This window comes from Pinus tabuliformis, chromosome 6 (genome assembly GCF_031772625.1).
Source record: "Pinus tabuliformis cultivar Carrire ecotype Pingquan chromosome 6, CPIR1, whole genome shotgun sequence".
In the NCBI taxonomy this organism is placed as follows: domain Eukaryota; kingdom Viridiplantae; phylum Streptophyta; class Pinopsida; order Pinales; family Pinaceae; genus Pinus; species Pinus tabuliformis.
In genome coordinates, this window is record NC_142292.1 from 832,289,670 (window position 1) to 832,361,758 (window position 72,089).

The window sequence follows — 72,089 nt, forward strand, 5'->3', positions numbered from 1 at the left end:
ATCTACGGATGCACCCATTGTCGATCACTCGTAGGACACACCGGATGTCAGTCCATCATCCGACAACGAAGAGGATAAGTTATTCATTGAAAATCCAATTGAGATTTAGATTGAAAAGGGAGGATCTGGGTGAAATGGAAAATCTCTTCATCGTCCAAATGGTGGTAGGATATTAGAGAGTTGAGGTTTTTTATGGACATACCTGTGGCTTTTCCATATAAGGAGAGAGTCTTCAATAGTATGTTTATCTCCCATAGAGACCCATTGTAAAATATGAGATTGCCACCTACAAAGAGGAGGTGCATGATAGTTAGTGTCGGGGTAATGAGAGATCTCTGAAAGTCCCCGAGCAATTTCACCTTTGTCAAAAGACACCTTCTCTATTAAAAATTTATGGTGGACAAGTTTTTGACTCTAATCTTTACAATGATGACCAATTGTAATTTATCATATTAAATTAAAAAGCAACTCTCTCTCTCTCTATATATATATATATATATGTGTGTGTGTGTGTGTTATATTTCATATCGAAATATACATCATGCAAAGTATATTTGCATAAAGCTTCAAAAGATCAAGAAAGATTAATCTACACAAAACAAAAAGGTCCTCAATTCTCCATCATCATTTTAACTCATAATATCATCATATTTCTAATGCTACTACCTCCAAGGCCTATCCCTTAAAGTACTTGTGGATTTCCAAAACTGCCTAAAAATCATGAACTACCAATCAACCAGAGTGTTCAACTCTCTGTAAATGTGATGAGAGTTGAACCATTCTCATCTCTTGATTTCACTTTCAATCTAAAAAAATATGGAGCGAAAATTCCAGCCTTTCTATTTATCCAGTCCACAAATAGTTATAAGTCCTCCAGATGTGGAGTTTTTTGCCTCGTAAAAGTTTGCAGTCTATACCAAAACATACAAAACATAAAATTTAATTAAATTATTAAATCCTCTCCCCACACATATACGTCTATAATTTTTATATTAAAATAAATATTATTAAATTTTCCTTAAAATATATAATTTACTTTTACAATTTCAAAATTTACTATCACAATTTCAAATATATCATTTAATTTTTTTTTTATTTTCAACCTTACTAAAATATATCATTTAAAAAACACTTATTTTTTACCTTCATAAAATATATTATTTAAAAAGCACATATTTTTAATCTTAATAAATCCCAATAATATAAAGTTAATATTATTTAAATACCATAAATTTTAATTTCATTTAATTTTGAATAAATTCTATATGTTATCTAAACTTATTATGATTTACATGTAACGATTCCATTAAATTAATAATAAAAAAACCATGTAGTTAAATATGTTTGTTTTGTTTCTTTTTCATTGAAGAAATAACCTCATTAGGAGTAGTTTGTAAAAATGAAATTTTCACTTTATTAAATATACTAAAATTTTAATTTATATTTAAATATTAATTTCTTTTAATAAAATATGTTTTTAATTTTTATATTTAAATATTAATTTATATTTAATGAAATATATTTTTAATTTTTATAATTTAATAGTTAAATAATTCTGTTAACACAGCAAGAAAATTTATCATAATTTAGCTATCAAATGAGTGATGAGGAAAATCATAGTTAACTACTATTTGGGAATGGAAACATCATCATTATTGTTATTTAAGGAAAACCATGTTACTTGAAAGGCTTTCACTCTTACTAGATGCCTTTAAATCATGGATTGTTAACTTATTTTCTTACATCCAAAGCAAATAATCTCTTAACTAAGTAAAAAAAATATATATTAAATCATACTCCACAACATAATAAAATATTTTTCTATTACACACAAGTATGAATGGCTAATGCTATAGTCTTGATAATTTACACTTTATCAACATATACACAACACAATATATATAATACACATGAATAGATAATGGCTAATGCATGCATGAAAGGCTTTCTATTTTGGCGAACATATATACAACACATACCCCATCATATTAACTCCTAATTTTTACACAAACTCAAAGTCGCGTTCGACCATCTTGTGAACTCTTTGGCTCCAATTTTGCAGTTGAACGGCGCTATTTGACATTGCTCACCCGAATTTTAGGGCGATCTATCTGCCGGAAGACTTATAATGACAAAAATACAAAAGATGAATGGAAAACGAAAATGAGATTACGTATTGTTTTTAAAATGAAAACTAATAACCAATTACATATTGTTGGGTTATTACATCTTGTTTTTAAAATCAAAACTACCCAGATCAAAACTACCCAGTAAAGTAAAAGCAAAAACACAGTAAAAATGAAAATTTTGAAGTAATTATTTACAGCGTTATCGAGCTCACTCCCAGCCTGCTATCATACAAAAATAATTTAAACTACCTCAGAATACAGTGAGGGAGGAAACAAATAAAAGCGTTTCCAAGGAAAGTGCGAATTCCTACGGTATGGTGGTGGCGGTGACACTGGAGGTGGCTGGAAAAGGTCGGTTGGCTGGTTGGCCAGAATAATCTGCTTTTCGGATGATCGGAAGGTGGTTGGAAAAGGTCGGTTGGGTGGTTGGCCAGAATAATCTGTTTTTCGGATGATCGGAATCTCCGCAAAGTCGCATTATAGACTACTCTGATTCAAAAATGGAAAATAGAGGGTCCATTTTATCAATTGAAATATAAAAAAGCTAAATTTTAAACTGTTCACTTGATTTGAAAAGTAATTTCACATGAATATGTTTATTTCTAACATTTTCAAAAAATATATAAAAGTAAATAAAATAGTTTCTTTAGAAATACCATTTTAAAACATGTATTTTAAATCATATTGAATTTTGAAAAGTTTATAATTCGTTTTAGCAAACAAAAAATAATTAATATGTGTATTAATAGCCCAACTAATGTGGGTTAATTAGAAATAATTATTAATGACTATATGAGTTCACTAACTTTAATCATTATTTAGAAATTTTGATAAAACTATTAAACAACTCTACTAGTCTTGAGATAAAATTTCAAGTATATTAACCCTAATATTTAGCATTTCTCTTTTCATATTGTAGTTTAGTTATAGAACAATATATTTATTATGTTAAGTCATTTTTTATATCATATATATCTTATTATCGTTACTTTATAGCATCTTAATTTGCTCAGAAAAGTGAAGAAAATGTTAAAGTTATTGTTATCACACAGTTTATGGCTATATTAACAAAAACTAAATGGAATAGACATAATGTTAAATGAGAGTGGCATAGCTGAAGCGTGGTGGGCTCATAACCCACAGGTCCTAGGATCGGCTCTGATATCTCTTTTTTGGTAATTTGACATATCCATTTCCTTATTAAATCACATATACATGTCCTTATTAAATCTCATACTTTTGAATGTGTGCTTCTTTTCCAATTTCACATATCTGTTTCCTTATTAAATCACATATACATTTCCTTATTAAATCTCATACTTTTGAATGTGTGCAATTGTGTGTAAACTTATCATAGATCATCCACCTTTAAATCATGTTTTGAGATTCTATCTATAGAGCTATTGTTATGGCAGAGTTTACTACTATAGTCACAAAATTTAAATGTAATGAATGTCATGTTCCATCAAACTGGTGTAATCAAAGTGTGGTGGGCCCGTAACACACAGATCCTAGTATCGGAACCTAACTCTTGTATTACTACTAAAATGTTTCATCTATTCTTGTCCCTAAAAATAAAAGAAATTTCAATTATCATATTAGTGAGTTATATAACGTGGATTCTCTTGTATATCTACGTAAATGTGGCATCTAATCTTGTCCGTAAAAAAAAATAAAAAAAAATGGATTATCATATTAATGAGTTATATGATAAAATTAATTATTCATGCCTATTTGACTTTTTTAAATACACATATCCTTAATAGCTGATCAAATCTATGATATCATTATATAAACATTTGTAATAAAAATGATTAATGAATTGGTGACGCTACATCATGGTCATGTCAAAAATAATAACCAAACAAGTTAGTGAATTGAGCTAGTGACTTAGCAATTATGAGTGCGTTAAGAAAGACAAATTGAGCCAGTGACTTAGCTAATAAGAGTGCCTTAACGAAGAAAAAAACATTGATCATCGTATATCCAAGGCCTTAACGAAGAAAAAAACATTGATCATCGTATATCCAAGGCCCACTGGACTACATAGTCCATTTTATTAATAAAATTGTAAAAAGCTAAATTTTAAGCAGTTCACATGATTTGTAAAAATAATCTCACGACAATGTGCTTATTTCTAGCATTTTCAAATATTATATAAAAGTAAATAAAATAATTTATTTGAGTAGTACTATTTTAAAACCTATATTTTAGATTATATTAATTTTTTACCATTTTATAATCTTGTCTATGGAACCTAAAAAAGATTAATCCTCCATATTAATTGACTAAATACCATGGATGAAATAGAAATAATGATTAACATATATAATGGTGTGTACAGTTGTTGAAAGACACACTATCTAACTAAAATAGTTATTCAACGACTATACTAGAGGTGACATAAAATTTCGAGTATATTAACCACAATATTTAATATTCTTCTACTCAAAAGTGACATCTAATATCATTATACAAATAAAAATGATTAAAGGTGGATAAAGGAGCTTGAATCCTATAGATCCAAAAATAGAAAATACATGGTCCATTTTATTAATTGAAATGTAAAAAAGCTAAATTTTAAACCGTTCACATGATTTGTAAAAATAATTTCACATGAATATGTTTGTTTGTTACATTTTCAAAAATATATATATATAAGTTCACTCTGCTGCATTTTGCAACTATCTGCAACTCTCTTCAAAAACCCTGTGATCTTCTCAACAATAGTCACTCTCAGCCCTCTGCTCTCTACTCTAGAAAACAATCATTATGCTCTCTGCTCTCCACAACACACAGTTTTCTCTCGGCCTTGCTTCACACAGCATAGGCACAACTCTTGGACTTCTACTCACAGCATCTTCCACACAGCGCACGGACACTTCAGCCTTAAACACAGAGCGCAGGCAACTCTCGGCCTAACGCACACAACACATGCAACTATCGACCTTTACATACATAGCACACTGCATGCACCTTCAGCCTGACACACAGGGGTCTCTTTTCTTCTGCTAAGACACTATCAACCTTTACACGCAGAACTGGCTCTCGGTTAGCCTCTCATAGTAGTGCTCACACTCATAGAGTTTTCCTCTTAGCCTATCAGACAACAATGTTGCATTCCCCCACATGCTCAATCAAGCTCCTAGGTTTTGTTCCTCTATTGCCTCCCCGGTCGATGCTGCCACACTGTCCTGTGTCAACACTACGCGTTATACCTCAGCATAGCCCTCCATTCTACTATATGCATCGGACTTGGTCTCTGCCACTACATTCACTTGAGAATGGGCCTCTGACTATCCTGACTATTTTTTCCATACTGAGAATTAATTCTGAGTCCACCTACTTACTCAAGCTAGGCACAATCCTCTATGTGCTGCAACTCTCCCATCACTCAGGCTCCCCATGCTGAGAATTTAATCTTAGTCCACCTGCACATTGAGACTCTCCATGCTAATAATTGAATCTTAGTCCACCTGCACACTCCACTGAGACTCTCCATGCTTCTTCATGGCTTATAGTACTTCGGCATGGCTTTTCTATTTTGCATTTATCTCTATAATGTGTGCACAGAATAATGTGTGCATGAGATATCTTTAGTTGTTGATCAAATCTATAATATCATTATACAAACATTTGTAATAAAAATGATTAATGAATTGGTGACGCTACATCATGATCATGTCTAAAAATAACAACCAAACAGGTTAGTGAATTGAGCGAGTGACTTAGCAACTAGGAGTGCCTTAATAAAGACAAAGCACTGATCATCATCTATGCAAGGCCCACTCGACTCCATTTTATTAATAAAAATGTAAAAAGCTAAATTTTACGCAGTTCACATGATCTGTAAAAATAATTTCATGTGAATGTGCTTATTTCCCAAATTTTCAAATATTATATGAAAGTAAATAAAATAATTTATTTGAGTAATACTATGTGAAGACCTATATTTTAGATTATTCTAAATTTTGACCATTTATAATCTTGTCTCTCTAACTAAAAATAATAATCTTTGTATTAATGGGCTAAATACCATGAATTAAATACAAATAATGATTAATACATATAATGGTGTGTACACTTGTTGAAAGGCACACTATCTAACTAAAATAGCTATTCAACAACTATACTAGAGATGACATAAAATTTCAAGTATATGAATTGAAATAGTTAATATTCTTCTACTCAAAAGTGACATCTAATATCATTATACAAACATGGTAATTAAAATGATTAAAGGTGGATAAAGGAGCTTGAATCCTATAAATACAAAAATTGAAAATACATGGTCCATTTTATTAATTGAAATGCAAAAAAACTAAATTTTAAACATTTCACATGATTTGTAAAACTAATTTCACATGAATATTTTTTTTCTTAACATTAAATATATAAAAGTAAATAAAATAGTTTATTTTAGTAATACCATTATAAAACATGTATTTTTAAATTGTATTGAATTTTGAAAAATTTATAATCTTGTTAGGAGAATTAAAAAAAATTAATATTTGTATTAATAACCCAACTAATGTTGATTAATTAGAAATAATTATTATTGAATATATGAGTTCACTAACTTTATTCATTATTTAGAAATTTTAATTAAAACTATTAAATAACTCAACTAGCCTTGAGATAAAATTTCAAGTATATTAACCCTAATATTTATTATTTCTATTTTCATATAGTAATTTACTTATAGAGAAATATATGTATTATGTTGATTCATTTCCATAAGACCTTTTTGCTAAGAAAAGCGAAGAAAACGTTGAAGCTATTTTTATCACACAGTTTATGGCTATATTAATAAAAACTAAATGGAATGGACATAACGTTAAATCCAAGTGGTGTAGCAGAAGCGTGGTGTGCCCATACCCTATAGATCCTTGTATTGAAACCTTGCTTTTATAAAGCTATTGTTATGGCACAAAGTACTACTATAGTAACAAAAATTAAATGTAATGAATGTCATGTTCTATCAAACCAATGTAATAGAAGTGTGGTGGGCCCATAAAGTACAGATCTAACTTTTGTATGTCTATTCAAATGTGGCATCTATTCTTGTCCCTGAAACTAAAAGAAATTTCAATTATCATATTAATGAGTTATATAACGTGGATTTTGTTGTATTTCTACTTAAATATGGCATCTAATATTGTCCTTAAATTAAAAGAAATTTCAATTATCATATTAATCAGTTATATAAGGTTAATTAATAAAAATGTAATTATTAATATTAATGCCTATTTGAGTTTAATGAATTTCCCTAAAACTAAAAGAAATTTCAATTATCATATTAATGAGTTATATCAGGGGGATTTTGTTGTATTTCTACTTAAATATGGCATCTAATCTTGTCCCTAAAATTAAAAGAAATTTCAATTATCATATTAATCAGTGATATAAGGTTGATTAATAAAAAAATAATTATTAATGCCTATTTTAGTTTAATGACTTTTTTAAATACACATATCCTTAGTCTATAATATCATTATACAAACATTTGAAATTCATTATTAATGCCTTTTTGAGTTTAATGAATTTCCCTAAAACTAGAAGAAATTTCAATTATCGTATTAATGAGTTATATCAGGTGGATTTTGTTGTATTTCTACTTAAATATGGCATCTAATCTTGTCCCTAAAATTAAAAGAAATTTCAATTATCATATTAATCAGTTATATAAGGTTGATTAATAAAAAATAATTATTAATACCTATTTTAGTTTAATGACTTTTTTAAATACACATATCCTTAGTCTATAATATCATTATACAAAACAGTGGGTATGCCAAAAAATCCTGTCAAATTTTTTGCGACGAGAGCTGCCGAGGACGCCCGCGCGCAGCCCTAGCTGTTGTTGTAGCACCCAAAGTCGCAGCCCCTACTGCTCCTCAGCGGCCTCCTGCTGTTGAGGCCTGACTTCACCTAGCAAGATCGCATTCCCTTCCTACAGCAAGCACGCATCAGTCTGCAGCTTCCCTCAGTGGCCCTCTATTGTTGAGGTTCGAGCAGTATGGAACCTTCAGAGAGCGAAGATCATCACACAGATCATCATCATGAATCGGAAGAAACAGCCAAATCCTTTACCTCCCTCATTTCCGCAATAGGACCGGCAAAGAATAGACCAACAATCTCAAAGTTTGTTAAAAGAATGGAAGAAATACCAGAGATATCACTCCCTCCGGCTCTCCCATGAAAAGCAACTCTCTCCCTGGTAGAACGAGGATTAGTAGGGCAGTTCACTGGGTTGTGGCCATCACCCAAGACTGTCAAAAAATGGGTAGAAAGAAATTCGTCGGCTTCAATAAATGGGAAAATCTTGATCAGGTTATGCGACAAAGGATATTTCACCTTTCATTTTGAGACAAAGGAGGACCAGGACTTGATATTCAGAAATGGGCTGTATTTTATGGACACAAGGGGGTTGTACCTAAACAGATGGACATGGACTTTGATCCTGAAATGGATGTCCCAAGTGTTGTCCATGTATGGGTTAGACTGTCGCACCGGGAGACGACTCAGTTAAAGCCATAAGAAACGCAGTGGGGAAGTACATTGATCAATGTGAGCCAAAGGAAAACATGCATGCATGCACCCGAATATGTGTGAAAGTGGATCTAGGGAGAGGACTCCCAGAGGCTATCAAAATTAGAGTGGATCAGTGGACGCACATTCAATAGTTGGACTATGAGCAGATCCCCTTCAAATGCAAGGTATGTCATGAATATGGCCATCTCACAAATAGATATACAAAAAGAAAAGAAAATGAAAGTGAAAAAACAGAGGACTTAGAAAATAAATGGGAACAGGTCAAACGAAAAAAAACAGTACACAAACAACCAAATCAGCCTCCAATACAGCCCTCAGCACCCTCTGAAGCTCAACCTCTCTCGCCAAATATAGACCTAGCCACTGCTAACCCATTCGATCCACTGGATCTTTCTACTCCCTCATCCTTGAACCTAAGTCTAGATCTAGATCTAGATCCAGAACCCCTCACTCCCCAACCTTTCTCAATCTCCTCACTCCCCTAGAATTTCAAATCCCCATCATTCTCCACCTCCCTCAATAGACAAACTCTTAACCAGAAAGTAAGGAAAGGAAGCATTCCCAAACACTGAAAACCAAAAAAAAGTGGGAAGGAAGAATGACTGAAGAGGAGTTGGAAAGCTGGAAAAAGCTTCAGAACAGACATTGTATGCATTTTGATGGAGCCTCAAAGAATAATCCGGGAAAGGCAGGCACTGGGGGAATAATTTATGATCCAAATGGGGAAAAATTAGTCACTTATGAATGGAGACTTGGACAAATGGAAAATAATTAGGCAGAAGCATACAGTTTATTGATGGGAACAAGACTGATTAAAAAAAGAGAAATCCAAAATCCTATAATTATAGGAGACTCGGCCATCATTGTTGAAGTAATGGTTCGAAACAAGAATCCAAGCAATGAGTTTATGAATAGAATCATCAAAAGAATTAGAAGGAATCCAACAGGCTCCGAAAATGCAACCTTCAGGCATGTCTTGAGGATACATAACCAGCAAGAGGATCACCATGCAAATCAAGCTGTAGACAAAGAAGAAGGAATGGTCAGAGAGAATTAAGAAGAATATCACCACACTGTGCCATAACCACAATTGAAAAATGATAAACCAAAGGTATTGGAATACCAAGGGACAAAGCAGGCGAATAAAAAGGAAAAATCAAAGTATTGATAGCAACGCAAATCCAAGAATCCACAGCCAATGAAGAAATAAAAAAAGCCCAGATAGTCAAAAAACAAATCATGACAGTAGGGAGTGGCACATGAACGATGTCAATGAAGGCACCTCAGATCACAAGATTTATGAGGGAAAAATCAGTAGCACAGTGAAAAATCGTGGCAGAAAATCTAGGGAGGATGATCGTTCACGAGTGGTAGCCTCCATATGCAGACTCAAGGAAGGCAGAATGGGCTATAAGAGAAGCGACATGGTAGCTATCAGCAAGCATTACTGTGTTTACATACAGCCCATAGTCGAGCGCAGAAAATTGTATCTCAACTTCATAGTTGCTGGCTCTCAGTCCATCACTCAGCCCTCTGTCTCTCCCCTACAAGCGCAACATCCCCTCATCGTAGTAACTGTAATCCATTTTATTTACACTCCTCCATCTCTGCAGATCATCCCCCAGTCATTTTGTAAACTTGATCACACTGCTGGCCTTCAGTGTCAGGCCTCTGGCTCTCCTCAGCACGCCCAACATCCTCCCATAGCAGCATTTGATCTTAGCCTTATTTTTACTCTGCCACCTTCACAAATCTCATCTCAGCCTCTTTGTATTCTCAGTTGCGCTACTGGTCTTCAACTCCTTGTCCCTCTTCAATTTATCATCACTGTAATTTTTCAAAAATGTTTTATTAGCCGGCACATCCACAAACCCATCATCCAGGCCACTGTTATCTCTCAATTAAGTCAGGATATCGTTCAGCAAGGCAGGACAGCACAGGCACAAAGGCTAGCAAGTAGCAATAGAAGGAAAGCTACAACAAAAAAAGCAAGAACCAGGAAGACAAGAAAAGAAAGAGGAAAGAACAACAAAATGGAGCTCAATCCCATTGGTAAGGTAGCGAGGAATGACTCTTGCCCAGCGTGCAAGGGAAATAAGATCATGATACATTGACTGCAACAGTCATTAAAGGATCTCTGAAGTGAAATGCGGATGGAGTACAGTTTCCAAAAGCGTAATATGGAAGTTCATAAAGAAGAGATCATGGCTTTGAAAACTAAGTGCAAGCACCTAGAGGAAGTAATTGATTACTACAAAAGCAAAGCCAATAGCAGTGAAGGGGAGAACTCGGTCAACAGCAACAACATGCAACAAGCAAACCAGGACTACTCGGTTTGTAAACCATAAATCTCAGTGAAATATGTTATGTAAATTTGTCTTCTTAGTTGGTCAATATGTCAAGCAGTACTCTAGAATAGCTAAAAACACTTCTGAAGTTTTGATACTCAGCACAGGAGAAAGGTCTGCGTGCCTATCTTACTGCTCAATCTATCATATCAGAATAGCGGAATGTAAAGGAGCTAGCTCCAAGACTTTTTGGTAATATAACATCTATCTGAACTTGTTATATATATATATATATATATATATATATATATACAAACATTTGAAATTCATTATTAATGCTTATTTGAGTTTAATGAATTTCCCTAAAACTAAAAGAAATTCGATTATCATATTAATGAGTTATATCAAGTGGATTTTGTTGTATTTCTACTTAAATATGACATCTAATCTTGTCCCTAAAATTAAAAGAAATTTCAATTATCATATTAATCAGTGATATAAGGTTGATTAATAAAAAAATAATTATTAATGCCTATTTGAGTTTAATGACTTTTTTAAATACACATATCCTTAGTCATTGATCAAATCTATAATATCATTATACAAACATTTGAAATAAAAATGATTAATGAATGGTCATGTTCAAGAATAACAACCAAAAAGGTTGGTGAATTGAGCAAGTGACTTAGCAACTAGGAGTGCCAACCAAAAAGGTTAGTGAATTGAGCGAGTGACTTAGCAACTAGGAGTGCCTTAACAAGATAGCAATCATCATCTATCCAACTCGTTGGACTACATAGTCCATTTTATTAGTAAAAATGCAAAAAGCTAAATTTTAAGTAGTTCAGAGGAATTGTAAAAATAATTTCACGTGAATCCGCTTATTTCTAGCATTTTCGAATATTATATAAAACTAAATAAAATAATTTATTTGAGTAATACTATTTTAAAACCTATATTTTAGATTATATTAAATTTTGACCATTTTATAATCCCATATCTAAAACTAAAAAATGATTAATCTTCCTTCTAATAGGCTAAATAATGTGGATTAAATATAAATAATGATTAAGGCATATAATGTTGTGTACACTTGTTAAAGCCACACTATCTAACTAAAATAGCTATTAAATAACTACTAAAGGTGACCTAAAATTTCAAGCATATTAACCACAATATTTATTATCCTCCTAATCAAAATTGACATATAATATCATTATACAAACACGATTAATAAAAATGATTAAAGGTGGATAAAGGAGCTTGAATCCTAGAGATTCAAAAATGGAAAATACATGCTCCATTTTATTAATTGAAAGGTAAAAAGGCTAAATTGTTAACCATTCACATGATTTGTAAAAATAATTTCACATGAATATGTTTATTTCCGACATTTTCAAAAACTATATAAAAGGAAATAAAATTGTTTATTTTAGTAATACCATTTTAAAACATGTATTTTAAATTGTATTGAATTTTGAAAAGTTTATAATCTTGTCTCGATAATTAAAAAGAATTAATATTTGTATTTGTATTTTAAATTGTATTGAATTTTGAAAAGTTTATAATCTTGTCTCTGGAACTAAAAAGAATTAATATTTTTATTAATAGCCTAACTAATGTGGATTAATTAGATATATCTATTAATGAATATATGAGTTTACTAACTTTAATCATTATTGATTAAAACTATTAAACAACTCTACTAATCTTGAGATAAAATTTCAAGTATATTAACCCTAATATTTAGTATTTCTATTTTCATATGGTAGTTTACTTATAGAGAAATATATGTGTGCAATGGTGTGTACACCTATCATATATCATCGCCTTTAAATCATGTGTTGAGCTTTTATCTACAGAGCTATTATTATGGAAGAGTTTACTGTTATAGTAACAAAAATTAAATGCAATGAATGTCATGTTCCATCAAATTGGTGTAATCGAAGTGTGGTGGGCCCATAACACACCCCATAACACAAAGATCCTAGTATCGAAATTTAACTCTTGTATCTCTACTAAAATGTGGCATTTATTTTTGTCCCTAAAACTAAAAGAAATTTCAATTATCATATTAATGAGTTATATAACGTCTTGTATCTCTACTTAAATGTGGCATCTAATCTTGTCCCTAAGATTAAAAGAAATTTCAAATATCATATTAATGAGTTATATAAACTTTAAAGTGGATTAATGAGAAACTAATTATTAATGCCTATTTGATTTTATTGACTTTTTAAAATACACATGCCCTTAAACAAACATTTGTAATAAAAACGATTAATGAATTGGTGACGCTACATCATGGTCATGTCCAAGAATAACAACAAAACATCTTAGTGAATTTAGCGAGTGTATTAACAATTAGGAGTGTCTTAACAAAGACAAAGCTCTGATCATCCTCTATCCAAGGCCCACTGGACTACATAAATCATTTTATTAATAAAAATGTAAAATGATGCACTTCACATAATTTGTAAGAACAAATTCACGTGAATGTGCTTATTTTTAGCATTTTCAAATATTATATAAAAGTAAATAAAATAATTTATTTAAGTAATACTATTTTAAAACTTATATTTTAAATTATATTAAATATTGACTATTTTATAATCTTGTTTTTCAAAAAAAAAAGATTAATCTTCGTATTAATGGACTAAATACAATGGATTAAATAGAAATAATGATTAATGCATATAATAATGTGTACACTTGTTGAAAAGCACATTATCTAACTAAAATAACTATCCAACAACTAACTATACTAGAGGTGATATAAAATTTCAAGTATATTAACCACAATATTTAATGTTCTTCTACTCAAAAGTGACATCTAATATCACTATCTAACTAAAATAACTATCCAACAACTAACTATACTAGAGGTGATATAAAATTTCAAGTATATTAACCACAATATTTAATGTTCTTCTACTCAAAAGTGACATCTAATATCATTATCCAAACATTCATAATAAAAATGATTAAAAGAACTTGAATCCTATAGAATTAAAAATTGAAAATACATAGTCCGTTTTATTAGTTGAAATGTAAAAAAGCTAAAATTTAAATGGTTTACATGATTTGTAAAAAATGATTCACGTGAATATGTTTATTTCATACCATTTCAAAAAATATAAAAAAACAAATAAAATAGTTTATTTTAGTAATACTATTTTAAAACATGTATTTTAAATTGTATTGAATTTTGAAAGTTTATAATTTTGTTTCGAGAACTAAAAAAATTAATATTTGTTTAAATAATCTAACTAAGGTGAGTTAATTAGAAATACTTATTAAAAAGAATTAATATTTGTATTAATAGCCTAACTAATGTGACTTAATTAGAAAAACTTATTAATGAAAATATGACATCACTAACTTTAAATTTTGATTAAAATTGGCTATGATATATCTTTTTTTGTAATTTCACATATTGTTTCGTTACTAAATCACATATACATGTTCTTATTAAATCTTATACTTTTGAATTTTTGAAATGGCGTGTACATTTATCATATATCATCCACCTTTTAATCATGTTTTTAGCTTCTATCTATAGAGCTATTGCCATGGCACAATTTACTATTATAGTTTAAAAAAAAATGTAATGAGTGTCATGTTCCATCAAACTGGTGCAATGGAAGTGTGGTGGGCCCAGAACACATAGATCCTAGTATCTAAACCTAACTCTTGTATGTCTACTCAAATGTGGCATATATTCTTGTCCCTAAAACTAAAAGAAATTTCAATTATCATATTAATGAGTTATATAACATGGATTCTCTTGTATCTCTACTTAAATGTAGCATCTAATCTTGTCCTTAAAATTAAAAGAAATTTCAATTATCATATTAATGAATTATATAACTTGGATGAATGAAAGAATAATTATTAATGCCTATTTGAGTTTATGACATTTTTAAATGCACACATCCTTAGTGGTCGATCAAATCTATAATATTAAATGTGGCATGTAATCTTGTCCCTAAAATTAAAAGAAATTTCAATTATCATATTAATGAGTTATATAACTTGGATGAATAAAAAAATAAATATTAATGCTTATTTGAGTTTATTGACTTTTTTAAATGCACACATCCTTAGTCGTTGATTAAATCTATAATATTATTAGACAAACATTTGTAATAAAAATGATTAATAAATTGGTGACGCTACATCATGGTCATGTTGGGCAAGTGACTTAGAAAATAAGAATACCTTAACAAAGCATCAATCATCATCTATTCAAAGCCCATTGGACTACATAATCCATTTTATTAATAAAAATGTAAAAAAATAAATTTTAAAGAACTCCCAAAATTTGTAAAAATAATTTCATGTGAATGTGCTTATTTCTCACATTTTTAAATATTATATAAAAATAAATAAAATAATTTATTTGAGTAATACTATTTTAAAATCTATATTTTATATTATATTAAATTTTGAATTATGCTTCCGTTACCCAAATATCTCACGTGCAAGGACTGGGCCTGGAGTATGCCCTAAAACTGCTTCTGCTTGGCTAAGAGCTCGTCTTCCTCGGACGTAAGGAAACAGGTTAACGGCCCAAGACCCAGAGGCATCTGGCAGGAGTGAAAGCCTGCTCCCTTACGGACCACCAGCGGGTTATTTCAGGTGGCGTGGTTTTCCTTGATAACAGTGATGTGTCAACTGACATTCGCGGATAGCAGCCAGAGATGGCTGTCCTCACTGTTGGTTTGACAAACTGAGTTTGATAGGTTTTTCCACCTTTTGAAAAAAAAAAATCTCACGTGCAAGGACAATCATGATCTAATTAAGTTGAGCAAATTAGAGAAAACCTGAGATTTATATCATTTTGTATGTGACCTGTTTGGCATATATAATTAATGGACTCCATGTGGAGTACATGTTCGTGTAAAGTGTCCTCCAAGATTTAACGCAATTTGAGTTGGCCAGGTTTTGGCATATAGGTTGATGCACAGTGTGACAATACTATGGAATAGGGTCTAATGATTTGAGTGAGGTGTGCTTTATGTTATAAAATATGAATTTGCATTATTAATTTTCCTCATGAACAATGTTTTATACATGTTTTGACCCCTGGAAAATTAAGATGTATTTACAAGTTGGATTTCATAGGAAGTATATGAGGATTTTTGAAGTCTAAAATGGATTTTTTTAAAGAAATTATAAAATAATAGTGGATATAATAAAATAATATTAGATTAAATATTTTAATTTAAAAAAAAATAAAAAAAATAATTACCATTTCAATTCGTATTTTCAACTTATCTTTCTATGGGTTTACTCAAATTTTGAGCGGGAACACTCGTTGGATGCAAAATTTGATTCACCATCCATGGAGTAGCCATAATAGATATTTTAGATGGACCCTTCTACACGAAAAATGATAAATACATGAAAAATGTGATTGCAATCACATTTTTTCATGTATTTTTCATTTTTTGTGTAGCAAGGTCCTTCGAAAGTATGCAACATGGGTACTCTTTGGAAGAGGAATTAAATTTTTCATCCAAAGATTACTCTCACTTGAAATTTGAGTAAAACATTAGGGAGATAAGTTGAAACAGTAGTTTTATTATTTTATTATCTTTTAATATTTTTATTTTTTTCTTCAAAAAATGGTGAATCATCCCCGTGGTTGACATCATCATCTTGATTCTTATTGGTTCTTGTAAAGTGTATAGTTTTGACATATTAATCATTTATTATATATTACATTGCTTACAATAAACCTTTCAGGTATGTAATATAATGTTTAATTACAATTGACTTTAATATATTTACAATGTTTTTATATATGTTTTAATATATCTACCATATATGTGTTGGTTTGTAGTTTTAAATGTGTAGTATATGATGTTATTACATTATTATTTTTATTTTTTATTTTTTACCATTATTAAAATTACAATGAACTTATTAAAACAATGTATTTACAATTTTTATATATTAGTGTGAAATGAATTATATATATATATATATATATATATATATATATATATATATAATATAGTTACAAATTACATTAAAATGTATTTACAATATTACATTAAGAATCTTGTTTGTATATTTATAATTTATGTTTTGTTACCTTTGTGCAGTTGTCAAGCCAAGTTGAGGAAAAATAACCCATGCGACTCAATGCGAAATGTGAGGGGATGTAGCAAACAAAGTTGGCACATCGTCTTCTAGTGGCCATCAAGGGAGTGTTTCCATGAATGTGAAAGACAACGAAGAGGTGTCAAAAATGTCACTCATAATGGCCATATTGAAGTAACAAGCAAAAAGATCAAAAGCCAAACAATAGGAATCAAAGGAAAACTCAATCTCTAACATGCCAAGAAGGGGAATTTTCTAAAAGCCAAAATTAAAGGGTCCTCGTGATTTTGTCAGAAAAATTATGGGGGAGTTGTGGCCAACAACAATGGCGCCTCACTAGGAAGAAGCAATTATCTCTGGTTTAAAGATACAAAACCTGTAAAAATGAAGGAATTATAGTTAAATGATTCAAAATTCCAAATTCAGATATCCTAGTAGTTTCATCCCTGTCATGCACCATTAAGAGCCAAAAATCATATCCATCATTGTTCATGAACTTTTAAAAACTTACCCCATGAATTTAGTGTATTCCAGCAAATTGTTATTCAACGGTAAACCGTGTTGACCATCAGTTTCAAGTAAGCAAGGTAATGAAGTAAAACTTAGCATTAAATTAACATCCATACTATAGGCATGGCCAGTGCTGCCAATGAGTGTCTAGAGCCTCAATAGGGAAGCCTTTTAACCATTTTAGGTGCAAGTGTATCATCTGTTAGAAATAAATGCACAGTTATAAGATAATTTGAAAATTTATTTGGATTCCAACTGAAGATCGTTGTCTTGGCTTGGTAACCAGTTAATGACAATGTCATTCACGGGATCTAATATAGTGAACAAGTCAACTCATGATGAGACCTCTTGTCCTTCAACCTTGCGGTCGAAAGCCATTGCCTTGGCTTGGTGACCAATAATGGTAATGCCACAATGTTAGAACCTATAATCATAGTAGGTCAGCTCGTGATGAGACCTTTTGTCCTTCAATTGACCATTTTAGTTTTTAGGTTTAACTATGGTTATTGTTAATAAGATTACTTAATAGATAGGATGAGAGATTGCTCCTTAAGAGCGAGGGATGGTGTAAAAAGTTTTAAGGTAACTAATTTTTACTTGATTAGACTTGCTCCCCAAGAACTGAATATCTTAAGTAACTACTATTAAATATATTTTACTCTCTTGAAAATGAGGTTAAAAGATAGTTCATTAGAAAATGATGGAAAGACTTAAACACAAAGAACCAAAACCAAGGACTTCACTGGTTAGGAAAACTTAAAATGGGCATAATGAAATCATCTTCATTGAAGTATTCCTTAAGGATAAGGTTTCGTTAATAGAAAATAGAGCATAAAACTACTTTCCTAATGATTATGCCAAGTTGAAAGAAAAAAGTATTTCCCCATTTTATTAGAGAGTGAAATGAAAACAAAGTCAAACCAAATTGAAACAAATGTTAGTGAATCAGGACGAAAACAATCGAGAGAATGAGCCCTGAGATAAATCTTACAAGATAACATAAAAGAAATTAACATGATGATTATGTTAAAATTGAAGATTTTATCTTGTAAAGTAATTTGTTAATAAGGTTCATTCAATAACCTATTTATGATGCATTTGTAGGAGCTTTATTTTTTTTAAATATTGCTTAAAAAATAATTTGCAAGCCTTTAAAGATCAATTTTTAGGAATAAGACTAATAATTGGTTACAAAAAAGAATATAAATGAAATAGGAAGCAAAATTTGGAAGAGGAAAAGGAATTCTCGTAATCTATCATATGATGATTGTTCTTCACAACCAAATCCTCAAATCAAACTAATGAAAACCAGTGAAAGGAAAACAAAAGAAAATTAAGAGACAAAATATAAATAAAAGAGAAAATAAAAGATGAAACTAATGGTAAATGGAGATCAACATATACACATGCGTGGAAGAATACAACTTTACCTTATTGATTTTGTCATCCTCTCATGAAGAGTATATAAAAATAGGCAAAACAAATTATATTTTTCTCCAAGTTTGCGTATGTACAACATCAAATTATTAAGTCCAAATGTTAAGAAAAACGTTATAAGCATTCTTCACAAGGAAAAAAAAAAAAAAAACAACAACAACTTGGTATACGAGTAATAAATGACAAAATATTGTATGCCAAAATTTAAAGTTTTGTCTCATGAGCTCCTTTTAGTAATTAACCTTTTATTTAAAATGAAAATTCTAATCCTATAGCAATTATGTGTGTAAAAGTAGAGATGAGAACTATATTTGAATTGACATCTTTAGAATATGGGGTTTACCATTGATCAAGTGTAAAAAAAAAAAAAATTACAAATGAAAAAAACAAAAATGAGCAAGATGTGAACTGAATGATAAGGTCTCATCTTTATTCATTAAAATACCATAATTTCTCTATTTTGGAAGAAAAATAAAATCAAACTAAACAAAGCTAAATTTATTCCTACTCTAACTCTTTTGGAGGAAAATGACTAGCTATATTCATATTTCCAATGTAACCGTGCAACCATTTTACTTCTTGTACAAATATGTACAACATACATTAGTAAACGTACTAGATCAAATAATAGACTATGAAAAAGAATCCTAAAGTCAACATACATATTAATTCTTAAAAACAAAGATAAAGAAATCTACAATTAGAAAACTTTCTAATATAGAAATCCTCAAATTCTAAATAAAATCTATCATAATATGTACATCCTAAAGAGTTAATGATATCACCTTTAAGAATCTCAAAAAGAGTGGCTTTTGGAGACTGCATAAGACTAAAAGAATTAAAGTTAATTGTCCCCAAAAATTTAGAAGAACTATCTTTTTCCCCTATGAGATATTGGTCATTACAGGGAAAGGAAAAAAAAACAGGATCATTAGAGGCATTTTTTATATCTATATAAGAATTAAGGCAACTCGTAAACTCATTATTATCTACAAATGTAAGAGGGTCACTAGATGAATGTATCAAGCCTTCAACATGACAAGTTTCGTGTATAAAATTGTTGTGAGTAATATAAAAAAATTGAAGTAGAGCCTAATGATCGAGATCAAAATGGAAAGAAACAAGCTTGTGCTTGAAAAATGAATTAAATGATCCAAGTTCATCAATATCAACATAGTTGTTAAAAATCATATCATTTTCCCATAGTTTATAATAATCTTGATAGTGAGGAAAATGATGAGTAAAAGTTTGTAAACTGATGTCAATAAATAATTGATCATTTAAAAATACCCCGAGTTCCATGATATAATTCATTCTTAAAATTTGAACTAGTAAATATTCCAATAGGGTGACGCATACAATAATAAGGTTGCAAAGAATGATAACCAAAAAATAAATCATCATTTTGGATTTTACTTAATAATTCATTAAATGGTTTATGGTTTAATGATGTGTCATCTATTGTCAAAATAAGACCTAGCTCATTTTCAGAAGAAGAATTATCATTGTGATTATTTATTAAATCTTGATGTTTTGTATAATTTAACTCTACCGAAATTGAATCCTTATCACGAACATAAGGAGATACAGTAGAAACATTTTCAGATGTAAAATTTTCTCTCAATGTTGATGGTTGAGGAGGATTATTATTTTCATTTGAAGATTCAATAGGATTAATTGTAGGATCAAGATTTATTAAAAATGATTTCTCTTTATGTCCATTATAAGATCTTACATTATATTCTTGAACAATAGAAGTAAACTTATCAATTAGAATTTTCTTAGGGAGTAAGTCATCACGATGAAATCTATAACAGAATAGCATGAATCTATCTGAAAACTTGCTAACAGATTCATCTTCATAGATTGTCAAGTTATCATATTCCAAACACAATTTCTCATAACTATAATTGTGATGAGCAAAAAAGAATATGTGCATAAAGTAGTTCCAAGAGTGAATTCACTTAACTGGTAGCATCTTGTACCACTCCTGAATCTTTCCTTGAAGCGTGGGAGTAAATAACCTGCAAATTTCATTATCTTTAGTGATGTTAAAACATTTACATTTATGTATAAACTTATCAACATGATCTGAAACAAAAATGAAACTCTCTCCATCATATTGCAATTTAGATATGGATTCAAGTTGCCTCTCGGGTATGCCTCTGGTAGGCTTGCGTGAGCTAAAAGCGTGACCCAAAGTAGGAATGCATATAGGAGCAATAGCTAGTTAAAAATGTTAAAACAATACCCTACGTGGACCAACTAGGTCACGCCCTCCTTCTATCGCCAAAAATGTTGATGGTCAAAAATGACCTCATCAATATGTAAGGGAGACCACCGGGTCAGCAACTTAAATCAGCTCCTCTTTTATTCGGAATGGTGCTCCAGACTTGTTCAATTGAGTCTAGTTACCCTCTTTCTCTTCCTGCTAACTTGTAATGTTTCTATTTCTTACCAATAGGAAGAGAAATATCGGATCTACCTTCTTGCAAAGCTCTTGCAAAGAAGTAAATCCTTAAGTTAAATTAATGGCTCTGCTAAACCACACCTAAGGTTAAGCTATGCCAATCTAAGTGTTATTCTTATCTAAACTAATACTACTTATCCTATGTCAAGATAACATTAATTGTTAATCTTAAGACACTTTGGTAAGTAAATGTTAATGCTAATGTTATGTTAGTTTTATGTTGATGTACATATCTATCAAGTTATGTTATCCCTATTAATTTTTTTAATATTAATGAACTATAATTTAATAATTATAATATGGGGGGGGGGGGGGGGGGGGGGGAGAGGATTCTCATTATTCCCGAAGGAATCATTGAATATAATTATGCTTGGGGGCTAGTTTGAAAGACCATTAACCAAGCTGAGGCTTATGGAATGCTCCTTGGACTAATGCTGGCACATATAAATGGGATAAAAAAGATTCAGGTGTTAGGAGACTCCATGATAGTTATAAGGCATGTGATTAATACTTCAAAGGCTAAGATCTCTACACTGAATCAAATCATTATGAGAGCCCAAAACTTGATCCTTACTTTCGACTCGGTGACCTTCTATCATGTCTTGAGGGGAAATAATCATGATGATGACAGACAAACTAATAAGGCAAGCCATCTGGAAGAGGAAAAATGTGTCATCAACGATGTCATGAGCACGATAAAAATACCTAAATAAATTGAAGAGTGTCACGTGTAGGCCAGAAATAAATCCTCAATGGATAGAAATTGAGGTGGAAAAGTTGAATATATCATTGCATAATGAAATGAAGCCCCACCCTTCTCCCCATAGCTCTCTCCTGTCATCTCCCCCCCCCCCCCCCACCTCTCCCCTTTCCTATACTTTCCCCCATCCCCGCTGCCTCCCTTCCCCTTCCTCCCATACCCCCTCCCCTCCCATATTTCCCTCCCTTTCCCCCTTCCCTATGGCCCCTCCCCATTCTAACCCTCATCTTTGTGATATAACCTTTGCAACTCCTTCTCCCCCTGTCGCATCACCCTCTGCCAGCCATGCATACTTGTGGCAAGTAGGACACCTAGACTCACTAGAACCATGGCATCCCATGGAAATTTGGTACCACACATGTTTCATGAATATGTCATAGTGTGTGGCCTCATCGTTTCGGCCCTGGTTCTTGGAGAAATGGGCGGCGCATGCAAGGATTTGAATTTTACAAAGCAAAATTTAATTCAAAACCTCAGTGAGGTCGAGCTCATTTGTCCCACAATGACTGATAGAGAACAGGAGCCTGATGGGAAATTAATGGAGGAGGGTGGATTTATGATGGAATACTCATGGGATCTCGATTACAACAATCTCCTCGCTCATCTCTGCATCACCTCCAGGTCAAGTAGTAGTTATAAAGTGCATACAGGTATGTAGATTTTGTATGTCATAAGGTTTGAGAGTGGGACAATGGCCTCTACGAAAGCCTGGTGGCTAGAGCCGAGGCTGTTGTGTATCAGTTTCAGTGTTATGGAGGCTGGGCATTATGATGTGAAGAGTAGTAATGAGGGTAAGAAGGTCTATCTATCTTAGGTTTGGAAGGAAAATCAAGAAATTTTGAGCATAATTGGCAGGTCGCAGGTGTTTGGCTTGGGTTGTCTAGAGTGTTTGTTGTCGGACTGGATTTGGGACACCGGGTGGGTTAGTAATTTTCTCTGGAAGAGGGAGGAGAATTGGAGTAGGAGTGAGGTGTGACAGTGCATTCTCACCCAGGAACAGGGCAGCCAATTATGGGTGTGTGAGGGTGCCTGTTTGTGGGAGATTGAGGAAAATAGTGCCAAATTCTAGAAAACGATAAAAAGCGCAGTTTTGGAAGCCAACATGCAGAGGCCTAAATATTGTTCTTGGTAGGGCACGTGGGGAAACCACAGGCCAAGGACGGGTGGGCTGAGAGCCAGTTCCTCGGTGCAAGGTGGTAGATACATACCCTCCTGTCTCACCTGTGTTCAAGATCATTGGGACCTGCGGGAAGCATTGTCAAAACTTCAACACAACATGCATCAGCAAATGCATGAGAATATGAACATGCAGAAAAGGGAAATTGAGAAAAAGGAACGTATCAGGCAGCTCAAGGACGAAGTGGACGCTCTTGGTAACCAGCTGGATAATTTGAAGCTCAAGGTGGATGCAATAGAGGATAGTTTGGAGGCAAATGTGGAGGACATGACCAACCAAGGAAATCCCAAGGATTTAGAAGAGGCCTCCGCGGCACTAGATCTAAACAACCCAACCCCTATGGATATCTGACCATCTCTATATTGGTTTTGTTTTTGTGTTATTAAAATGATGAACTATAAATGTATATATGTCTTACTTCAATTTTTTCGAAGTTATAGTTGTAGATATCCCAAAATGAAAAAATTTTGTAACCAAGATAGACATAGCTACTGCAATAGTCTAGATGGACCAAGAAATTTGTATCAGCTTGTTGAAGCAGTGATAAACCGATGTAAAGACCCAATTTTGTTATGAATGGGCGTAATTTTTTTAATATAAACTATACTCATTCCGGTTAATTTTTTATTTATAAAAATCTATAATATTATAACAAGTGTAATACGCAATGTTGTTGCTTAGTACTTGCCTCTTATGACAAAAATAATTGATAGTACAATAATTCTCTTGAGAATAATTATAAGGTACTATAATATAGAGTTAATATATTTTAAAAACCTGGAATATAGGGTTAAAATATTTTGATTTTGAAATGAGTTATGGTTTTTGGGCAAGTGGTATTTAAAAGGAAAAGGAAAATATTAAACTAAAAATGTGAATAGTTTGAATTGTAAAATATAAAAAGAAAAGTTTTTAATATATATATATATATATATATATATATAAGAAAATTTTAAAATATGAATTAATTTCTATCTAGATAATATTAATAGATATAAAAATATGAAAGTATACATATATTTGAATTCTAATATCTTAAATTGAGGAAAATAAAAAATAACACAACTAAAAACCAATTCATATAAAAATATAAAAATAAAACATTATAAAAATATGCAAAGTAAAGTATCATATTAAATGTGTAGAAATATTGAAATAAATATTGAACAATAATTACTTTGTACTATACAAATATAACATACTTGTATATAAAGAAAAGTTAAATATACAAATAAAATTGTAAATCAATATTTAGAAGTTTTTAAATAAAATATGCACAATAAAATTAATTAAAAAATAAAACAAAACAAATTACAAATCAATATTTTATTTAATACCACTTATATAATAATAATAAAATTATAATATATAGAATAAAAAAACCAAAGTCAATCAAATAAATTAAACATTTAATTTGTTAAAATAACTAAATGTAATTATTATAAATTGGCCAATAATAAATACATTTGACTTTTTTTAAGAATTAGTTTAATGTGTCAAGTACTATCTGTATTAAATAATGTACAACATTTGATTTTTTAAATTTCTTTTGAGGATTAGTTTAATGTGTTAAGTACTATATGTGCGTTAAGTATTAAACAAGGGCTACATAGTAGCTACTTCTTGCCACTTTGTTTAAACGTAATTAAATCAAAGTAAAAATATTAAATTCCAGTTAATATTAAGATTTAGAATTTGGTCAATTTAGATTCTAGTGATTGGCAAATTGAGGTATTTGGTTATTTGTAATTCAACATTATTTACCATGTTTGGCAAAAGTAATAGGTGGTCAACCTATTACCAAATCCCTACTACCTTGTGCTATAAAAAAACAATTGTGATACAATTATAGGCTTTAAAATCAAATCGGAAATGTTTTCTAGAATGTGATCATGCAATTTACAAAAATAATGTACAACACTTTTTTTAATGAAAGTTTATTTGCAATAGGGCTATAGACTTTAAAATCATATTAGAAATGTTTTCTAGAATGTGATCATGCAATTTTGTTTTATACTATGTTATGTGTCTTTTTTTCATTTGGAAAGATTGTGTTCCATTTTATTTTATTTAATGATATAAATTTTAATTTTATAAAATTTTAATATAATAAATAATAAATCAATTTATATAATTCAAAAAATTAATTGATAATTAACCATAAATACTATAAAATAATTTCTTATTAATAAAATTTAAATGAATTAAATAATATAAGATAATATTGTTAATAAAATTGATGAATGGAGTTACCATCCTAAACAGTAGACGGATCACAAATATTACACAGTTCTTTTTAGAGATATCCAACAACAATATGAATAATTGTGGAACTGTCCAACCACTTATTATATAATAAAAGTTTATTAGAAAAATGAAACTATATAAAAGTTTATTTCTAATATGATGAGAAATTTAAAAGCAAATTGGAAATATTTTCTAGAATTTGACCATGCAATCTTTCTCTTATAAGAAATAATATAAGAGTATAATTTTTAATAGTGTAAGAAGCAGTAAGGAATTTAAAGAATTATGTAAGAAGTGTGGTATAGCATGGCAAAAGACTACTCCATACACACCTAAGAAATATGGAGTTGCAGAAAGAATGAATCGCAAGTCACGCAAAAGTGTCTGAAGACTTTGCAATCTTGCTTGAATGAATCTAGGAATCTTGCTCATGCACTTTAAGTTGGAAGGTTGTTGGAACTTGGGATTGAGAAAGGGAAGACACACTGTTCAAATAAACAGTAGGTGGAACTTTCCCAGAGTCACTAGCACTAGTTTTTTGTAATGATCTTATATTTTGAATGCTGACTCGAATTCTATGCAGGGTATAAAAGCCTTGTAAGGTTCAAGAGTGGTTTAGACCCAACATACACATGCAGTTACATTTCAGAAGTTCTGGATGCCGAAGTGAAGCAACCTTTGTTCAAGGTAATACATATTCTATGTATTTTTGACTTTAATGGTTGAATCAATGGAGTCCAAACTCTCTCGTGGTTCTTTCCATGGATTTGATATCTTCTTTTACGTAATTTATAATGTGTTATTTTTCCTACCAACCTATCAATGTGGTGTATGTTCATGTGGTCTTAGTAGATTATCAAAATTACAATCTCTCGGATACATGTATCATGTATGCTTTTCCGTGAAACGTATTTTACATAATTTAAATAAAGTCAAATCATATTTGAAACAATGCTTGCCAATCTCCCAGAGGTAGCAAAGACTAGAGTAATATACCTCTTCCATCAATGAAGTCAAATCTGTCACAAGCAACCTTGTATCTCTAAGAGAAAAAGTCTAGAGATCTCACATGAGTTTGATTGATTTTCCCTTACTTATCAATGTTAACTTATGTTGATATTTAATAGCAATGTAATTTGCAATCATTCTTCTTTCATTTGTCTGCAAGTATCGTAATCTTGTGAGGCTTGAGGAGTTGATCATGAGCTGAAATTTGATTTCCTGAAACTTGATTTTCTCTAGTCCTAATACTTTATCTTACTAGAGTAGTTGTGACTAGAGCTTGTAATATCTATATTTCTATGAAGGAGCATGTTAGTAGTGATGTGTCGCTTTTAAAGTGACTTTAGAGCATTTCATACATAATTTATGATGCGGATTCATCAAGGTTCTGATTCAAGATTAGGAAACCTTTAACAAAAGACATCCGGAGATGTTGTTGTGCATGGCATTCATGTGAAGACACCTTAGTAGATTGCAATCTATTTTATTTAATACCTTTTGTTTTACCTTGTTTAAGATTAGTTAACCTATAGAATGAACCTTTCTAGAGATAATTAATCACCATGGTGGGATTTAAACCATCTTATACATAATAATTGAGCATCTCACATGTTCTCAAGAGGCCCGTAGAGAGGTCTTAGTATGAGAGATACATCTTATTATGATACAAAGCAAGACGTCATCATAGACATCTTAGTATGAGACATACATCTTATTATGAGACTTTGCTACTGCTAGACCATGGCATTTGTTATGTTCAGTTTTTAGAGCAAAGAATGAAAGTTATCATGACTCCATCTTCCTATTGTCCTTGTTAGGCTCTGGAGTGTAGTTGATATGTTCTACACATTTACAATTATCTTCTTTATGTGCTTGTGTTAAAGCGTATGCCTTATTGGCTCATTAGGCAACATTTCTATGAGTCTTAAACACAATGTTTCTTTAGAGGGTACCTTAAGGCTTAGATTGGTCAACCTTGAAGCTTAACAGACATTTTATCTCCTTATACGTTCCATCTGTTACTTGTTTCTTCAATCTTGTTTTGTTCATATTTGTAATATTCCTAACCCAAAATATTCCTCAAACCCTAGCAAAAACTCCAACCAAATATGTGCAAATGATATAATAACCTAGAAGTGATAAAATAATAGTGGAACAACATATAATAATGTAAATCAGAAATATAAGCAGATACACAAGAAATGCAGCGAGAAATGCTAAGCCATTTTATTATACTGAGCAATAAAATGAGTACAAGAGGTGATTAGACAGATGGCACCTCGACTTGCACAAGGCAAGTGTAGAAATACTCTCAGAATGATAAGAATGGCCTATCTGTGTGGATGTTGTTGTTATGCTACTGCTGCTGCTAGAAAAAAATGATGATTTGGGGCTGCTCCCCTCCTCAGAAAAAGTTGAAACTCTGGATTCGGCCTCCACTCAAGAAACCCAGAAAGCTTTCCTGGAATGGCCGACCCCCAAAAAACACCCTTTTGGGGTTTTGCGCAGTTCCTCAATGCCCTGCGCTGCCACTGAAGAAAACCCCTCTAAACTCTGCCTGAAACACTACCTGAAACCCTGCCAAAAATCCTCCAATGAAACAAGAGTTGGACGCCTACTCAATCTCCCAGCATAACTCCACCTGCAAAACTCCAATCCAGCACTACAACCAAAAAGAACTGCGTCCCTCTCCCAGTGCTGCGCAGTCCTCCAAAATGCTGATAAAACTACTGTTGAAATACCGATAGAAATACCTTGCCCGAGCAGGTACTCGAAGTCCCCCGGGGCTAAGGGTGAGATCTCCAAACGAAGATACTCAATGCACTAAACAGTGCTACAGACCAGCTAAACAGTCAGCGTGCTCAGAAGTCGAAACAACTAGCTCAAAATGCACATCATTGAATGATCAAAATGAGGGGGCTCCTCTCTATTTTATAGCCTCTGCCTCTCACAATCCCTAGGCTCACCTCCTCCTACGTGATTCCCCTCTTTCCATGTGTTCTTCCCTCCTGCGCAATCCCTCCATGTGTCTGTGTGGGCCCCATTTCTACGTCCCCCTTTGGCCCCCTTGGTCCTCCTTAAGTCACAACGTTGTGCTACTAGGAAGTGACTTTTTATTCTTAAAGTGAGTTATGTCCCCCATCCTCACTCTTTTATTTATAAATAACAATAGAAGTAAAAAATTGGGCAAAATCAAATATTCCAATTAGCCATGGCTAATTAGGAATATTACAGTCTCCGTCGGCAAAATGTTGCTTGTCCTCAAGCAACTGAAGTGATGGATGCTACAAGATCTTCTCACTCTCCCAAGTAGCATCCTCATCCGGTAAATTCTTCCACCTCACTAAGAATTCCCGAACCGTCCTGCTCCGCAGCTGCCTCTCCCTGGTATCAATGATAGCCTCCGGCTGCAATACCAAATGCCCCTCGTCATCCATGGGTGGTAGCTCATCTGTCACTGTCACCTGCTGCCCCAATGACTTTTTTAGGCATGATACATGGAAAATGTTATGAATCTTGCTGCCTTGGGGCAGCTCCAACTCATATGCAACCTATCCAACCCTGCATATCACCCTGTACGGCCCATAAAAGAGGGGCTTAAGCTTCTCAGCCCCCTTCTGTTTTAGTGACGACTGTCGGTATGGCTGTAACCGTAGGTAGACCATGTCCCCTACCTCGAACTGTCTCTCCACCTGACCCCTATTGGCATACAGCTTCTGATGGTTCTATGCTATAGCCATGTCATCCTTGAGAGCTCGAAGAATATCCTGACACTCTTGGATCCATATCTTGGCTCTAGGAGCCTTGCTATCACCAAACATCTCGTCAGCAAAAGATAAAGGATGGTACCCATATAAAGCATAGAATGGTGACATACCAATGGACATGTGATGTGAAGTATTGTAGCAGTACTCCCCTAGATGCAGCCACCTCAGCCATGCTCGCTGCTGCCTACTGACATAGTTACGCAAGTAGACCTCTAGCCACTTGTTAACTATCTCTGTCTGCCCATCCGTCTGTGGGTGATAACTGGTACTTGGTGTCAACTCCGTGCCCACCAATCGGAAAATCTCCTGCCATAACCCGCCCATAAAACGGTTGTCCCTATCACTGACGATGGTCTTAGGAAGACCATGTAGCCTGAAGATCTCCTTGAAGAACAGCTCGGCCACTTGTGTTGCTGTATAATGTGCGGATATGGCAAAGAAATGTGCGTACTTCGTCAGCCGATCAACGACGACAAAATCAATCCTTGCCCTGTACCATGAGCAACCCTGTGATGAAGTCCATTGAAATACTCTCCCATTTCCCCTCCGGAATTGGAAAAGGCTGCAATAGTCCCGCGGGATGGCTCATCTCCCCCTTGTTCCTTTGGCAAACATCTCACTCCCTGACATGTTGGAGTACATCCTCCTTGAGGCCCTTCCATGAGAACCTCTCTATAATGGCCCTGTAGGTTTTGGTAAACCCCTGATGGCCTGCCAATGGTGAGTCATGTGATGCCTGGAGTATCTTCTTCTTGAGCTGAGACCCCTCAGTCAAGAAGATCTGATCCCTGTAATAGATGATCTCATCGATCACCCTGTACCTGTCATCTGCCACCCGCCCATCCAGAATCTCACATGAAAACCTGTCCTTGGAGTACTCTACTAAGAGTCGAGCCCTCCAGTCTGTATCCGAGCTCATAAGAGACAACGTGGCTGGTCTACGTGAAAGGGCATCTGCTACCACATTGTTCTTACCCTTGACATACTCAATGTCAAATTCATATGCTTGGATCTTACTGATCCACTTTTGCTGCCTCTCCTGTAACTGCTTCTGCTCCAAAAAGAACTTGAGGCTGTTGTGATCAGTCCTCACCCTGAACCTGTTGCCCACCAAATACTACCGGTACTTAGCCAATGCATGCATGATGGCCAGCGTCTCCTTGTCGTATATAGGATACAACCTCTCGTGCGGAAGGAGCTTCCGGCTCTCAAAGGCTATAGGGTGACCTCCCTGCATCAATACTGCGCTGATCCCCTCTCCCGACGCATCACACTCCAAAACAAAAGGCTGTGTAAAATCTGGCAATGCAAGCACTGGCAGCTGCTCATAACCTCCTTGATCCTGTCAAAGGCTCGCTGCGTTGTATCTGACCAACTAAAATCCCCCTTCCTCGTCAAATCTATTAGGGGTGCAGCAAGTTGTGAGAAACCTTTGACGAACTTCCGGTAGTAAGTACAAATTCCAATGAATCCTCGAAGTTCTGTCACATTTCTTGGCTCCAGCCATTCTCTAATGGCCCTGATCTTCTCCTCGTGGACTCTCACTCTGTCCACTCCTATGATGTGTCCCAGATACAACATCTCTGTCAACCCAAACTCACACTTGGAGAGTTTGGCATAGAATTGTTGCTCCTGTAAGATATGCAATACTGTCTCGATGTGCTGGAGATGCTCCTCCCAAGTCCTACTATAAATGAGAATATCATCGAAGAATACCAACACAAACTTCCTCAAGTGATTACGGAAGATGTGATTCATACAGGACTGAAATGTAGCTAGGGCGTTGGTTAGCCCAAAAGGCATAACCAAGAACTCAAATTGCCCATAGTGACACCTGAAGGCGGTCTTGGGAATGTCCTGCTCCCTCACGCGAATCTGATGATACCCCGATCTCAAATCAATCTCTGAGAAGAAGCGTGCCCCTCTCAACTCGTCCATCAACTCATCGATCCTGGGTATGGGGTACCTGTTCTTCAGGGTCTTCTTGTTCAGGGCCCTGTAGTCAATGCACATCCTCAGCGTACCGTCCTTCTTCTTCACCAACACCACAGAAGAAGCAAAAGGACTCGTGCTTGGTCGAATGTGCCCAAGAGCCAGCAACTCCTGGATAGCACGCTCAATCTCATCTCGATAGGCCTTGGGGTGCCTATAGGGGGTGGTGATCACTGCCTGGATGCTCTGCTCAAGCTCGATAGTGTGCTCAAACCCCCGATCCGGTGGTTGTCCTGGTGGAATCTCTCCAAACATTATGGCATACCGATCAAGGATGGACTGGATCCCTGGATGTACCGTCTGCCCTGTAGTCCTTGCCTTTGATGCAGGTAGCTCCATTTCCCACTCTATGTCTCCCTTCCAGAAGACTGCCTCCATCCGATGAGCCGACACAGTCTGAGGCGGATATGTGTGCTATCCCCGTATCTTCTCATGCCTCCCTGTCTTCTCATCGTCCCACTCCATCTCTAGGGTCTTCCAATTCGTCGTGACCTTCCCTTGAGTAATAGGCCACTGAACACCCAGTATCATGTTGGTGTCCGGAATATCGACCACGAAAAAGTGGTTAGTCAATATGTAGGTGCCCATTGTCATGGTCTGATCTCCTGGGACCAATACTGAAAACCCATTGAAGCTCTCTGTCTGAATACCTCTCCGCTCAACCATCTGTGCATCGATGAAGTTGTGGGTTGCCCCACTGTCAACCAAAACTGATACGCGCTGGCCACGTACTGTCCCTCATACGCTTAGCGTCAGATACTTGGGAACTCCTCGCAAATGCTGCAAGGGCCCCTCCAGTGGGTGCAAAAGATGCACCACCTGCTACTGGTGGTGGAGGTGGCAAAGGTCCCTGTATGGCATGGCTATCTCCTGCCTCCACATCCTCCTCGTCATCCTCTTCTCCACTACTCTCAGAGAAGACCTCAATAAAATGTGCTTTGCCAACAACACATCTATGTCTTGGTGCCCATGGCTCTTGACAGGTGAAGCACAACCGCTTCTTCTTCAGCTCCCTCCTAGCATCGTCGTCAAGCTGTAGTCATCCTAGATTCCCCTTTGGAGGAGGAATCCTCACATCCTTCCCCTTAGACTAAAAAGTCTGTCTCTGGGGGTAAGGTGTCCAGGTCCTGGGTAAAACATCCTGTAAGTCCCGGGTCCTGCTAATAGCGTCCTGGAGTGTGGTTGGTTTAGTGGATCGGACTAAACCTCGAAGTGGCTCTGCTAACCCCTCAACATACATATAGACCCTCCGCACCGTGGATAGGTCTGGCACCATCACGGAGACCCTCAAGAAATCTGCAATGTAGGTCTCTGGGCTCCCTATCTGTTTGAGCCTTGTCAGCTCAACAAAATGCTGCTCTGGATTCCCCCGGTTAAATCGCTCCATCAATCTCCTGGTAAACTCAGCATATGTCGTCACTGTAGAGTGCCCAAGTGTAACCATCCCATGAAACCACCAATCCTGGGCCTCGCCATCCAAATGCAATGTTGCCACCTTGATGGCCTCTACCTCTGACATCTGGTTAAGTTGGAAATAAATGTCCAGCTTCTCCACCCAAGACTTTGTCGAACTATTTGATGAGCCATCAAATGTAGGCAAGTGGAATCGACTCGCTGCACGGTGGGTGTCGCCATCATGGTAATGCCGGTACCCCCTGTGATGGTCACGAGGTCTGCTATCCCGCTGGAGCTGAACAAAATCTCTGAATGAGAGGACTTCCCTAAACTCCTGCCCATAGGCCTGGTACTCTGCAAAATAATCGCCCATATGTCCGAGCTCTACCTCCTGCTGGGTTATGGCCCCCGTGTCTGCTCCTAAGAAAGTGGGCATGGTAGAGTGTGTAGGGGCATGTGAGGCCACCTGCTGCGCAGTATCACACTGCTCTGGTAAGTGATGGGATGCACCTGATCCCTCACCAACCTGAAAAACTCATGGGCTCTCATGCTGTCTGGCCTCTACTGCCGTGAATCTCTGCCCCATCACCTCAATCTGCCTCGATAGATCCTGCACTGATTTGAGGAGCATATCCGCAAATCTCTTCCCGTCCTCGTCGGCCATCTGTTATGCGTCCACTACTGGCTCTCTCTGTTCTGCGTCTACCACAGGCTCCACCTATTCTACTTCCACCACAAGAACACAATCCCCTCCCCGTAGGTATTCTCCAACCTACGTCCAGTGTCTCTGTACCTCCTACCTCTGTAACAAATGTAGGGTTTTTCCCCTGGTGTCATAGATTGCTAGCTCCATAGGCTGAGCCAAATCTATGCTCTGATACCTCTGTAATATTCCTAACACAGAATATTCCTCAAACCCCAGCAAAAACTCCAACCAAATATGTGCAAATGATATAATAACCCAGAAGTGATAAAATAACAGTGGAACAACATATAATAATGTAAACCAGAAATATAAGCAGATACACAAGAAATGCAGCGAGAAATGCTAAGCCATTTTATTATACTGAGCAATAAAATGAGTACAAGAGGTGATTAGAAAGATGGCACCTCTACTTGCACAAGGCAAGTGAAGAAATACTCTCAGAATGGCAAGAATGGCCTCTTTGTGTGGATGTTACTGCTAGAAAACAAATGATGATTTGGGGCTGCTCCCCTCCTCAGAAAAAGCTGAAACTCTAGATTCGGCCTCTACTCAAGAAACCCAGAAAAACCTAGAAAGCTTTCCTGGAATGGCCGACCCCCGAAAAACACCCTCTTGGGGTTCTGCGCAGTTCCTCAATGCCCTGTGCTGCCACTGAAGAAAACCCCTCTAAACTCTGCCTGAAACACTGCCTGAAACCCTGCCAAAAATCCTCCAATGAGACAAGAGCTGGACCCTTGCTCAATCTCCCAGCATAACTCCACCTGCAAAACCCCAATCCAGCACTACAACCAAAAAGAACTGCGTCCCTCTCCCATTGCTGCGCAGTCCTCCAAAATGTTGATGAAACTACTACTGAAATGTTGATAAAACTACTACTGAAATACCGATAGAAATACCTTGCCCGAGCAGGCACTCGAAGTCCCCCGGGGCTAAGGGTGAGATCTCCGAACGGAGACACTCAATGCACTAAACAGTGTTGCAGATTAGCTAAACAGCTAGCGTGCTCAGAAGTCGAAACGACTAGCTCAAAATGCACATAACTAAATGATCAAAATGAGGGGGCTCCTCTCTATTTTATAGCCTCTGCCTCTCGCAATCCATAGGCTCACCTCCTCCTATGTGATTCCCCTCTTGCCATGTGTTCTTCACTCCTGCACAGTCCCTCCATGTGTCTGCGTGGGCCCCATTTCTGCGTCCCCCTTTGGCCCCCTTGGCTCCTCCTTAAGTCACAACGTTGTGCTACTAGGAAGTGACTTTTTATTCTTAAAGTGAGTTATGTCCCCCGTCCTCACTTTTTTATTTATAAATAACTATAGAAGGCAAAAATTGGGCAAAATCAAATATTCCAATTAGCCATGGCTAATTAGGAATATTACAATATTGTATTATATATTTAAATCTGTCGTTATTTGCATGAGTCTATTCATGGTGATGGGAGCTTGCCTTAGCTCTTCCTCTGCAATGTGCATTGTCATGGGAGGATTTTGATGTGTTCCAATTATCCTCTTTCCTCAATGGCTTCGACAATGTCTTGGAATATTCTGATGCCTTTGAGCACTCCCCTTTAGTGTATCCCAAACCTGCAAATCAAGGTCTTTGTACAACCTCCAATGATTAAGTAATTCCTTGGCCATTAACACCAAGTCCTCCTCCTTTATGCCCCATATTGGTAAGGAGTCTCATGCCAGTTCCTGAAATGGGTACTTCCATGCTTCTAACAAAACTAGTGTCATGTGAAAATAAAACTGAAGAACGATCAACAAAGTTTACCTCAACTTTCGATTCTAAAACAGGTGATGATGGCTTTGCTAAGCCTTCGTTACGCTTCAACTTTTCCAAGGCCTCTTCCATGACTCGTAAATGAAGCTACGACCTCTGCTTCTCCTCTTTTTCCTCTCCTAAAGTCTCCTCAATTCAACATTCTTTGCTTGAAGGCTCTCACTGATCTCCTCATTTGAATGATGAGAAGATGATGAAGAAGAAGATTGTTCACTCAACGGGGTAGATGGAGCATCGTCCTCTGCTCGTTCTTTCTCCCATTCCTATCTTACCATCTTCTCCTCATAATTCACATACATTATGTCCACCATGTGTGCTATCTTGAGGAGGCCCTCGTAGAGATATTTGTTGTTCTCCATTTCCCTTCTTGTTACACGTTCAATCATTCGCACTAGCAATTCACATCAGCGAGAAGACCGGTCTGGTACTAAACTTGATCTGAATCTCTTCAGTTACCAGAATTAACTAAGATCTTTTACTTGTATGATGTTAGAATAATTGCATGTGAAAGAGTATGAAAAGCCACATGTGCATGCTTTAAATAAGATGAAACATAAGGACGACCATCAAAACAAAGGAGACACACACATTGATAACAGATTTCACCCAGTGTGGGTTACGTCTCTGGGCCTCGGTGTCAAGAGTGGGAGGGCAGCATCATTAAACGTTGCAATATGATGATGATGTATTGTTGATGGTCCAAAATGACCTCATGAACATGTAATAGAGACCACCGAGTCGAGAAGTTAAATCGGATCCTTTTATGTTTGGAATGGTGGTTCTGACTGGTTCGATTGGGTCTAGTTACCCTCTTTCCCTTCTTTCCAACTTGTGATGTTTCTATTTCTTATCAATAGAAAGAGAAATATCGGATCTACCTTCTTGCAAAGCTCTTGCAAAGAAGTAAATCCTTAAGTTCAATTAATGGCTCAGCTAAACCGCACTTAGGGTTAACCTATGTCAATCTAAGTGGTAGTCTAGCCTAATTTAAGTGTTATTCTTATCTAAAGTAATATTACTTATCCTATGTCAAGATAACAATAACTGTTAATCCTAAGACACGTTGGTAAGTAAATGTTAATACTAATGTTATTTTAGTTGTATGTTAATATATATATCTATCAAGTTATGTTATCCCTATTAATATTGTTCATAATAATGAACTATAATATAATAATACTATAATAATAATACCTTATCTACTAACTCTATATATATTACTATATTAATACTAAATAATTATTCCTAATTTTACAATGATATTCTATCTAATGTTAGTCCCAATAAAATGTTAATATTATTCTAATATATGCACAACATCAATCTAAATTAAAATATTCTAATCTATTATATATAAATATATTTAATGTTTCATAAATTATATTATGCCATGATATCAATATAATAATCTAGTTCTAATACTAAAAGGTTTTTAATATATTATTCTACACCTATAGTGTTATTACCTTTTACTACAATATTAAATTAAATTAATGCAAAACTAACTCTACAATCAATGTCAAATTACATTATTGTTAAATAATTAAATACACAAATTAATGTACAACAATATGCAATTCCTTTCCTTTCTTATTGTTTGATCTTTAATAATTTAAGTAAGGTTTTAAGATCAAACAATTAAGAAACTTGCCTCTAAAAAAGGACTTTATCTTTTTTTTTGTAAGCTAAGGCGATACTCTGTTTTCCATTACTGCAAATAAAAGATAATACAAAGTTGGACAAGTCTCAACCCGCCCAATTTTTTTTTTTTTTTTTCCTAAAAAAGGACTTTATCACAAGTGAAAATGGAGATGTAAATAATGAGATAATGAAAGGGGCATGCTTGAGAAAATCTTTGTTGAAAGGAAATAGTTCTCAGTGATCAAAGATGTAATGATTGTAAAAACACTAGGGAAGTTCAAGAGCTTTCAATAACCTCACCACCACATAAATAGCTCTTGTTGGTAGTGAGTAGTAAAGAAATTTATTCAAAAAAACTTGAAGGTGCAAGGAAACTGATGAGATGATATGGCAGAAAAGAAGTAGTTCGATTTTCGTTGGTCATCAGATCAGATGTTATCATTTCATTCGAATAACAGATAGATTTCATAAACAGAATGGACAAGAGGATACAATAGTGCATCAATTGTCAATTCGACAATAAAACATTGCATAACTTCGCCATTAAACACATAAAATTACAAGTTTAAAAGAAAAAATAATAGGTCAAAACGCATAAATCCCTTAAAGCACAATGGTTGTTGAATAATCAATCTGAAAATGAAATGATCTGCGATGGGACTAAATCATCCATTGGATGACATCAATTACACAACAGTTTGAATAAAAAGATTTCTTGAGATCATAATTTAAATTTTAAATACAAAAGAAGCATTGAAAAAAAAAAAATTTCTTTTCCCAGTGCTTCTTATTTGCAGCGTTTTCACCTTCTCTATTGAATCGAATTCTCCCTCTCAAGCTAAAAAATAATAATAAAAAAATAAAAAAATGAAAGGCATTAATGCCATTTTGATTCTTTGTCTGCATCCTTTTTATTCCCTCTTTTCAATCTTCAAATTTATGAAACAAAAATAACAGTAATAGAGTACACCCAATAGTGGATTCGACCCCCCTCCCCTTTTTTCCAAGACTGTGTTCTGTTTAATTTTATAAACTTTTAATATAATAAATAATAAATCAATTTATATAATTCAAAAATTAATAAATAATTAATCATAAATACTATAAAATATTTTTTTATTAATAAAATTTAAATGAATTAAATAATATAAGATAATATTGTTAATAAAATTAAATCAATTAAACTAATCTTAATTCAAGATAATATTGTACTTAGTGAAGAGAATGTTGAAAATATAATGAAAGCTTTTTGGTCTTTGATGATGAATGGAGTTACCATCCTAAACATTAGACGGATCACAAATATTACAAAGTTCTTTTTAGAAATATCCAACAACAATATAAATAATTGTGGAAGTGTCCAACCACTTATTATATAATAAAAGTTTATTAGAAAAATGAAAATATATAGAAGCTTATTTTTAATATGATGAGAAATTTAAAAGCAAATTGGAAATATTTTCTAAAATTTGACCCTGCAATCTTTCTCTTATAAGAAATAATATAAAAATTATAATTTTTATTAGTATAAAATTTTTTAATATAATATATATTAAATTAATTTATATAATTTAAAAAATAATAATAATAATTTAATAGTTAAAGAATATAAAATATTTTTGGTCAATATATGTTAATTCAACTTAATATTATGTGGGCATATAAACCAGGAAAAATCAGCAGAATGGGTAACACGCTACAACGAGGAGTTAGTCATCGTCATGGTCGACGGATAAAGATAATGAAAACCAAGTTTTTTGTATCATTATTCCTAATGAGTTTGTGAAACTATCAAGAAGAGAAAAGTTGATATAATTTGACCACTATTAAATTTCAATGTTACCATCTTATCATAAATTACAAGCCAGGTTCTAATATAAGCAATAATAATTAATCTTATCATAAATTACAAGGCAGGTTCTAATATAAGCAATAATAATTATAGATAAATGTTAATAATTTTTTTATAATAAATAAAAAAATAATCTCTAAAGTTTTATTTTGTAAAATTAAAAATTATTTATTCTATTTGACCAAAGTAATAGGTAGTCAACATATTACCAAATTTATAATCCCTCCACACATAATAATGCACAGTCTATGAATAGGTGGTATGTACTATTTGCATTAAATAATGTACAACATATGAATAGGTGGCATTTTTAAATTTTTTTGTTTTTTTAAATTATATATTTAAACTCACAATTCCAATTATAACTACATAAAAATTGTCATTTCAATGTATCTAACTAGTAGAAAATTAGAAATAATGAATTTCATAAAATACAAAATATATTTTTACTTTAAAAAAATAGAATTAATATGATTATTTTTGAAAACTTTTAAAAATTTTATTACAAAACAGAGAATTATTAAAAGTCATATTAGTTTGACTAGCAACCAATTACAATATAACTCCCTTGGACATGTATAATAATAATACCTTGTCTATTAACTCTATATATGATCAGGTGCTCATGTCCTAAGTGTCGTAAATGTTCAAAATGTAAAGTGCTTAGAACTGGTTCAAAGTTGAATGACTAGAAAGTGCTCGTTTTCCCGATTCTGGCACCGCAAATGGTTCGAAAAACGGTCGCCGTATGAGGAAGTTATGGCAAAAAGAAGAATTTGTCCATAACATTAGAAATTTTAATTTTTCAAAAAAAAATTAAAAAAGGAATATTCCGCCTGGCACGAAATCCGAGGCAACCACCAAACATTAAATGTAACTGCAGTTAAGTTGGCGGAATTTTGGCAGGAGCGCCAAATTTGGCGGACCCGCCATAATTGGCGGAGCTAACTGGAGTTAACTAAAGTTAGCTGGAGTTTTTCTAGGGGAAAACTGGAGAAACTTTAAATGGCCATAACTTTGGCTAGGAAAGTCGGTTTTTGAAGAATTTTTTTTTTTGGTCTCTTCAACCTTCTGAAGCCATTGGCACAGGTTTCACAGCCATCTGAGGTCATTTGCAGGTGTTTTTGCTTCGTGGAAGTTCCAGGAGCCACCAGGGCCAAATCAATTTGGGAGCTGCATTGGGAATTATGCAGCCAGTGAATGTGGAACGAAGGTCATTCCTGAAGTTTTCCAGCCTTCTGAATCCATTTCTGCAACTCGTTTTTCCTTTTGAGGCATTCTTCTCACTGTTTAGCTTCAGGGAAGCTTTTAGGGCCACCAGGGCCATTTCAGTGCAGGAGCTGTTTGGGGGCTCTGTTCATCCGTTTTTGGTGATTCAAAAGCCTATGTCTGCTATTTTTGACCTTCTGAGTCTAATGGCAGAGGTTTTAGAACCAATTGAGGTCATCTTCACCTCGAAATTCTCCATGCAAGTTTAAAGGGCCACTAGAGCCAATTGAGGAAAGTACTGTATCAGGTACAAAATTCACTGTTTAGTGTTTGGGAAAAAGCATGTCTGGCTAATTCCTATCTTCTGATTCTATATTTACAGTTAGATCTGTCCTTTGAGACACCCATATTCTTGTATTAGCCTTTGTAGCAATTTTAATACAAGAGGACAAGCCTAGTTGGAGAGGCTTGGTCCAGCAGATGTAGCCCAGGAGGGGGTGAACTGCTTTATCATTTTGATGTCTTTATTTGCTGAAGATGAGATGCTAAACCAAACTGATATAAAGTATTAAACAACAAATAAATATAACTTGCATACACACATAATCACTTATTCAGCTACAGAAAGTTACTTGTCTTATTCCGCAAGACCTTAACCTTCAAGTATGTGTATGTCAGAGACTTCTAAGTGTTTACTTTGTTATTTCTTTAGGCAGAGCCTGTAGAGGGCCAGGTAGCCTCTGGAACTCATCCTCTTTTTAGAGGTGACATGTCCGGTGAATGCCCCTACAGTCTATCTCTGTATAAGAAATAAGAAGTTTATACATTTTTAGAGGTCATTTGGAGTGTCTAGCTTACAGTTGAAATTATTGGAAATGGATACCTTGCACCCTTAAACAAGTACATTCCATTTTTAGATCAGATGGTATCAGAGCACTAGGTTTTCTTGACTGACATCACTAGCTTGATTGTGTAGCTTGAAAGGTGTCTTAAGCAGTGTTGAAGATTGACTGCTTCATTATTCTGCAAACTACTTGTTGTTTGAGTTGCTGAAGCTCTTTTGTTCATTTCTATAATGACAATTTCCATAAGTGAGTTCTCAAAATCGTCCTCCTTCACAAGATTCTTTGATGAAGGCTTGAAGCAAGAATTTTTCATCATGATGAATATGGTGAGAGAAATGTATGAGGATGAAAGAAAGAGCTCTAGACTTCAAGAGCAGTTGAATTCCATGAGGGAAGAGAATCAGTTGCTTTCTAACCAATTGCAGGAAATGGAAGGCCAACTTCATATTGCAAACATGAAGCTGGAAAGGATGCATGAGTTAGAGACACAACTCCTTGTTGCCAAAGAAGCCTTAGCCAAGTATCAGCTTGAAGAAGAGGTAAACAATTCTAGTTTGTCTGCAAATTCTGATAAGAATGTTTATGTTGGTTCTTTTGAGAAACATACCAGAGGCATAGGGTCCAAGTTGATGTCCAAAATGGGATATGAAGGAAAAGGATTGGGCAAATATGCACAAGGTATAGTTGAGCCAATAATGGTTGAGGTAAGGCCTAAGAATTTGGGTCTTGGTTATGGACAATCTTATGGAGAATGTTCCAAAGCAGCCATGAAGGTAATGGAAACAGTTCCTAGAAGGAGTTTCATTTCAGGTTCTCTATCTCAAGGTTGTAAAGGTTGTATTCTTGGGGAATGCAATAGTTTGAAACATGCTTTGCAGGAAGAAGGTGTGCATAAGCATGCACTTGAACAAGGAAGTGGTAAAAGCTCTAAAACCATTGAAGGGATTGATGGTGTTCCAAAAGGAGCTTCTTCTTCATTTGATTCATCTCCTCATGAAGGTAATGAAGGTGAAAGGGAAAGGTATAAATCTGATTTCAATCATATTTCCGTTGATCATGTAAAGCATGGAAAATTTCCACACAAGCATTGGAAAAGAATTGCATGTTCTTTTTGTGGTTTGGTTAACCATAATGTTTCTAGATGTTGGAAAAGAATGGAAACCTACAGGAAACTTTTGAAGGAAAGGAGGCAAGAAGCCAAAGTTCCATTGAACAATGCAAATCATGCTATCAAGAAGGTGAACATGTGTTGCACTTATTGCCATAAGCAAGGACATACTGCTGAAAGGTGTTGGACTCTGAATCCAACAATGCTTCCACGAAAATTGAAGAAATGGGAGAAAGAGTATGGCAAGAATGGGAAGGAAGTTTCCATCATTGATATGTGTCAGGATGATACACATGTTGATATCGATGTGCAGTTAAAGGAAGTGCCTTTGAAATGGATTGGTAAGAAATGGTTAGAATTCTTATCCAATTGAAGTTGCATGTCTTTTGATTGAATGCATTTCTTTGTTAAGGGAATGCAAGTTGCAGGATGGAAAAGCTGAGTATGAGACTCACTCTATTGCAGCGAAAGTTATATTCATTTCAGCTTTGAAAGTACATGTACATGTGATCGAGGATCTTGTACTTATGATTGTACTTAAGGAAAAATTGAAGGATAAACTGCATGCATGAGAATGATATGCATGAGCACAGGGATCATGATGATTTCCTTGTATTTTAAACATGTATGTGTGATTAACTTGAAGGGTTGATTACTTTATTTTTAACCATGCATGTAATGTAATATTGACTTGGAAAAAGTTAATTTGATCTCCAAGATTGTAAAGAGGAGAAATGATGAGGTGTTTCATCTTTGTAAAAGCCTTCTCATTTGGGAGGCAGCTCTTCTTTTGGAGCGGAGGTGCCATGGATGGGCATCGTGACAGCTGGCAAGCCCAGATATTCAGGGGAATATTTCAGCTCATATATCAGCAAGTTTCATTGCTGGTTTCTGCAAACTTTCAGTTTGTCTGGCGAACAAGCTTGGTCGGGATTCGACGAGTACTTGGTTTATGCAGCAACATTCGCCATGACGACAGTTGATAAGGCAGGACATTTTGGCATCAGTATGCTCTTTTGGCTGAATGGAAGAGGATATTTCTGTTCCTCAAGTGCTGTACAGTTCAGTTCAGAGATTCAGTGAGCTTTTGGGGACCAAAAGCCTTCTCATTTGGGAGGTGTGATCAGGTGCTCATGTCCTAAGTGTCGTAAAATGCTCAAAATTTAAAGTTCTTAGAACTAGTTCAAAGTTGAATGACTGGAAAGTGCTCGTCTTCCCGATTCCGGCGCCGCAAACGGTTCGAAAAACGGTCGCCGTATGAGGAAGTTATGGCAAAAAGAAGAATTTGTCCATAACATTAGAAATTTTAATTTTTCAAAAAAAAAAATTTAAAAAAGGAATATTCCGCCTGGCACGAAATCCGAGGCAACCACCAAAAATTAAATGTAACTGCAGTTAATTTGGCGGAATTTTGGCAGGAGCGCCAAATTTGGCGGACCCGCCATAATTGGCGGAGCTAACTAGAGTTAACTAAAGTTAGCTGGAGTTTTTCTAGGGGAAAACTGGAGAAACTTTAAACGGCCATAACTTTGGCTAGGAAAGTCGGTTTTGGACGAATTTTTTTTTTGGGTCTCTTCAACCTTCTGAAGCCATTAGCACAGGTTTCACAGCCATCTGAGGTCATTTGCAGGTGTTTTTGCTTCGTGGAAGTTCCAGGAGCCACCAGGGCCAAATCAGTTTGGGAGCTGCATTGGGAATTGTGCAGCCAGTGAATGTGGAACGAAGGTCATTCCTAAAGTTTTCCAGCCTTCTGAATCCATTTCCGCAGCTCATTTTTCCTTTTGAGGCATTCTTCTCACTGTTTAGCTTCAGGGAAGCTTTTAGGGCCACCAGGGCCATTTCAGTGCAGGAGCTGTTTGGGGGCTCTGTTCATCCGTTTTTGGTGATTCAAAAGCCTATGTATGCTATTTTCAACCTTCTGAGTCTAATGGCAGATGTTTCAGAACCAATTGATGTCATTTTCACCTCGAAATTCTCCATGCAAGTTTAAAGGGCCACTAGAGCCAATTGGGGAAAGTACTGTATCAGGTACAAAATTCACTGTTTAGTGTTTGGGAAAAAGCATGTTTGGCTAATTCCTATCTTCTGATTTTATATTTACAGTCAGATCTGTCCTTTGAGACACCCATATTCTTGTATTAGCCTTTGTAGCAATTTTAATACAAGAGGACAAGCCTAGTTGGAGAGGCTTGGTCCAACAGATGTCGCCCAGGAGGGGGTGAACTGCATTATCATTTTGATGTCTTTATTTGCTGAAGATGAGATGCTAAACCAAACTGATATAAAGTATTAAACAGCAAATAAATATAACTTGCATACACACATAATCACTTATTCAGCTACAGAAAGTTACTTGTCTTATTCCGCAAGACCTTAACCTTCAAGTATGTGTATGTCAGAGACTTCTAAGTGTTTACTTTGTTATTTCTTTAGGCAGAGCCTGTAGAGGGCCAGGTAGCCTCTGGAACTCATCCTCTTTTTAGAGGTGACATGTCCGGTGAATGCCCCTACAGTCTATCTCTGTATAAGAAATAAGAAGTTTATACATTTTTAGAGGTCATTTGGAGTGTCTAGCTCACAGTTGAAATTATTGGAAATGGATACCTTGCACCCTTAAACAAGTACATTCCATTTTTAGATCAATATATATTACTATATTAATAATAAATAATTATTCCTAATTTTACAGTGATATTCTTTTTAATGTTAATCCAAAGAAAATGTTAATATTGATCTAATATATACATAACATCAATCTAAATTAAAATATTCTAATTTATTATATTTAAATTAATTTAATGTTTCATAAATTATATTATGCGTTGATATCAATATAAAAATCTAGTTCTAATACTAAAAGGTTTCTAATACACTATTATACACCTAAAGTGTTATTACCTTTTACTACAATATTAAATTAGATTAATGCAAAACTAACTCTACAATCAATGTCAAATTACATTATTATTAAATAATTAAAGACACAAATTAATGTACAACAATATACAATTCATTTCTTATTGTTTAAATCTTTAATAATTTAAAAAAGGTTTTAAGATCAAACAATTAAGAAACTTGCCTCTAAAAAGAGGACTTTATGATAGGTGAAAATGAAGATGTAAATAATGAGAGAATGAAAAGGGGATGCTTGAGAGAAGCTTTGACGAAATGAAATAGATCTTGTTCGTCAAAGATGTAATGATTGCAAAAACACTTGGGAAGTTCAAGAGCTTTCAATAATCTCACCATCGCATAAATAGTTCTTGTTGGTAGTGAGTAGTAAAACAATTTATTCAAAAAAACCTGAAGGTGCGAGGAAACTGATGAGATTATAAGGCAGAAAGGAAGTAGTTCGATTTCCGTTGCTCATCAGATTTGATGCTATCATTTCATTCGAATAACAAATAGTTGTGATAAATAGAATTGACAAGAGGTTACAATAGTGCATCAATTGTCAATTCGAGAATGAAATATTGCATAACTTCGCCATTAAACACGTAAAAGTACAAAGTTTAAAAGCAAAAATAATAGGTCAATACGCACAAATCCCTGAAAGCATAATGGTTGTTGAATAATCAATCTACAAATGAAATCATCCGTGATAGCCCTAAATCATCCATCGGACAACATCAATTACACAACAGTTTGAATAAAAAGATTTCTTAAGATCATAATTATGCTGAAAGGCATTTTCACTGCGGGGTTCGGATCGACAAACATTGTTGACACCAACCAATCAGTGAGTCTTATTTTTGTCGTCCTCTCTCCAATCCATTTACAGCATGTGGAACAATCCCTGGAGCTACAAGAGTTTCCAGTTGAAGATCTCTTAGCGAAAAGGCTTTGATCCCCTCACATGTTTCCGATTGAACTGAGAGATTCAATTCCTTAGCGTAGCACGCCCGGGACAAAGGCATCCATGACGACACCCAACTAATGTTGGAGGTAAGAATCTAACTCGCAATCTCAACACAGTAGATATGTTGACAACTTCTATGCATCGCTGGATGTTTGATCTCAATTCGAAGCCTACAATCGACTGCAAGCTAGAGCTGTGGCATTTCGTGAGCAGCCCCCCAATTCCCGAGATCATTTCTCTTGGTGCCCAGTGTGATGGAAAAAGTTCTCTGCTAGAAGCTCTACTGGGCTTCATATTCAATGTTAGAGAAGTCGAAATGGGAACACGAAGGTCGTTGATGCTGCAAAAGGTGCATGACCCTTCTATTGTAGAACCCCACTGTCGATTTCAGGATGAGGATTTTGATGACTATGAAGCTCCAATTGCATTGTCATCTACTTTTGTTGATTCCATCAGAAGAAGAACAGAGGATCATTTGAAGAAAATCCACAGAAAATTTGAGATGCAGTCTCTGTGAAGCCTATTGTGATGCGAGCAGAGTATGCCTACTACCCAAATTTGACAATCATTGATACCCTTGGATTCATTCTCAAGGAAAAGAAGGGTGAACCAGAAAGTACAACGGATGATATTTTAGCTATGGTAAAGGCATTAGCAGCACCCACCCACTGTTTTCTTTTATTCCGTCAACAAAGTAGTGTGGAGTGGTGCTCTTCACTTTGGTTGGACACAATTTGTGCAGTTGATCCTACTTTGAGGCGTACAATTGTTGTTGTTTTTAAATTTGAACTTGCAATTGAGTGCACAAGAATTGAATACTCTTCTGATTATGAGAGAAGCATTGTTGTTGGGGTTGGAGGCTATATTGCTTTTCATGTTGCTTTGAGGCGGACCTATGACCATTTCATCCAAAATTTGACAAAGAAATGCAAGGAGCTTGTGAGGCATCATTTGGACTCGGTGACAAGTCCTTATTCTCAGGTTTATAGGCCATAATACAAATGGGAAATGTATTTTTTAGCTTTGGAGCATCAACAACAGGATACAGGTTCAATCGTCTGCTCCAATGTTTATGGACCTTTCTGAAGATCTAGGATGTCCCCAAGAAGAGGGATTGGATGAGGAACATGAGAATGTTGCTCCGCCAAGGCACCTACAAGCAACACCAAACAGAGGGTCTGATTCAAGAGATCCACTTAAAGAAATTCAAATGACTGTCCCTGAGACACCTTCGTCGGATCAACCAAGTAGTGAGATCGGTGCATCAAAGAAAAGGGAATATCAAATTTCCAGTGGGCGTATTGAAGCTGAATTGGGAGGGCAGAAGAGCTAAATGCGAATGGTGTCTAATTATCGTGTAGGTCAAAACAAGGAGCCTAAACATTCCAACTCAAATGTGTTATTTAGGAACAACAACTCTTCATTAGCATACATTGAAGTTTGTTCTTTAGTTGCCCAACATTTTAGGAGTATCTGTGAAGCCCTCATAGAACATGTGTGCCATCCGCTTTAAACATTGGATTCCTGACTCCTTGTCGAGATAAATTAATTGTGGCACTCAAAGTGGAGCTATTTACTTGACTGATGAAATGTTTATGGATATGCTTGTTGCACATGGTGCTATGGACCTTCTAAGGAATGAACCACAAGTCACGCAATAGCATCTAAAGACTTTGCAATCTTGCTTGAATGAATTTAGGAATCTTGCTCATGCACTTTGAGTTGGAAGGTTGTTGGAACTTGGGATTGAGAAAGGGAAGACACATTGTTCGAATAAACAGTAGGTGGAATTTTCCCAGAGTCACTAGCACTAGTTTTTTGTAATGATCTTACATTTTGAATGCTGACTCGAATTCTATGAAGGGTATAAAAGCAGTGTAAGGTTCTAGAGTGGTTTACGCCCAACATAGACATGTAGTTACATTTCAAAAGTTATGGATGCTGAAGTGAAGCAACCTTTGTTCACGGTAATACATGTTCTATGTAGTTTTGAATTTAATGGTTGACTCAATGGAGTCCAAACTCTCTGGTGGTTCTTTCCATGGATTTGATATCTTCTTTTACATAATTTATAATGTGTTATTTTTCCTACCAACCTATCAATGTGGTGTATGTTCATGTGGTCGTAGTAGATTATCAAAATTATAATCTATCGGATACATGTATCATGTATGCTTTTCTGTGAAACGTATTTTACATAATTCAAATATAGTCAATATCATATTTGCAACAATGTTTGCCAATCTCCCAGAGGTAGCAAAGACTAGAGTAATATACCTCTTCCACCAATGAAGTCAAATCTGTCACAAGCAGCCTTATATCTCTAAGAGAAAAACTCTAGAGATCTCACATGAGTTTGATTGATTTTCCCTTTCCTATCAATGTTAACTTATGTTGATATTTAATAGCAATGTAATTTGCAATCAATCTTCTTTCATTTGTCTGCAAGTATCGTAATCCTTTGAGGCTTGAGCAGTTGATCATGAGCTGAAATTTGATTTCCTAAAACTTGATTTTCTCTAATCCTAATACTTTATCTTACCATAGTAGTTGTGACTAGAGCTTGTAATATCTATATTTCTATGAAAGAGCATGTTAGTAGTGATGTGTCGTTTTTAAAGTGACTTTAGACCATCTCATTCATAATTTATGATGCGGATTCATCAAGGTTTTGATTCAAGATCAGGAAACCTTTAACAAAATACATCCGGAGATGTTGTTGTGCATGGCATTCATGTGAAGACACCGTAGTAGATTGCAATCTATTTTATTTAATACCTTTTGTTTTACCTTGTTTAAGGTTTGTTAACCTATAGAATAAACCTTTCTAGAGATAACTAATCACCATGGTGGGATTTAAACCATCTTATACATAATAAATTAAGCATCTCACATGTTCACAAGAGGCCAGTAGAGAGGTCTTAGTATGAGACATACATCTTATTATGAGACAGAGCAAGACATCATCACAGACATCTTAGTATGAGACATACATCTTATTATGAGACTTTGCTACTGCTAGACCATGGCATTTGTTATGTTCATTTTTTGAGAAAAAAATGAAAGTTATCATGAGTCCATCTTCCTATTGTCCTTGTTTGGCTTTGGAATGTAGTTGATATGTTCTACACACTTACAATTATCTTCTTTATGTGATTGTGTTAAATCGTATGCCTTATTGGCTCATTAGGCAATCTTTCTATGATTCTTAAACATAGTGTTTTCTTAGAGGGTACCTTAAGGCTTAGATTGGTCAACCTTCAAGCTTAACAGACATTTTATCTCTTTATATGTTCCATATGTTACTTGTTTCTTCAATCTTGTTTTGCTCATATTGTATTATGTATTTCAATCTGTCATTATTTGCATGAGTCTATTCCTGGAGATGGGAGCTTGCCTTAGCTCTTCCTCTGCAATGTGCATTGTCATGGGAGGATTTTGATGTGTTCCAATCATCCTCTTTCCTTGATGGCTTCGACAATGTCTTGGAATATTCTGATGCCTTTGAGCACTCCCCTTCAGTGTATCCCAAACCTGCAAATCAAGGTCTTTGTACAACCTCCAATGATTGAGTAATTCTTTGGCCATTAACACCAAGTCCTCCTCCTTTATACCCCATATTGGTAAGGAGTCTCATGCCAGTTCCTGAAATGGGTACTTCCATGCTTCTAAGAGAACTAGTGTCATGTGAAGTTAAAATTGAAGAACAATCGACAATGTTTACCTCAACTTTCGATTCTAAAACAGGTGATGATGGCTTTGCTAAGCTTTCATTACGATTCAACTTTTACAAGACCTCTTCCGTGGCTCGTAAATGAAATTGCAATCTTTGCTTCTCCTCTTTTTCTTCTCCTAAATTCTCCTCAATTCAACATTCTTTGCTTGAAGGCTCTCAGTGATCTCCTCATTTGAATGATGAGAAGATGATGAAGAAGAAGATTGTTCACTCAACAGGGTAGATGGAACATCATCCTTTGCTCGTTCTTTCTCCCATTCATATCTTACCATCTTCTCCTCATAATTCACATACATTATGTCCACCATGTGTGCTATCCTGAGGAGGCCCTCGTAGAGATATTTGTTGTTCTCCATTTCCCTTCTTGTTGCATGTTCAATCATTCACACTCGCAATTCACATCAAGGAGAAGACCGGTCTGATACGAAACTTGATCTGAATCTCTTTAGTTACCAGAATTAACTAAGATATTTTACTTCTATGATGTTAGAATAATTGCATGTGAAAGGGTATGAAAAGCCACATGTGCATGCTTTAAATAAGATGAAACATAATGACGACCATCAAAACAAAGGAGACACACACATTGATAACGAAGTTCACCCAGTGTGGGTTACGTCTCTAAGCCCCGGTGTCAAGAGTGGGGAGGCAGCTTCATTAAATGTTGCAATATGATGATGATGTATTATTGATGGTCCAAAATGACCTCATCAACATGTAAGGGAGACCACCGGGTCGAGAACTTAAATCGAATCCTTTTGTGTTTGGAATGGTGGTTCTGACTAGTTCGATTGGGTCTAGTTACCCTGTTTCCCTTCTTGCTAACTTGTGATGTTTCTATTTCTTACAAATAGGAAGAGAAATATTGGATCTACCTTCTTGCAAATCTCTTGCAAAGAAGTAAATCCTTAAGTTCAATTAATGGCTCAGTTAAACTGCACCTAGGGTTAACCTATGTCAATCTAAGTGGTAGTCTATCCTAATTTAAGTGTTATTCTTATCTAAAGTAATATTACTTATCCTATGTCAAGATAACAATAATTGTTAATCCTAAGACACTTTGGTAAGTAAATGTTAATACTAATGTTATTTTAGTTTTATGTTAATATACATATCTATCAAGTTATGTTATCTCTATTAATATTGTTCATAGTAATGAACTATAATATAATAATACTATAATAATAATATCTTATCTACTAACTCTATATAGATTACTATATTAATACTAAATAATTATTCCTAATTTTACAATGATATTCTATCTAATGTTAGTCCCAATAAAATGTTAATATTATTCTAATATATGCACAACATCAATCTAAATTAAAATATTTTAATCTATTATATATAAATTTATTTAATGTTTCATAAATTATATTATGCCATGATATCAATATAATAATCTAGTTCTAATACTAAAAGGTTTTTAATATATTATTCTACACTTATAGTGTTAGTACCTTTTACTACAATATTAAATTAGATTAATGCAAAACTAACTCTACAATCAATGTCAAATTACATTATTGTTAAATAATTAAATACACAAATTAATGTACAACAATATGCAATTCCTTTCTTATTGTTTGATCTTTAATAATTTAAATAATGTTTTAAGATCAAACAATTAAGAAACTTGCCTCTAAAAAAGGACTTTATCACAAGTGAAAATGGAGATGTAAATAATGAGATAATGAAAGGGGCATGCTTGAGAAAATCTTTGTTGAAAGGAAATAGTTCTCAGTGATCAAAGATGTAATGATTGTAAAAACACTAGGGAAGTTCAAGAGCTTTCAATAACCTCACCACCACATAAATAGCTCTTGTTGGTAGTGAGTAGTAAAGAAATTTATTCAAAGAAACTTGAAGGTGCAAGGAAACTGATGAGATGATATGGCAGAAAGGAAGTAGTTCGATTTTCGTTGGTCATCGGATCAGATGTTATCATTTCATTCGAATAACAGATAGATGTCATAAACAGAATGGACAAGAGGATACAATAGTGCATCAATTCGACAATAAAACATTGCATAACTTCGCCATTAAACACATAAAATTACAAGTTTAAAAGAAAAAATAATAGGTCAAAACGCATAAATCCCTTAAAGCACAATGGTTGTCGAATAATCAATCTGAAAATGAAATGATCTGCGATGGGACTAAATCATCCATTGGATGACATCAATTACACAACAGTTTGAATAAAAAGATTTCTTGAGATCATAATTTAAATTTTAAATACAAAAGAAGCATTGAAAAAAAAAAAAAAATCTTTTCCCAGTGCTTCTTATTTGCAGCTTTTTCACCTTCTCTATTGAATCGAATTCTCCCTCTCAAGCTAAAAAATAATAATAAAAAAAATAAAAAATGAAAGGCATTAATGCCATTTTGATTCTTTGTCTGCATCCTTTTTTTTTCCCTCTTTTCAATCTTCAAATTTATGAAACAAAAATAACAGTAATAGAGTACACCCAATAGTGGATTCGACCCCCCTCCCCTTTTTTTTCCAAGACTGTGTTCTGTTTAAATATGCACTGGAGCCAGAAGTCTACGCTGCTCTCAAACCGTTTTCCACATTATAACAATGGCACATTATTATATAACATTGGCCTTGTTGGGAGAATCTAGAAGTTTTCTATAATTTTAATGATCCCTGATTCACTAATTTGGTATTGATACCAATGGGCACAATCCTGGCAATCGGTGGTATTGCTTATCTTGCTCAATGTTTCTTCCACGTCAATTGAGCACATACATTGACTCTATACTTGGAAATTTGCGTCGGATCAACGAGTGCCTGCAACTATGCACCAAAAATAAAAATAAAACATAAGAACGCACATAAAAGAGGCTTCATTTCAAATGTATAGAATACAAACTATTTTTGTCTGGCAGTGATGTGGAAGATTAGGATTTTCCATGTAGGCATGGATGTGATGCCTAACCTAAATCTATAATAGATTGGGTGGCAGATATCCCCTTAAAAGCGAGGGATGGAGTAAAAAGTTTTAAGGTTACTAATCTTTGATTGATTAGACTTTCTTCCCAAGAACAGCATACATTAAGTAACTATTGTTAAACATATTTTCCTTTCTTGAAAATGAGGTTAAAAGATAGTTTATTATAAAAGGATGGAAAGACGTAAATACAAAGAATTAAAAACAGGGACTTCACTCATTAGGAAAATTGAAAATGGGCATAACGAAATCATCTTCACTGAAGTATTCCTTAAGGATAAGGTTTCGTTAATAGAAAATAGAGCATAAAACTACTTTCCTAATGATTATGCCAAGTTGAAAGAAAAAAATATTTCCCCATTTTATTAGAAAGTGAAATGAAAACAAAGTCAAACCAAATTAAATCAAATGTTAGCAAATCAAGAGGAAAGTGATTGAGATAATGAGCCCTGAGATAAATCTTACAAGATAACATAAAATAAATTAACATGATGATTATGTTAAAATTGAAGATTTTATCTTTAAAGTAATTTGTTAATAAGGTTCATTTGATAACCTATTGATGATGCATTTGTAGGAGCTTTCTTTCTTTTAGAAATATTGCTTAAAAAATAAATTGCAAGTCTTTAAAGATCAATTTCTAGGAATAAGGCTAACAAATGGTTACAAAAAATAGCATAAATGAAATAGGAAGCAAAATTTGGAAGAGGAAAAGGAATTCTCTGAATGCATTATGATGATTGTTCTTCACAACTACTTTTGCTAGCAAAATAAAATCCTCAAATCAAACTAATGAAAACTTGCAAAAGGAAAACAAAAGAAAAATAAGAGACGAAAAAAAAAGAAAAAAAAAAGATGAAACTAATATTAAATAGAGATCAACATATACACATACCTGGAAGAATATAGGTTTATTTTATTGATCTTGTCATGCTCTCATGAAGAGTATATAAAAATAGGCAAAACAAATTAGATTTTTCTCCAAGTTGGTGCATGTTGAACAACATCAAATTATTAAGTCTAAATGCTAAGAAAAACATTATAAGGATTCTTCACAAGGAAAAATAAAGAAACTTGGCATACGAGTAATAAATGACAAAATATTGCATGCCAAAATATAAAGTTTTGTCTCGTAATTTCCTTTTATTAATTAACCTTTTATTTAAAATGTAAATTCTAATCCTATAGAAATTATGTGTGTAAAATTAGAGATGAGCACTATATTTAAGTTAACATCTTTAGAATATGGGGTTTACCATTGATCAGATGTAAAAAAATAAATAAATAAAAATACAAATGAAAAAACCAAAATGAGTAAGACGCAAGCGAACTGAATGGTAAGGTCTCATCTTTATTCATTAAAATGCCATAATTGCTTTATTTTGGAATATAAAAAAAAAAAATCAAACTAAACAAAGCTAAATGTATTCATGCTCTAACTCTTTTAAAGGAAAATTACTAGGTATAATCATATTTCCAATGCAACCATGCAACCATTTTACTTCTTCCACAAATATGTACAGCATACATTAGTAAACATACTAGACCAAATAATAGACTATGAACAAGAATCCTAAAGTCCCAAAAAATTTAGAAGAACTATCTTTTTCCCCTATGACATATTGATCGTTATAGGGAAAGGAAAAAGAAGCAGGATACCTAGAGGCATTTTTTATATGTACATAAGGCAACTTGTAAACTCATTATTATCTACAAATGTAAGAGGGTCACTAGATGAATTTATCAAGCCTTCAACATGACAAGTTTCGTGTATAAAATTGTCGTGAGTAATATCAAAAACTTGAAGTAGAGATTGATGATCCAAATCAAAATGGAAAGAAACAGGTGTGTGCTTGGAAAATGAATTAAATGATCCAAGTTCATAAAAATGAGCATAGTTGTTAAAAATCATATCATTTTCCCATATTTTATAAGAATCTTGATAGTGAGGAGAATGATGAGTAAAAGTTTATAAATTGGTATCAATAAATAATTGATTATTTAAAAATACCCTGAGTTCCATGATATAATTCATTCTTAAAATTTGAACTAGTAAATATTCCAATAGGGCGACACATACAATAATTAGGTTGCAAATAATGATAACCATAAAATAAATCATCATTTTGGATTTTACTTGATAATTCATTAAATGGTTTATGGCTTAATGATGTGTCATTTGTTGTCAAAATAGAACCTAGCTCATTTTCAAAAGAATAATTATCATTGTGATTTTTTGATAAATCTTGATGTTCTGTATAATTTAAATCTACTGAAATTGACTCATTATCACAAACATAAGGAGATACAATAGAAACTTTTTCAGATGTAAGATTTTCTCCCAATGTTGATGGTTGAGGAGGATTTTTAGTTTCATTTGAAGATTTAATAAGATTAATTGTAGGATCAAGGTTTACTATAGATGATTCCTCTTTATGTCCATTATAAGATCTTACATTATATTCTTGAACAATAGAAGTAAACTTCTCAATTAGAACTTGCTTAGGGGGTAAGTCATCACGATGAAATTTGTAGCAGAATAGCATGAATCTATCTGAAAACTTGCTAACAGATTCATCTTCATAGATTGTCAAGTTATCAAATTCTAAACACAATTTATCATAACTATAATTGTGATGAGCGAAAAAGAATACATGCATAAAGTGGTTCCAAGAGTGAATGCACTTAGTTGGTAGCATCCTGTACCACTCCTGCAAATTTCATTATCTTTAGTGATGTTAAAACATTTACATTTATGTATAAACTTATCAACATGATCTAAAACAGAAATGAAACTCTCACCATCATATTGCAATTTAGATATGGATTCAAGTTGCCTCTTGGGTATGCCTCTGGTAGGCTTGCGTGATCTAAAAGCATGACCCAAAGTAGGAATGCATATAGGAGACATAGCTAGTTAAAAATGTTAAAACAATACCCTACATGGACCAAGTAGCTCAAGCCCTCCTTCTACCGCCAAAAATGTTGATGGTCCAAAATGACCTCATCAACATGTAAGGGAGCCACCCAGTTGGGAACTTAAATCGGCTCCTTTTCCGTTTGGAATGGTGGTTCAAACTGGTTCTATTGGGTCTCGTTACCCTCTTTCCCTTCCCGCTAACTTGTGATGTTTCTATTTCTTACCAATAGGAAGAGAAATATCGGATCTACCTTCTTGCAAAGCTCTTGCAAAGAATTAAATCCTTATGCTAAATTAATGGCTCATATAAACCACGCCTATGGTTAACCTATGTCAATCTATGTGTTAGTCTAGCCTAATTTAAGTGTTACTCTTATCTAAACTAATAGTATTTATCCTATGTCAAGATAACATTAATTGTTAATCCTAAGACACTTTGGTAAGTAAATGTTAATACTAATGTTATGTTAGCTTTATGTTAATATACATATCTATCAAGTTATGTTATCCCTATTAATATTGTTAATATTAATGAACTATAATATAATTAATTATCCATAATTAATAAAGAAGGAAGACAACATTAGAGAATAGATCAGTTTGAACTCTCTACCTCTGTATATTATCACAAAGCTTCTCTAGATCTCTTATGTGTGCATATATACAACTAAAGGCTTCACTAGATCTCTTACGTGCGCATATATACGAGGAAAATTAGGAGAATGGGTAGCATGTTACAACTAGGAGTTATTCACCGTTATGGTGGACGGATAAAGATAATGAAAACCGAGTTTTCATACGATTGTTTTTTAATGAAATGAGATCCTCAAGAGTTTGTGCAACTATCAAGGAGAGAAAAGCTGATATGATAGTGGTACCATCTTATCACAAATTACAAGGCATGTTCCAATAAGATCTTTAAAATTACAACCAATAGTGTTATAGATAAATGTTAATAATTTTTTTTGTAATAAATAAAAAATTAATCTCTAAAGTTTTACTTTGTAAAATTGAAAATTATTTACTCTTTAGACGAAAACTTTTTTCGGAGAGATCACATCAAATATTTTCTTGGAGCCAATGTTTCGAACCCTCAATTGTGGTTCATCATCAAGGAAAAGTTGGAGTGCCTGATCTGACATTAACAATATATATAGGTGGATAAGCTTAAGAAAAATCAAGGAAAACAAATTGATCCATTAGAGAGCCAAAAAATAAAAATGAAAATAAAATAAAATAAAATTGAAACTTTAAAAATTCAAAGTAAAATGAAAATAAAAATAACAACTACATGCACTCACTAAAGATGAGAAAGCTTCCAGGGATGATGATTAATTTATACCTATCTAAGGCCTACAACTGGCTAAGTTGGGCCTATCTAAATCGCATCCTAAAAGCCTATGGTTTCGATCAAAGATGGATAAATTAGATACATGTCATGATTTCCTCCCCTGTTATATCTATCTTGTTGAATGGGTCTCCCACCCCCACCTTCAACCCAACTCGTGGCTTAAGACAAGGAGACCCAATATCTCCTTTTCTCTTTATTCTCACAGCGGAAGGGCTGGGTCGTTTGATCAAAAATGAAGTCATGGAATCTAGGCTTCGGGGCTTGAGGATCTAGGGCAATGACTTGGCCATTACTCACCAACAATTCGTGGACAAAATCATGCTCTTTTGTCAGGTATCCCTACGAGAAGCGTGTCAAATAAAAGAAGTCTTGCTCACCTTCATGGAGGCCTCGGGGACAAGGATAAATAATGATAAATCATGTCTTTTCTTTTTTAACACACAGGGGAATGTTCGAACCTACCTAGCCAGGATCCTGGGGTTTGGCATTGGTACCCTACCGTGTAAATATCTAGGAATGCCCCTATTCCAAAACTCCTTGAAGACCCCTTGCTGGAAATCAATTCTTCAAAAGCTTCAGGGAAAGCTAAGTAGTTGGGCCTTCAAATTCCTTAACTTAGCAATTAGGACAATCCTTCTCAAAGCTGTGCTTTAGTCTATCCCCATTTATCAACTATCTAGTATGGGTGGCCCAAGAGGGGCTTGCTCCAAAATGGTCGACATTTTTAAAAAATTCCTTTGGAGTGGTGCACAACAAGTAATAAAATGGGCATTGGTATCTTGTTTGGGCCTGGTGAAAAAGAAAATGGAAGGAGAGATAGGCCTTAGAGACCCCTACACTCCGAACCAAGTTATGGGAGAAAAATTATGGTGGAGATGGATAGGCGGAGGGATGGATCTTTGGAAACAAATATAATAAATAATAAATCAATTTATATAATTCAAAAATTAATAAATAATTAATCATAAATACTATAAAATATTTTTTTATTAATAAAATTTAAATGAATTAAATAATATAAGATAATATTGTTAATAAAATTAAATCAATTAAACTAATCTTAATTCAAGATAATATTGTACTTAGTGAAGAGAATGTTGAAAATATAATGAAAGCTTTTTGGTCTTTGATGATGAATGGAGTTACCATCCTAAACATTAGACGGATCACAAATATTACAAAGTTCTTTTTAGAAATATCCAACAACAATATAAATAATTGTGGAAGTGTCCAACCACTTATTATATAATAAAAGTTTATTAGAAAAATGAAAATATATAGAAGCTTATTTTTAATATGATGAGAAATTTAAAAGCAAATTGGAAATATTTTCTAAAATTTGACCCTGCAATCTTTCTCTTATAAGAAATAATATAAAAATTATAATTTTTATTAGTATAAAATTTTTTAATATAATATATATTAAATTAATTTATATAATTTAAAAAATAATAATAATAATTTAATAGTTAAAGAATATAAAATATTTTTGGTCAATATATGTTAATTCAACTTAATATTATGTGGGCATATAAACCAGGAAAAATCAGCAGAATGGGTAACACGCTACAACGAGGAGTTAGTCATCGTCATGGTCGACGGATAAAGATAATGAAAACCAAGTTTTTTGTATCATTATTCCTAATGAGTTTGTGAAACTATCAAGAAGAGAAAAGTTGATATAATTTGACCACTATTAAATTTCAATGTTACCATCTTATCATAAATTACAAGCCAGGTTCTAATATAAGCAATAATAATTAATCTTATCATAAATTACAAGGCAGGTTCTAATATAAGCAATAATAATTATAGATAAATGTTAATAATTTTTTTATAATAAATAAAAAAATAATCTCTAAAGTTTTATTTTGTAAAATTAAAAATTATTTATTCTATTTGACCAAAGTAATAGGTAGTCAACATATTACCAAATTTATAATCCCTCCACACATAATAATGCACAGTCTATGAATAGGTGGTATGTACTATTTGCATTAAATAATGTACAACATATGAATAGGTGGCATTTTTAAATTTTTTTGTTTTTTTAAATTATATATTTAAACTCACAATTCCAATTATAACTACATAAAAATTGTCATTTCAATGTATCTAACTAGTAGAAAATTAGAAATAATGAATTTCATAAAATACAAAATATATTTTTACTTTAAAAAAATAGAATTAATATGATTATTTTTGAAAACTTTTAAAAAATTTATTACAAAACAGAGAATTATTAAAAGTCATATTAGTTTGACTAGCAACCAATTACAATATAACTCCCTTGGACATGTATAATAATAATACCTTGTCTATTAACTCTATATATGATCAGGTGCTCATGTCCTAAGTGTCGTAAATGTTCAAAATGTAAAGTGCTTAGAACTGGTTCAAAGTTGAATGACTAGAAAGTGCTCGTTTTCCCGATTCTGGCACCGCAAATGGTTCGAAAAACGGTCGACGTATGAGGAAGTTATGGCAAAAAGAAGAATTTGTCCATAACATTAGAAATTTTAATTTTTCAAAAAAAAATTAAAAAAGGAATATTCCGCCTGGCACGAAATCCGAGGCAACCACCAAACATTAAATGTAACTGCAGTTAAGTTGGCGGAATTTTGGCAGGAGCCCCTAATTTGGCGGACCCGCCATAATTGGCGGAGCTAACTGGAGTTAACTAAAGTTAGCTGGAGTTTTTCTAGGGGAAAACTGGAGAAACTTTAAATGGCCATAACTTTGGCTAGGAAAGTCGGTTTTTGAAGAATTTTTTTTTTTGGTCTCTTCAACCTTCTGAAGCCATTGGCACAGGTTTCACAGCCATCTGAGGTCATTTGCAGGTGTTTTTGCTTCGTGGAAGTTCCAGGAGCCACCAGGGCCAAATCAATTTGGGAGCTGCATTGGGAATTATGCAGCCAGTGAATGTGGAACGAAGGTCATTCCTGAAGTTTTCCAGCCTTCTGAATCCATTTCTGCAGCTCGTTTTTCCTTTTGAGGCATTCTTCTCACTGTTTAGCTTCAGGGAAGCTTTTAGGGCCACCAGGGCCATTTCAGTGCAGGAGCTGTTTGGGGGCTTTGTTCATCCGTTTTTGGTGATTCAAAAGCCTATGTCTGCTATTTTTGACCTTCTGAGTCTAATGGCAGAGGTTTTAGAACCAATTGAGGTCATCTTCACCTCGAAATTCTCCATGCAAGTTTAAAGGGCCACTAGAGCCAATTGAGGAAAGTACTGTATCAGGTACAAAATTCACTGTTTAGTGTTTGGGAAAAAGCATGTCTGGCTAATTCCTATCTTCTGATTCTATATTTACAGTTAGATCTGTCCTTTGAGACACCCATATTCTTGTATTAGCCTTTGTAGCAATTTTAATACAAGAGGACAAGCCTAGTTGGAGAGGACTGGTCCAGCAGATGTAGCCCAGGAGGGGGTGAACTGCTTTATCATTTTGATGTCTTTATTTGCTGAAGATGAGATGCTAAACCAAACTGATATAAAGTATTAAACAACAAATAAATATAACTTGCATACACACATAATCACTTATTCAGCTACAGAAAGTTACTTGTCTTATTCCGCAAGACCTTAACCTTCAAGTATGTATATGTCAGAGACTTCTAAGTGTTTACTTTGTTATTTCTTTAGGCAGAGCCTGTAGAGGGCCAGGTAGCCTCTGGAACTCATCCTCTTTTTAGAGGTGACATGTCCGGTGAATGCCCCTACAGTCTATCTCTGTATAAGAAATAAGAAGTTTATACATTTTTAGAGGTCATTTGGAGTGTCTAGCTTACAGTTGAAATTATTGGAAATGAATACCTTGCACCCTTAAACAAGTACATTTCATTTTTAGATCAGATGGTATCAGAGCACTAGGTTTTCTTGACTGACATCACTAGCTTGATTGTGTAGCTTGAAAGGTGTCTTAAGCAGTGTTGAAGATTGACTGCTTCATTATTCTGCAAACTACTTGTTGTTTGAGTTGCTGAAGCTCTTTTGTTCATTTCTATAATGACAATTTCCATAAGTGAGTTCTCAAAATCGTCCTCCTTCACAAGATTCTTTGATGAAGGCTTGAAGCAAGAATTTTTCATCATGATGAATATGGTGAGAGAAATGTATGAGGATGAAAGAAAGAGCTCTAGACTTCAAGAGCAGTTGAATTCCATGAGGGAAGAGAATCAGTTGCTTTCTAACCAATTGCAGGAAATGGAAGGCCAACTTCATATTGCAAACATGAAGCTGGAAAGGATGCATGAGTTAGAGACACAACTCCTTGTTGCCAAAGAAGCCTTAGCCAAGTATCAGCTTGAAGAAGAGGTAAACAATTCTAGTTTGTCTGCAAATTCTGATAAGAATGTTTATGTTGGTTCTTTTGAGAAACATACCAGAGGCATAGGGTCCAAGTTGATGTCCAAAATGGGATATGAAGGAAAAGGATTGGGCAAATATGCACAGGGTATAGTTGAGCCAATAATGGTTGAGGTAAGGCCTAAGAATTTGGGTCTTGGTTATGGACAATCTTATGGAGAATGTTCCAAAGCAGCCATGAAGGTAATGGAAACAGTTCCTAGAAGGAGTTTCATTTCAGGTTCTCTATCTCAAGGTTGTAAAGGTTGTATTCTTGGGGAATGCAATAGTTTGAAACATGCTTTGCAGGAAGAAGGTGTGCATAAGCATGCACTTGAACAAGGAAGTGGTAAAAGCTCTAAAACCATTGAAGGGATTGATGGTGTTCCAAAAGGAGCTTCTTCTTCATTTGATTCATCTCCTCATGAAGGTAATGAAGGTGAAAGGGAAAGGTATAAATCTGATTTCAATCATATTTCCGTTGATCATGTAAAGCATGGAAAATTTCCACACAAGCATTGGAAAAGAATTGCATGTTCTTTTTGTGGTTTGGTTAACCATAATGTTTCTAGATGTTGGAAAAGAATGGCAACCTACAGGAAACTTTTGAAGGAAAGGAGGCAAGAAGCCAAAGTTCCATTGAACAATGCAAATCATGCTATCAAGAAGGTGAACATGTGTTGCACTTATTGCCATAAGCAAGGACATACTGCTGAAAGGTGTTGGACTCTGAATCCAACAATGCTTCCACGAAAATTGAAGAAATGGGAGAAAGAGTATGGCAAGAATGGGAAGGAAGTTTCCATCATTGATATGTGTCAGGATGATACACATGTTGATATCGATGTGCAGTTAAAGGAAGCGCCTTTGAAATGGATTGGTAAGAAATGGTTAGAATTCTTATCCAATTGAAGTTGCATGTCTTTTGATTGAATGCATTTCTTTGTTAAGGGAATGCAAGTTGCAGGATGGAAAAGCTGAGTATGAGACTCACTCTATTGCAGCGAAAGTTATATTCATTTCAGCTTTGAAAGTACATGTACATGTGATCGAGGATCTTGTACTTATGATTGTACTTAAGGAAAAATTGAAGGATAAACTGCATGCATGAGAATGATATGCATGAGCACAGGGATCATGATGATTTCCTTGTATTTTAAACATGTATGTGTGATTAACTTGAAGGGTTGATTACTTTATTTTTAACCATGCATGTAATGTAATATTGACTTGGAAAAAGTTAATTTGATCTCCAAGATTGTAAAGAGGAGAAATGATGAGGTGTTTCATCTTTGTAAAAGCCTTCTCATTTGGGAGGCAGCTCTTCTTTTGGAGCGGAGGTGCCATGGATGGGCATCGTGACAGCTGGCAAGCCCAGATATTCAGGGGAATATTTCAGCTCATATATCAGCAAGTTTCATTGCTGGTTTCTGCAAACTTTCAGTTTGTCTGGCGAACAAGCTTGGTCGGGATTCGACGAGTACTTGGTTTATGCAGCAACATTCGCCATGACGACAGTTGATAAGGCAGGACATTTTGGCATCAGTATGCTCTTTTGGCTGAATGGAAGAGGATATTTCTGTTCCTCAAGTGCTGTACAGTTCAGTTCAGAGATTCAGTGAGCTTTTGGGGACCAAAAGCCTTCTCATTTGGGAGGTGTGATCAGGTGCTCATGTCCTAAGTGTCGTAAAATGCTCAAAATTTAAAGTTCTTAGAACTAGTTCAAAGTTGAATGACTGGAAAGTGCTCGTCTTCCCGATTCCGGCGCCGCAAACGGTTCGAAAAACGGTCGCCGTATGAGGAAGTTATGGCAAAAAGAAGAATTTGTCCATAACATTAGAAATTTTAATTTTTCAAAAAAAAAAATTTAAAAAAGGAATATTCCGCCTGGCACGAAATCCGAGGCAACCACCAAAAATTAAATGTAACTGCAGTTAATTTGGCGGAATTTTGGCAGGAGCGCCAAATTTGGCGGACCCGCCATAATTGGCGGAGCTAACTAGAGTTAACTAAAGTTAGCTGGAGTTTTTCTAGGGGAAAACTGGAGAAACTTTAAACGGCCATAACTTTGGCTAGGAAAGTCGGTTTTGGACGAATTTTTTTTTTGGGTCTCTTCAACCTTCTGAAGCCATTAGCACAGGTTTCACAGCCATCTGAGGTCATTTGCAGGTGTTTTTGCTTCGTGGAAGTTCCAGGAGCCACCAGGGCCAAATCAGTTTGGGAGCTGCATTGGGAATTGTGCAGCCAGTGAATGTGGAACGAAGGTCATTCCTAAAGTTTTCCAGCCTTCTGAATCCATTTCCGCAGCTCATTTTTCCTTTTGAGGCATTCTTCTCACTGTTTAGCTTCAGGGAAGCTTTTAGGGCCACCAGGGCCATTTCAGTGCAGGAGCTGTTTGGGGGCTCTGTTCATCCGTTTTTGGTGATTCAAAAGCCTATGTATGCTATTTTCAACCTTCTGAGTCTAATGGCAGATGTTTCAGAACCAATTGATGTCATTTTCACCTCGAAATTCTCCATGCAAGTTTAAAGGGCCACTAGAGCCAATTGGGGAAAGTACTGTATCAGGTACAAAATTCACTGTTTAGTGTTTGGGAAAAAGCATGTTTGGCTAATTCCTATCTTCTGATTTTATATTTACAGTCAGATCTGTCCTTTGAGACACCCATATTCTTGTATTAGCCTTTGTAGCAATTTTAATACAAGAGGACAAGCCTAGTTGGAGAGGCTTGGTCCAACAGATGTCGCCCAGGAGGGGGTGAACTGCATTATCATTTTGATGTCTTTATTTGCTGAAGATGAGATGCTAAACCAAACTGATATAAAGTATTAAACAGCAAATAAATATAACTTGCATACACACATAATCACTTATTCAGCTACAGAAAGTTACTTGTCTTATTCCGCAAGACCTTAACCTTCAAGTATGTGTATGTCAGAGACTTCTAAGTGTTTACTTTGTTATTTCTTTAGGCAGAGCCTGTAGAGGGCCAGGTAGCCTCTGGAACTCATCCTCTTTTTAGAGGTGACATGTCCGGTGAATGCCCCTACAGTCTATCTCTGTATAAGAAATAAGAAGTTTATACATTTTTAGAGGTCATTTGGAGTGTCTAGCTCACAGTTGAAATTATTGGAAATGGATACCTTGCACCCTTAAACAAGTACATTCCATTTTTAGATCAATATATATTACTATATTAATAATAAATAATTATTCCTAATTTTACAGTGATATTCTTTTTAATGTTAATCCAAAGAAAATGTTAATATTGATCTAATATATACATAACATCAATCTAAATTAAAATATTCTAATTTATTATATTTAAATTAATTTAATGTTTCATAAATTATATTATGCGTTGATATCAATATAAAAATCTAGTTCTAATACTAAAAGGTTTCTAATATACTATTCTACACCTAAAATGTTATTACCTTTTACTACAATATTAAATTAGATTAATGCAAAACTAACTCTACAATCAATGTCAAATTACATTATTATTAAATAATTAAAGACACAAATTAATGTACAACAATATACAATTCATTTCTTATTGTTTAAATCTTTAATAATTTAAAAAAGGTTTTAAGATCAAACAATTAAGAAACTTGCCTCTAAAAAGAGGACTTTATGATAGGTGAAAATGAAGATGTAAATAATGAGAGAATGAAAAGGGGATGCTTGAGAGAAGCTTTGACGAAATGAAATAGATCTTGTTCGTCAAAGATGTAATGATTGCAAAAACACTTGGGAAGTTCAAGAGCTTTCAATAATCTCACCATCGCATAAATAGTTCTTGTTGGTAGTGAGTAGTAAAACAATTTATTCAAAAAAACCTGAAGGTGCGAGGAAACTGATGAGATTATAAGGCAGAAAGGAAGTAGTTCGATTTCCGTTGCTCATCAGATTTGATGCTATCATTTCATTCGAATAACAAATAGTTGTGATAAATAGAATTGACAAGAGGTTACAATAGTGCATCAATTGTCAATTCGAGAATGAAATATTGCATAACTTCGCCATTAAACACGTAAAAGTACAAAGTTTAAAAGCAAAAATAATAGGTCAATACGCACAAATCCCTGAAAGCATAATGGTTGTTGAATAATCAATCTACAAATGAAATCATCCGTGATAGCCCTAAATCATCCATCGGACAACATCAATTACACAACAGTTTGAATAAAAAGATTTCTTAAGATCATAATTATGCTGAAAGGCATTTTCACTGCGGGGTTCGGATCGACAAACATTGTTGACACCAACCAATCAGTGAGTCTTATTTTTGTCGTCCTCTCTCCAATCCATTTACAGCATGTGGAACAATCCCTGGAGCTACAAGAGTTTCCAGTTGAAGATCTCTTAGCGAAAAGGCTTTGATCCCCTCACATGTTTCCGATTGAACTGAGAGATTCAATTCCTTAGCGTAGCACGCCCGGGACAAAGGCATCCATGACGACACCCAACTAATGTTGGAGGTAAGAATCTAACTCGCAATCTCAACACAGTAGATATGTTGACAACTTCTATGCATCGCTGGATGTTTGATCTCAATTCGAAACCTACAATCGACTGCAAGCTAGAGCTGTGGCATTTCGTGAGCAGCCCCCCAATTCCCGAGATCATTTCTCTTGGTGCCCAGTGTGATGGAAAAAGTTCTCTGCTAGAAGCTCTACTGGGCTTCATATTCAATGTTAGAGAAGTCGAAATGGGAACACGAAGGTCGTTGATGCTGCAAAAGGTGCATGACCCTTCTATTGTAGAACCCCACTGTCGATTTCAGGATGAGGATTTTGATGACTATGAAGCTCCAATTGCATTGTCATCTACTTTTGTTGATTCCATCAGAAGAAGAACAGAGGATCATTTGAAGAAAATCCACAGAAAATTTGAGATGCAATCTCTCTGAAGCCTATTGTGTTGCGAGTAGAGTATGCCTACTATCCAAATTTGATAATCATTGATACCCTTGGATTCATTCTCAAGGAAAAGAAGGGTGAACCAGAAAGTACAAAGGATGATATTTTAGCTATGGTAAAGGCATTAGCAGCACCCACCCACTGTTTTCTTTTATTCCTTCAACAAAGTAGTGTGGAGTGGTGCTCTTCACTTTGGTTGGACACAATTCGTGCAGTTGATCCTACTTTGAGGCGTACAATTGTTGTTGTTTTTAAATTTGAACTTGCAATTGAGTGCACAAGAATTGAATACTCTTCTGATTATGAGAGAAGCACTGTTGTTGGGGTTGGAGGCTATATTGCTTTTCATGTTGCTTTGAGGCGGGCCTATGACCATTTCATCCAAAATTTGACAAAGAAATGCAAGGAGCTTGTGAGGCATCATTTGGACTCGGTGACAAGTCCTTATTCTCAGGTTTATAGGCCATAATACAACATGGGAAATGTATTTTTTGGATTTGGAGCATCAACAACAGGATACAGGTTCAATCGTCTGCTCCAATGTTTATGGACCTTTCTGAAGATCTAGGATGTCCCCAAGAAGAGGGATTGGATGAGGGACATGAGAATGTTGCTCCGCCAAGGCACCTACAAGCAACACCAAACAGAGGGTCTGATTCAAGAGATCCACTTAGAGAAAGTCAAATGACTGTCCCTGAGACACCTTCGTCGGATCAACCAAGTAGTGAGATCGGTGCATCAAAGAAAAGGGAATATGGAATTTCCAGTGGGCGTATTGGAGCTGAATTGGGAGGGCAGAAGAGGTAAATGCCATTGGTGTCTAATTATCGTGTAGGTCAAAACAAGGAGCCTAAACATTCCAACTCGAATGTGTTATTTGGGAACAACAACTCTTCATTAGCATACACTGAAGTTTGTTCTTTAGTTGCCCAACATTTTAGGAGTATCTGTGAAGCCCTCATAGAACATGTGTGCCATCCGCTTTAAACATTGGATTCCTGACTCCTTGTCGAGATAAATTAATTGTGGCACTCAAAGTGGAGCTATTTACTTGACTGATGAAATGTTTATGGATATGCTTGTTGCACATGGTGCTATGGACCTTCTAAGGAATGAACCACAAGTCACGCAATAGCATCTAAAGACTTTGCAATCTTGCTTGAATGAATTTAGGAATCTTGCTCATGCACTTTGAGTTGGAAGGTTGTTGGAACTTGGGATTGAGAAAGGGAAGACACATTGTTCGAATAAACAGTAGGTGGAATTTTCCCAGAGTCACTAGCACTAGTTTTTTGTAATGATCTTACATTTTGAATGCTGACTCGAATTCTATGAAGGGTATAAAAGCAGTGTAAGGTTCTAGAGTGGTTTACGCCCAACATAGACATGTAGTTACATTTCAAAAGTTATGGATGCTGAAGTGAAGCAACCTTTGTTCACGGTAATACATGTTCTATGTAGTTTTGAATTTAATGGTTGACTCAATGGAGTCCAAACTCTCTGGTGGTTCTTTCCATGGATTTGATATCTTCTTTTACATAATTTATAATGTGTTATTTTTCCTACCAACCTATCAATGTGGTGTATGTTCATGTGGTCGTAGTAGATTATCAAAATTATAATCTATCGGATACATGTATCATGTATGCTTTTCTGTGAAACGTATTTTACATAATTCAAATATAGTCAATATCATATTTGCAACAATGTTTGCCAATCTCCCAGAGGTAGCAAAGACTAGAGTAATATACCTCTTCCACCAATGAAGTCAAATCTGTCACAAGCAGCCTTATATCTCTAAGAGAAAAACTCTAGAGATCTCACATGAGTTTGATTGATTTTCCCTTTCCTATCAATGTTAACTTATGTTGATATTTAATAGCAATGTAATTTGCAATCAATCTTCTTTCATTTGTCTGCAAGTATCGTAATCCTTTGAGGCTTGAGCAGTTGATCATGAGCTGAAATTTGATTTCCTAAAACTTGATTTTCTCTAATCCTAATACTTTATCTTACCATAGTAGTTGTGACTAGAGCTTGTAATATCTATATTTCTATGAAAGAGCATGTTAGTAGTGATGTGTCATTTTTAAAGTGACTTTAGACCATCTCATTCATAATTTATGATGCGGATTCATCAAGGTTTTGATTCAAGATCAGGAAACCTTTAACAAAATACATCCGGAGATGTTGTTGTGCATGGCATTCATGTGAAGACACCGTAGTAGATTGCAATCTATTTTATTTAATACCTTTTGTTTTACCTTGTTTAAGGTTTGTTAACCTATAGAATAAACCTTTCTAGAGATAACTAATCACCATGGTGGGATTTAAACCATCTTATACATAATAAATTAAGCATCTCACATGTTCACAAGAGGCCAGTAGAGAGGTCTTAGTATGAGACATACATCTTATTATGAGACAGAGCAAGACATCATCACAGACATCTTAGTATGAGACATACATCTTATTATGAGACTTTGCTACTGCTAGACCATGGCATTTGTTATGTTCATTTTTTGAGAAAAAAATGAAAGTTATCATGAGTCCATCTTCCTATTGTCCTTGTTTGGCTTTGGAATGTAGTTGATATGTTCTACACACTTACAATTATCTTCTTTATGTGATTGTGTTAAATCGTATGCCTTATTGGCTCATTAGGCAGTCTTTCTATGATTCTTAAACATAGTGTTTTCTTAGAGGGTACCTTAAGGCTTAGATTGGTCAACCTTGAAGCTTAACGGACATTTTATCTCTTTATATGTTCCATATGTTACTTGTTTCTTCAATCTTGTTTTGCTCATATTGTATTATGTATTTCAATCTGTCATTATTTGCATGAGTCTATTCCTGGAGATGGGAGCTTGCCTTAGCTCTTCCTCTGCAATGTGCATTGTCATGGGAGGATTTTGATGTGTTCCAATCATCCTCTTTCCTTGATGGCTTCGACAATGTCTTGGAATATTCTGATGCCTTTGAGCACTCCCCTTCAGTGTATCCCAAACCTGCAAATCAAGGTCTTTGTACAACCTCCAATGATTGAGTAATTCTTTGGCCATTAACACCAAGTCCTCCTCCTTTATACCCCATATTGGTAAGGAGTCTCATGCCAGTTCCTGAAATGGGTACTTCCATGCTTCTAAGAGAACTAGTGTCATGTGAAGTTAAAATTGAAGAACAATCGACAATGTTTACCTCAACTTTCGATTCTAAAACAGGTGATGATGGCTTTGCTAAGCTTTCATTACGATTCAACTTTTACAAGACCTCTTCCGTGGCTCGTAAATGAAATTGCAATCTTTGCTTCTCCTCTTTTTCTTCTCCTAAATTCTCCTCAATTCAACATTCTTTGCTTGAAGGCTCTCAGTGATCTCCTCATTTGAATGATGAGAAGATGATGAAGAAGAAGATTGTTCACTCAACAGGGTAGATGGAACATCATCCTTTGCTCGTTCTTTCTCCCATTCATATCTTACCATCTTCTCCTCATAATTCACATACATTATGTCCACCATGTGTGCTATCCTGAGGAGGCCCTCGTAGAGATATTTGTTGTTCTCCATTTCCCTTCTTGTTGCATGTTCAATCATTCACACTCGCAATTCACATCAAGGAGAAGACCGGTCTGATACGAAACTTGATCTGAATCTCTTTAGTTACCAGAATTAACTAAGATATTTTACTTCTATGATGTTAGAATAATTGCATGTGAAAGGGTATGAAAAGCCACATGTGCATGCTTTAAATAAGATGAAACATAATGACGACCATCAAAACAAAGGAGACACACACATTGATAACGAAGTTCACCCAGTGTGGGTTACGTCTCTAAGCCCCGGTGTCAAGAGTGGGGAGGCAGCTTCATTAAATGTTGCAATATGATGATGATGTATTATTGATGGTCCAAAATGACCTCATCAACATGTAAGGGAGACCACTGGGTCGAGAACTTAAATCGAATCCTTTTGTGTTTGGAATGGTGGTTCTGACTAGTTCGATTGGGTCTAGTTACCCTGTTTCCCTTCTTGCTAACTTGTGATGTTTCTATTTCTTACAAATAGGAAGAGAAATATTGGATCTACCTTCTTGCAAATCTCTTGCAAAGAAGTAAATCCTTAAGTTCAATTAATGGCTCAGTTAAACTGCACCTAGGGTTAACCTATGTCAATCTAAGTGGTAGTCTATCCTAATTTAAGTGTTATTCTTATCTAAAGTAATATTACTTATCCTATGTCAAGATAACAATAATTGTTAATCCTAAGACACTTTGGTAAGTAAATGTTAATACTAATGTTATTTTAGTTTTATGTTAATATACATATCTATCAAGTTATGTTATCCCTATTAATATTGTTCATAGTAATGAACTATAATATAATAATACTATAATAATAATATCTTATCTACTAACTCTATATAGATTACTATATTAATACTAAATAATTATTCCTAATTTTACAATGATATTCTATCTAATGTTAGTCCCAATAAAATGTTAATATTATTCTAATATATGCACAACATCAATCTAAATTAAAATATTTTAATCTATTATATATAAATTTATTTAATGTTTCATAAATTATATTATGCCATGATATCAATATAATAATCTAGTTCTAATACTAAAAGGTTTTTAATATATTATTCTACACTTATAGTGTTAGTACCTTTTACTACAATATTAAATTAGATTAATGCAAAACTAACTCTACAATCAATGTCAAATTACATTATTGTTAAATAATTAAATACACAAATTAATGTACAACAATATGCAATTCCTTTCTTATTGTTTGATCTTTAATAATTTAAATAATGTTTTAAGATCAAACAATTAAGAAACTTGCCTCTAAAAAAGGACTTTATCACAAGTGAAAATGGAGATGTAAATAATGAGATAATGAAAGGGGCATGCTTGAGAAAATCTTTGTTGAAAGGAAATAGTTCTCAGTGATCAAAGATGTAATGATTGTAAAAACACTAGGGAAGTTCAAGAGCTTTCAATAACCTCACCACCACATAAATAGCTCTTGTTGGTAGTGAGTAGTAAAGAAATTTATTCAAAGAAACTTGAAGGTGCAAGGAAACTGATGAGATGATATGGCAGAAAGGAAGTAGTTCGATTTTCGTTGGTCATCGGATCAGATGTTATCATTTCATTCGAATAACAGATAGATGTCATAAACAGAATGGACAAGAGGATACAATAGTGCATCAATTCGACAATAAAACATTGCATAACTTCGCCATTAAACACATAAAATTACAAGTTTAAAAGAAAAAATAATAGGTCAAAACGCATAAATCCCTTAAAGCACAATGGTTGTCGAATAATCAATCTGAAAATGAAATGATCTGCGATGGGACTAAATCATCCATTGGATGACATCAATTACACAACAGTTTGAATAAAAAGATTTCTTGAGATCATAATTTAAATTTTAAATACAAAAGAAGCATTGAAAAAAAAAAAAAATCTTTTCCCAGTGCTTCTTATTTGCAGCTTTTTCACCTTCTCTATTGAATCGAATTCTCCCTCTCAAGCTAAAAAATAATAATAAAAAAAATAAAAAATGAAAGGCATTAATGCCATTTTGATTCTTTGTCTGCATCCTTTTTTTTTCCCTCTTTTCAATCTTCAAATTTATGAAACAAAAATAACAGTAATAGAGTACACCCAATAGTGGATTCGACCCCCCTCCCCTTTTTTTTCCAAGACTGTGTTCTGTTTAAATATGCACTGGAGCCAGAAGTCTACGCTGCTCTCAAACCGTTTTCCACATTATAACAATGGCACATTATTATATAACATTGGCCTTGTTGGGAGAATCTAGAAGTTTTCTATAATTTCAATGATCCCTGATTCACTAATTTGGTATTGATACCAATGGGCACAATCCTGGCAATCGGTGGTATTGCTTATCTTGCACATACATTGACTCTATACTTGGAAATTTGCGTCGGATCAACGAGTGCCTGCAACTATGCACCAAAAATAAAAATAAA

At 34.4% G+C, this 72,089-nt stretch overlaps 2 pseudogenes; both read left to right on the top strand.

Moving 5' to 3' along the window:
- Window positions 1-22,588: 22,588 nt before the first annotated feature.
- On the top strand, window positions 22,589-47,501 carry LOC149261416 (dynamin-related protein 5A-like; annotated as a pseudogene).
- Window positions 47,502-65,367: 17,866 nt separating this feature from the next.
- On the top strand, window positions 65,368-67,212 carry LOC149261417 (dynamin-related protein 5A pseudogene; annotated as a pseudogene).
- Window positions 67,213-72,089: the final 4,877 nt, after the last annotated feature.